This window comes from Salmo trutta, chromosome 12, assembly GCF_901001165.1.
Source record: "Salmo trutta chromosome 12, fSalTru1.1, whole genome shotgun sequence".
In the NCBI taxonomy this organism is placed as follows: Eukaryota; Metazoa; Chordata; class Actinopteri; order Salmoniformes; family Salmonidae; genus Salmo; species Salmo trutta.
Window position 1 is genome coordinate 67,536,559 of NC_042968.1, and position 63,624 is coordinate 67,600,182.

The following is a 63,624-nucleotide window of genomic DNA, read 5'->3' on the forward strand; positions in this document are numbered from 1 at the left end:
TGACGAGTGTGGGGCAACTATTGGGCATTTCATTAGGGACTAATGAAAGGCTTTTAGCCGACATCTCATCCTCATTCTCGGGCTTAACCCAACGCTGCCTCACACCGACTTTGACATGAAAAAAATCCTCGCTCTAGCCTCCTAGGATTTCATATTCCAGTGTTTTCTTCTCTTTTAATTAATGCCTAGTTATACAGTATAGTTTAACTCAGACTCATTAGTGGAGAGAGGTTCACTATAGGTGCAGTATAGGAAAGGTCCCCAAGGAAATTAACTTTAGGATGTGGTGGAAACATAATGACTAGTTGAAAAGATGCAGAGATGATGTATGCTGTCTGGAGGGAGCTGTGTTTTAAGTAAGAGATTATTAGGAGAATATGCAATTGAATAAATTCCTTATTTCCTCTTGGAGGTATCGAATCTGATAATGTATGCACAGGCACACGCACGCACACACACAGAGACTGCTATGACTGAATTTTGCGGACTGTAACTACGGTGAGACGGTGCCCTTTCTCACTGATGAGATTAATATGTGTGAGGGAGAGGAGTAGGACGAGGAGGAGGAAGGGAGGAGAGTCAGCGGAGACAAGTCTCTGTGGATCCACTCCTCGACAAACACCCAGCCGTGCTGATGTCATAGGCATCATCTACTTGTGTGTGTGTGTGTGTGTGTGTGTGTGTGTGTGTGTGTGTGTGTGTGTGTGTGTGTGTGTGTGTGTGTGTGTGTGTGTGTGTGTGTGTGTGTGTGTGTGCGTGTGTGTGTGTGTGTAACTGAGGACTTGGTAGACTGTATATTCTTCAGGTTAGGTTTTATGTGTTCACTCCGTGTGTCACAATCACTGTCCTCGAACTCCCTGTCATAAATAAGCCAAGGCGCAGCGTGCCGGTCATTCCACATTCTTTATTCAGAAGTGAAACCGAACAGAACAAAACAATAAACAGGATAAACAGAAAGAAACGTGACGTTCTGGGGCTGCTCAAAGGCAGCTACACAAAAACAAGATCCCACAACACAAGGAGGGAAAAAGGGCTGCCTAAGTATGGTTCCCAATCAGAGACAACGATAGACAGCTGCCTCTGATTGGAAACCATACCTGGCCAAAACATAGAAATAAAATACATAGAATGCCCACCCCATATCACACCCTGACCTATCCTCTGTACACGTGACACCGTGTACCGAGGATTACGGGCGAGGTGGTTTAATGACGCTGAAGATTCACATTACGGGCACGGAACAACACAGTGTATGTAGTATGGATGGGTTAAGGCACTTAGTGGTAGGGTATCTTGCCTCAACCAAACTGTGTTTGGTTCTGAAAAGGGAGGAAATAAAGTTACAATAGTGAATGGCATATACATAATACAATCTCCAATTCACATCTTTTATAAACTATATGCACGTCTAACATCTTGTGCTATACATGACAATACAGTGCTAGGCTATACAAAGTCACTGCACTAATTTAGGATCAAAGGGGTGCCGTCGCACGTATACTACAAAGCTTTGCACCGCCATCTTCAGTACAGGGCTACAACTGCACAATGAACTTGAAATACCTTTACAAGGTTCACAATGAAATACACCCAGATTATCTATACAGTTATACAATTACAGGGCATGTAAAAAGGCACTGGGGGACAGGACACAATACGAATCCTAGGCTAAATGTCCAAAATAATTTGACAGGAGAGGCGGAGCTAGCAGGCTTAGCCAAAGTTGCTAGCTCGTGGTCGCTCGCGGTATAAACGCCTAATTAGCATATCCAAAAAATATGACAATATTGTCGCATGCGTCTTTAGACATAAGCACCTGAAGGATATGAAATATGTAGTTACATACTGTATCAACAAGGACGCACACAGGCCTTGGCTAACACAATGAAAAGCTAACTGGTGGAAAAAAACAGGATGGCTGGAACTCCACTTCTACTATGGTACCTACTATATCTCCACAGCCCTTTGTACAGTATGTGAGTGCGTGCGCAGGTGGTTCCATGCGTGCGTGAGGGTGTCTGCGTCTGCGTCTGCCTGTGTTCATTGGGCTCTAAAGTGGTCATCAGTCTTAGCTGATTGCCTCTAAATGTCTCAAATTGCACTCTCTTGTGTTCCTCTTGACTGTCAAGTGTCTATTCAATATTCTCTCCCTCCAGTGTCTGTCTCCATACTAGAATCAAAAGCTGATTTATTCATTGAAGGTTTATCTCCACAGCTGAAATGACATCCGTGGCTTCTCACTGCAGCAACTCTACCATGTTTATTTACAAATGTTTGAATACAGCTTTTTATGCTTTGGAGAGTCACATGTTGTACAAGCTTTGGTAAAAGCCATTTTAATCTACCTTCAATTATCTTTTTTCATGACTGTGTTCTTGACTGAGTGTTACTGTTTAAAGAATGTCTGTCTGGATGGCTGCCCTCTTGTTTAGGGTTGTCACGGTTTGGGGGTTGGTGGTTGGTTTGCAGTGGCTGGGTTGGTGGGGTGGCTAATGTTATGGGGTGCGTGCCCTCGGCCAGTGAGCAGTCGATGACTGTGTGAGGATGTCTCCAGACAGCTGGGAGGCTGCGGGGCAGCCGTGGCCATGGGCACTCCTCTCATGACCTTGCTGTCCAGGCTGTCTGTCCGCTGTCTGTAAAGCTGATCGGACAGCACTCTGCTCCGAGCCCTGGGCCCACGTGTGAATGCACAGCCAGGCAGCCAGCAGGCCCCAGACAGGCAGACATGACAGACAGACAGACGCTCCATTCACTCTTATGGTGTTCTGAGGATGATGACGCTTGTCCTTCAGGATCAGTGTGAGATGTCACAATCTCAAGTAGATATTTAAAAAACGTCATCATTACAATTAGATCCAATAGGATCCAGGCTACTGAATGTGTGGGATATAGCATGCATGCACATGTAGCTGCCTTACCAGGCGATTAATGCTTCTAGACATTACCTGACTGTTAACCAAGGAAGTGATATCGTGAGAGGTATTTACATTTTTACTTTAACCCCAAAAGCTCCAATATAGGGAAATGTTCACCCAAATGGTTGAAAAGATCATAATTTTGAAATCCTTGTTTTATCCTCCTGAAAATGTGGGACTTGTCAAGCCACTAGTTACCGACAAAAAAATTCACAATTTACGATGATTTATGTGTTACTATGGAGGAATTAAAATCATCTCTCTGTTGTACTGTACACTAGTAGTGCATGGCTAATCTGAAAATGTTGACTCAATAGTGCACCAAATTTGGCACAGAGGTAGATTTATGTACCCCTAAAAGATTTACAGTGCCTTCAGAAAATATTCATACCCCTTGACCTATTCCACATTTTGTTGTTACAGCCTGAATTCAAACGTATTAAAAAAAAATATTTCTCACCCACTTCCTACGGCTCCCATAGGCTCTCAGAAGGCGGCAAAAAGCTGAACGATGTCTTTGCAGGCCCTGGCTGAAAAACAGTAGCGCATTTAGATAGTGGTCGATCTGAGAACCATGAGACTGAGGCGCATGCACGAGGCGACACCATGTTTTTATTCTTTCGTCTTTGAACGAAAACAACGACTCCCGGTCGGAATATTATCGCTTATCCAAGGGTGACGAAGGGTTACTTAAAACATTTCTAAATATTCCATTACCGTACTTCGAAGCATGTCAACCGCTGTTTAAAATCTATTTTTATGCTATTTTTCTCGTAAAAAAGCGATAATAAATAAACAGCGGTTGACATGCTTCGAAGTACGGTAATGGAATATTTAGATTTTTTTTGTCACGAAACGCGTCGGGCGCGTAACCCTTCGTCACCCTTCGGATAGTGTCTTGAACGCACGAATAAAACGCCGCTATTTGGATATAACTATGGATTATTTTGAACCAAACCAACATTTGTTATTGAAGTAGAAGTCCTGGGAGTGCATTCTGACGAAGAACAGCAAAGGTAATCCAATTTTTCTTATAGTAAATCTTGAGTTTGGTGAGGGTCAAACTTGGTGGGTGTCAAAATAGCTAGCCTGTGATGGCGAGCTATCTACTCAGAATATTGCAAAATGTGCTTTCACCGAAAAGCTATTTTAAAATCAGACACCTCGATTGCATAAAGGAGTTCTGTATCTATAATTCTTAAAATAATTGTTATGTTTTTTGTGAACGTTTATCGTGAGTAATTTAGTAAATTTAGTAAAATTTAGTAAATTCACCGGAAGTGTTCGGTGGGAATGCTAGTTCTGAACCTCACATGCTAATGTAAAAAGCTGGTTTTTGATATAAATATGAACTTGATTGAACAAAACATGCATGTATTGTATAACATAATGTCCTAGGTGTGTCATCTGATGAAGATCATCAAAGGTTAGTGCTGCATTTAGCTGTGGTTTTGTTTTTTTGACATTATATGCTAGCTTGAAAAATGGGTGTCTGATTATTTCTGGCTGGGTACTATGCTGACATAATCTAATGTTTTGCTTTCGCTGTAAAGCCTTTTTGAAATCGGACAGTGTGGTTAGATAAAGGAGAGTCTTGTCTTTAAAATGGTGTAAAATAGTCATATGTTTGAAAAATTGAAGTTTTGGGATTTTTGAGGAATTTGTAATTCGCGCCACGCCTATCATTGGATATTGGAGCAGGTGTTCCGCTAGCGGAACGTCTAGATGTAAGAGGTTTTAAGTAGTACTTTACAGTATTTTTACTTAAGTACTTTACACCACTGTTTATTACAGACATAAATACTCCTCAGTTTATTCAGCTGTTCAGGTGAATGTCTCAGACAATCCCGCAGGTGAAGAAGCTGGACGTGGAGGTCCTGGGCTGGCGTGGTTACACGTGGTCTGCGGTTGTGATGCCGGTTGGACGTACTGCCAAATTCTCTAAAACGACATTGGAGGTGGCTTATGGTAGAGAAATGAACATTAAATTCTCTGTCTACAGCTCTGGGGGACATTCCTGCAGTCAGTATGCCAATTGCACGCTCCCTTAAAACTTGAGACATCTGTGGCATTGTGTTGTGTGATAAAACTGCACATTTTACTGGCCTTTTATTGTCCACGGCACAAGATGCACCTGTGTAATGATCATGCTGTTTAATCGGCTTCTTGATATGCCACACCTGTCAGGTGGATGGATTATTTTGGCAAAGGAGAGATGCTCACTAATAAGGATGTAAACAAAGTTGTGCACACATTTTGAGAGAAAGAAGGTTTATGTGCATATGGAACATTTCTGGGATTTTTTATTTCATCTCATGAAACATGGGACCAACACTTTACATGTTGCGTTTTTATTTTTGTTCAGTATAGATTTAAGTTAAATCTGCAACTCGGTCACTCAGGAAATGGTGAAAAGCAGACTGAACCATGTTTTCCTCTAAGATTTTTGCCTGTGCTAAACTCCTTTCTGTTCATTTTTTATTCTGACAAACTTAACGATTATAAGCATACCCAGAACATGATGCACTAAGCTTAAAAATATGGGGTGGTACTCAATGATATGTTGTATTAGATTTGCCCCAAACATAACAGTTTGTATTGAGGACAAAAAGCTAATTGCTTTGCCACATTTTCTGCAGTATTACTAGTGCCTTTGCAAACAGGATGCATGTTTTGGAATATTTGTATTCTATAAAGCCTTCCTTCTTTTCCATTTGTTAATTAGATTGGTATGGTGGAGGAACTACTATGTTATTGATCCATCCACAGCCATTAAAGTCTGTAACCGTTTTAAAGTCACGATTGGCCTCAGGGTGAAATCCCTGATCAGTTTTCTCCTTCTCTGGCTAATGTATCTTTTGTACTGACTAGGTGTGTTGATACGCCATCCACAGTGTAATTAATAACTTCATCATGCTCGAAGCGAAATTTGATGTCTGCTTTTTAAAATGTTTTACCCATCTCCCAATTGGTGCCCTTCTTTGCGATGCATTGTAAAATCTCCCTGATCTTTGTGGTTGAATCTGTGTTTATTCAGTTCTCGACTGAGGGACCTTATAGATAATTGTATGTGTGAGGTACAGAGATGACGTAGTCATTAGAAAATCATGTTAAACACTATTATTGCACACAGAGTGAGTCCGTGCAACGTATTATGTGACTTGTTAAGCACATTTTTACTGCTGAACTTATTTAGGCTTTCCATAACAAAGGGCTTGAATACCTACTGACTCAAGACATTTCAGCTTTTCATTTTTAATGAACTTATATTATATGAAATATTTTGATAAACATAATTCCACTTTGACATTATGGAATATTTAATAAATTTTAAATACAGGCTGTAACACAGCAACATGTGGAAAAAGACAAGGGGTGTAAATACTTTCTGAACGCTCTGTAGATATGGAGCCACCCCAGATTTGGCCCATGTGTGGGCCTCCCACTCCTATTTATTTTCTGGTTAGAGCCAGTTTGCACTGTTCTGTGAAGGGAGTAGTACACAGCATTGTACGAGATTCTTGGCAATTTCTCGCATGGAATAGCCTTCATTTCTCAGAACAAGAATAGACCGACGAGTTTCAAAAGAAAGTTATTTGTTTCTGGCCATTTTGAGCCTGTAATCGAACACACAAATGCTGATGCTCCAGATGCTCAACTAGTCTAAAGAAGGCCAGTTTTATTGCTTCTTTAATCAGCACAACCATTTTCAGCTGTGCTAACATAATTGCAAAAGGGTTTTCTAATGATCAATTAGCCTTTTAATATGATAAACTTGGATTGGCTAACACAACGTGCCATTGGAACACAGGAGTGATGGTTGCTGATAATGGGCCTCTGTATGCCTATGTAGATATTCCATAAAAAATCTGACGTTTCCAGCTACAATAGTCATTTACAGCATTAACAATGTCTACACTGTATTTCTGATCAATTTGATGTTATTTTAATGGACAAAAAAATGTGTTTTTCTTTAAAAAGCAAGGACATTTCTAAGTGACCCCAAACTTTTGAACGGTGGCGTATGTGACCGAACGCTTCAATTCGGTCTTATGTAGCAACATTTTACATTGGATAAAGTGGAGACTCAGAGCTAGAAAATGGTATATCATACACTGCAGTTAAGGAACAATGGGAAAGTAAATCTGCTTTGAAAGGTGATAAACGTTTGAGAAAATGGACATTGAATGTTTTTTTTACACCTACAGGAGAACTCTTCTTTGTCTACACCCATTCAGCATCGTTCACACCCTCTTAAAAATAATTTTTAAGCCTTAGCCCCACCCATCTCTTTAAGAATTGACATGTGAGGCTATGTGGCAAAATCTAAGTTTATTTGTCACATGCACAGGATACAGAAGGTGAAAACGGTACTGTGAAGTTGTTATTTGCATAGTAGCAATATCAAAAATATATTTTAGAAATATTTTATCATTATTCAATGACTCTTACCCGACACACTTGTCTAAATTGATGGGTCATGTAACCACCCCCCAGCCACATCTACTAAATGGATGGGTCACTATTGTCTAGACATGTACACATGTTCATGAAATACAATAGATGGCTGTAATCACCCCCAGACACACCTGGCTAATTTGATGGGTCATGTAATAATCCGTTTGAAATGGAGTCTTTTGCTTAGATAGCTAGCTAAACAATGAACCAGCATAATCCCAACTCATACTACTACGAATACAAACATTGTCATAGCTGTAGTATGAATCTGCAGGTAGTTAAAGCTAACAAACTAGGTTCAATGTTAGCTAGCTCACATTGTGCTATAACTAGCAATGCAAATGGTTTCTGATTCAAATAATATTACTAAACAGATCATACACTTAACATTAGGTAGTGAGCCAGCAAGCTAACGTTTGCTAGCTAACTAACATGATGCTTTAACTTGCAATAAAAACGACTTTCTGACAAAATTTGAAACATATCTGAAAATGTTGCTAGACTCTTACCCGTATACATGGATGAACGCTTCATGGCAGACTGGAACCATTTAATTCTGTTATGTTTGTTTGGCCAGCGTTGTGTCAAGTCCCTCCGGTTCACACTGACCGTGGCGTGTTCAGAAAGTAGTCCATCACTTTTTCAACTGACCTGTCGATAGTACCTGCTAAATTCAGGGCATCAATATTGTTGAGAAAAGTAGTACAACTTTTGTAGTTCTCGATGGCTAATGCTATATCTTTCAAAAACAGTGCGGTAGAAAGGACTGTTAACACGTACTTAGCAGTTCACGTTATAACGGAAGCATGCTACATGGCAGACCAATCCAAACTCATCTCCCGGCATGTCCAGCCCATCCATTATGTCAGCCAATCATGGTTAGTGGGAACGTTCCTATCTTTTCTGTGGCTAAACCAACTAGGCTCTTAATTAAAAAATGTTATTCATATTTATGGATGTAGTACAAGTTTGTTATTAACCTTTCTGGTTATAACCTTTTCGGCAAGACAGATCTTCCAAAGGTGGGGGAGTGGCAATCTTTACCAAGTATCACCTTTACCAAGGATCACCAAAAAATTGGATTTGCTGGTTTTAAGCATTAAACTTTTAAATAGCTCTTTGTTGACTGTTGCTGGGTGCTATCGTCCTCCATCAGCACTGGCCTGTACCCTACCTGCCCTAATGTCTCTCCTGGCCCCTTACACTGTCTGAATTTGTCCTGCTAGGTGACCTTAACTGGGACATGCTTAAACCACCTGACCAAATCCTAAAGCAATGGGACTCCCTAAATCTTTCTCAGATTATTAGCAATCCCACAAGGTATGACTCAAAAACACCCAGAAAAGGCTACTTACTCTCCTTGATGTTATCCTCACAAATAATCCTGATAGGTATCAGTCTGGTGTTTTCTGTTATGACCTTAGTGATCACTGTTAATAGTCTGTGTTTGTAATGGCTGCTCAGTGAAACGGCCTGTCCTGATTTGTCATAGACGCTTGCTAAAAAACTTTAATGAGCATGCCTTCCTTCATGAACTGGCCTCTTTAAAATGGTATGGAATCAGCTTGATCCCCTCTGTCGAAGACACTTGGACCTTCTTTTTTGATATCTTAGTGCTATTGTTAACAAACACGCCCCCATAAAGAAAATGAGAATTAAAAACAGTTTCAGACCCTGGTTCGACCGTGATCTTGCAGAGTTACTCCACCTCAAGAAATGCATTTGGCGAAAGGCTCAGCACACGCATACTCAGGCTGACTGGCTCTTGTTCAGGCATATGAGAAATAAGTGCACTCAGGCTATCCGGATGGCCAAAGTTAGTTACTTTAAGGAGCAGTTCTCTCTCTGTGGGTCTAACTCCAATAAGTTCTGTAAAACAGTTAAAGACCTCAGTAATAAACCATCCTCCTCACAGCTGCCCATGTCCCTTAATGCTGATGATGTGGTGGTTACTGGCAAGAAGCATATGGCTGAGCTCTCTAGTCACCACTTCATTAAGTCAGGATTCCTATTTGACTCAGCCATGCCTCCTTGCCGTCCAACATTTCCTCATCTCCCACCCCTTCTAATGTGACTATCCCCGATTCTTCTCCCTCTTTTTCCCCTGCCTCGCTACAAAGTTTCTCCCTGCAGGCAGTCACTGAGTCTGAGGTGCTAAAGGAGCTCCTGAAACTTGACCCAAAAAAACATCTAGGTCAGATGGTTTAGACCCTTTCTTCTTTAAGGTTGCTGCCCCTATCATAGCCAAGCCTGTCCTATCTTTTGAACCTGTCTCTCCTTTCTGGGGAGTTTCCCATTGCTTGGAAGGCAGACACAATTCATCCTTTATTTAAAGGGGGATATCATGCTGATCCTAACTGTTACAGGCCTATTTCTATTTTGCCCAGTTTATCAAAAGTGTTGGAAAAACTTGTCAATAATCAACTGACTGGCTTTCTTGATGTCTATAGTATTCTCTCTGGTATGCAGTCTATTTTCCGTTTTCCGTTTTTCCGTTATGGATGTGTCACTGCAACCTTAAAGGTCCTCAATGATGTCACCATTGCCCTTGACTCTAAGCAATGTTGTGCTGCTATTTTTATTGACTTGGCCAAAGCTTTTGATACGGTAGACCATTCCATTCTTGTGGGCCGGCCAAGGAGTATTGGTGTCTCTGAGGGGTCTATGGCCTGGTTTGCTAACTACTTCTCTCAAAGAGTGCAGTGTATAAAGCCAGAAAATCTGCTGTCTCAGCCACTGCCTGTTACCAAGGGAGTACCCCAAGGCTCAATCCTAGACCCCATGCTCTTCTCAATTTACATCAGCAACATAGCTCAGGCAGTAGGAAGTGCTCTCATTCGTTTATATGCAGATGATACAGTCTTATACTCAGCTGGCCCCTCCCCAGATTTTGTGTTAAATGCTATACAACAAAGCTTTCTTAGTGTCCAACAAGCTTTCTCTTCCCTTAACCTTGTTCTGAACACCTACAAAACAAAGGTCATGTGGTAAGAAGAATGCCCCTCTCCCCACAGGTGTGATTACTACCTCTGAGAGTTTAGAGTTTGATGTAGTCACCTCATACAAGTACTTGGGAGTATGCCTAGAAAGTACACTGTCCTTCTCTCAGCACATATCAAAGCTGCAGGCTAAAGTTAAATCTAGACTTGGTTTCCCCTATCGTAATTGCTCCTCTTTCACCCCAGCTGCCAAACTAACCCTGATTCAGATGACCATCCTACCCATGCTAGAGTACGCAGACGTAATTTATATATCGACAAGTAAGGGTGCTCTCGAGCGGCTAGATGTTCTTTACCATTCGGCCATCAGATTTGCCACCAATGCTCCTTTTAGGACACATCACTGCAATCTATACTCCTCTGTAAACTGGTCATCTCTGTATACCCATCGCAAGACCCGCTGGTTGATGCTTGTTTATAAAACCCTCTTAGGCCTCACTCCCCCCTATCTGAGATATCTAATGCAGCCCTCATTCTCCACATACAACACCCGTTCTGCCAGTCACATTCTGTTAAAGGTCCCGAAAGCACACACATCCCTGGGTCGCTCCTCTTTTCAGTTCGCTGCAGCTAGCGACTGGAATGGGCTGCAACAAACACTCAAACTGGACAGTTTTATCTCAATCTCTTCATTCAAAGACTCAATCATGGACACTCTTACTGACAGTTGTGGCTGCTTTGCGTGATGTATTGTTGTCTCTACCTTCTTGCCCTTTGTGCTGTTGTCTGCGCCCAATAATGTTTGTACCATGTTTTGTGCTGCTACCATGTTGTGTTGCCACCATGTTGTTGTCATGTTGTGTTGCTACCATGCTGTGTTGTCATGTGTTGCTGCCTTGCTATGTTGTTGTCTTAGGTCTCTCTTATGTAGTGTTGTGTTGTCTCTCTTGTCGTGATATGTGTTTTGGCCTATATTTATGTTTTATTTATTTATTTATTTTTATTCCCAGCCCCCGTCCCCGCAGGAGGCCTTTTGCCTTTTGGTAGTAACTGACTTGTAACTGGTAACTGACTTTCCTTGTTAAATAAGCTTAAATAAAAAATTTAATTAAAATGGCTTGGGGACAAGTCTATGAAAGTCCTTGAGTGTCCCAGCCAGAGCCCTGACTTGAAGCCGATCGAAAAACACTGGAGAGACCTGAAAATAGCTGTGCAGCGATGCTCCCCATCCATCCTGACAGAGCTTGAGAGGATCTGCAGAGAAAAATGGGAGAAACTCCCCAAATACAGGTGTGCCAAGCTTGTAGTGTCATATCAAAAGAAGACTCAAGGCTTTAATCACTGCCAAAAGTGCTTCAACAAAGTGCTGAGTAAATGTTCTGAATACCTTTGTAAAAAAACATACTTCACAGAGGTTTAGATGGTACAATGATTCTCTACACTATACTTGCCTGTTTTGTCTCATAAACAAAAATTAGGTGAACTTTTACAATTCCAGCAACCAGAAAATCCCAGAACGATTTCTGCGTTGTGCATCTTTAAAAATGATATAGAGTGACTGTTTTTATTGAAGTAATTCCAAAGGTTAGGTTTAACAGAGCAAATGAAATGTGACCATACTTTATCATTTGGAAAGTATTCAGACCCCTTGAATTTTCCCACATTTTGTTACGTTACAGCTTTATTCTAAAATGGATTCTATCTTTTTTTTCTTCTCATCAATCTACACAAAATACCCCATAATGACAAAGCAAAAACATGTTTTTATTTTTGGGGGCAAATTTATAAAAAATAAATAAAAAAAGTGGAAATATCACATAAAAAAATATAAGATACATATTGCAGCTGTAAGTGGATATTTCTCAACAATCATTCTCACGATAGCACATTTGTAATATTCAGTGACAAATAACTAAGCAGGGCTGGGCTTAGTTAAAACCCTGGAAGGGAGACCAAAGGGTAGCTGTAAATACATCACTTCTCCAGTAGGAGGTACTACCCTGCCTATTGTTCTTTTTCTGATAGTGGATATAACGTTGAAGATCCGACGTTCTTTTAAAAGTACAAATTCAACATATTTTATACAAGGTTTGTCTATGCTAAAATATGGTTACCATGATGATATAATCCTGTGGTAGAAATGTCACCCTCAAAACAACAGTTGACTTTTTTCAAATCCAGTGAATTTTGTATGTAGATTCTACATCACAATACGTTGACAAATTACATTGGAACAACGTTGATTCAACTAGTTTTTGCCGAGTAGGAAATTACGTCCAAGCATCTTTTTCTCATTTATCTGTTTAATAACTTTCTTTCCCCACATGTAGAGGAAGAAATGCCACTCTAATCCCTAACACAATATCCTAGACATAGTGGACTTTTGAGAATCCAGATATAATAGAAGGAGGGAATGATATTAAAGAGATCTCTTATCGTGTAATTGTTGGTGGCAGGGGACTGTTTAGCACGAGGACTCGAGTGGAGGTTATTGCTGTCATATATAGGGACATTATATTGGCAACACACAGCCACAACAATAGCTATTTACAGACTGAAGGCCCAAGAAAAGACATGGCTAAAGAGCTTGATGATATTTGTTCCCATTTTTGTTAATTCTAATATCAGATCTATTTATTGGCTGTACTTTATCTCCTATTATTGTGTAGAAATGTAGACATTTCAAAATGTCTTTATACTGTCAGAGTTAAAAACCTCTTAAGGATCGGACACTTTTTTTCATACCCGAATCTAACTGCCTATAGCTCAGGACCTGAAGCAAAGATATGCATATTCTTGACACCATTTGAAAGGAAACACTTTGCAGTTTGTGGAAATGTGAAATTAACGTGAGAGAATATAACACATTAGATCTGGTAAAAGATAATACAAACAAGAAAACATGCGTTTTCTATATATTTTTTTCATCATCTTTGAAATGCAAGAGAAGGGCCATACAGTCAGATAGGAGTCTAGGTGTAATCTAGATTTTGGCCAACAGATGGCAGCAGTTTGTGTGCAAAGTTTCAGACAGATCCAGTGAAGAATTACATGACTATACAATATTTTGTATCAAGTCTGCCAGGAGTTTGCCCAAATGTGTCGAATTGGTCAATTGATACATTTTCAAGTACATAACTATAGATGACATACAAAAATTCTATGGTAATAAAAAATGTAAGTTTACACACTCCCAGGAATGTCCTACATGATGGATCATTAGCTTATTCACTAACTTTCACACATCTAGATGGCCGGGCAGGGTGGATGTGGAGCCAGAGACAGCAGTGGGATCAAACTGTAGATCTCAGTTCCAACATTTGTCAAAAAAAATTGATTTTATCAAACAAAACTATGTTACATTTTATCTCTGTCAACCTCAAGATGAAAAAATCAGAGCAAGATTACTGAATGTAAGTACATTATTAACCTTCAGAGGTGAATGTATCAAATCAGTTGTCGTGATAAAAATGTTTTGTTGTTGTCCACTCTCCTCAAACAATAGCAAGGTATTTTATCACTGTAATAGCTAGTGTTAATGGGACACTGCAGTTAGATTAACAAGAATATAAGCTGTCTGCCCGTATAAATGATGTCTATGTCCCAGAAAGTTGGCTGTTGTATACAACGTCCTTCTAGTCACATTAGTGCACGTTAGCAACAACCGTCCCGGTTTAGGGACACCAATTCCGGAGAGGTTTTAATCAGATAACTCAAGTAACTTTTTGTAACTTTTTTTTCTTTTGATTAATCACATTGTCTGAAAGCATTCAAAATACACTGAAAACATCCCAAATACATAATCTAAACAGCTAACAACAACAATGCAATGTAAAAGCAAGTTAACATTGAGGTTAAAAAAAGTATGCTTTCTCAATTTACTTAATTTTGCTAACTGTTAATTTAGACAAAATCAAGACATAAATATTCTTGTTGTGTTTTTTGTATGAAGAATCTTAAATTACATCTTCATTTGAACAAATTCAGAATTTGTGATTAATCGTGGTCACAGCAAATCCTGCAATAAACTCAATAAAAAATATACATTGTTTGACATCTGTCATTTATACAATGGGCGATTCATAAAACAATTGCCTTAATAGCTTTAAAGGTATCAATAGCATTGTAGTCTCTACTGTCATAATATGTTACCCATTCTGTTTTCTTCTTGAAAGTAGCAGCTTTCATGTCATTACGAAGCACAGGAGCTAGAGGCCTCCATGAAGAGCGCGACTGGCTGTCAGGTGACAAGTACCATTGTGCCAGCTCTGTCACCCCCTGTCCCCTCCTGCCACCATCACACAACACACACGTGTGCACACACCCCTCTCTGAGTCACATGTCAATTTAAAGCACAGTTTACCTTATAAGTATTCACCAGCTGCAGCACGTGTTTTGGTAGACAGCCGAGGGGAGCCATCAAAGAGTCTCTGCCACTGGCTCTCAGTGAGCCGGAGAGAGAGACACCGCCACTACACACCACCAACAGTATGACCTTTATACTGCTTGAAATGCATAATCCCCAGTTGAAATTAAACTCATTTCCACAGAAAACACCCGGTCAGCAGGTTAAACACATCGTCCATGGCAGAGGCCAAAAGGGATTTCATTCCAGAGAAATGGACCATCATGGGAATTTACATGTTCTTTGGCTTGGGGGGAAAATCAGTGGGAAATATAATTCCATTACAATTTACAATCAAAGATTGCGTCTGGGTATGCTTTAACCTGAAGTTTAATCATGACTGATACTGGAAATCCCTCAAGCAAGAAACACAGTCACTGCAGGGGAGAAAATAATTACATTCTACAGATGTAGGATCTTAATTTGATCACTCTTTTGTTGCTGAGAATTTTTCTTTACAGCAGGAAATGCAAACGTGTAGTGTATTCAAGGTTTAAAAATACTTCTAAAGTTTGTAGTTTCCACTTTAAAAAGTCATACTGGATTTGCCCTAACGAAAAATGTAGAAACCCCTATGAAAAATGTCGATTAATTATCATCAGTGGTGTAAAGTACTTAAGTAAAAATACTTTAAAGTACTACTTAAGGAGTTTTTTGAGGTATATGTACTTTCTTTTATTTATATTTTTGACAACTTTTACTTTTACTTCACTATATTCCTAAAGAAAATAATATACTTTTTAGTCAATACATTTTCCCTGACATCCAAAAGTTACATTTTGCATGCTTAGCAGGACAGGAAAATGGTCCACTTCACACACTTATCAAGAGAACCTCCCTGGTCATCCCTACTGCCTCTAATCTGGCAGACTCACTAAACACACATACCGTTTGTAAATTATGAAATGAAAATTGTGCGGTCTGGTTTACTTAATATAGGGAATTTGAAATTATTTACACTTTTACTTTACATAATAATTCACATTTCCTGTTGCTGCCGGAGTATTTTCCTGCTGTAGCAAACTGGCTCAAATTAAGATCCTACATCTGTGAAAACATGGGAAAGGGAGAATAACGTTCTGGTAAATAATTCATCAATATAAATGTATTCGATTTTTTTTCAATTGCTAACATGCATTTGTCAAAACTGAACTCACATTGTCAAAACTCTTCACACAGTCAGCAAACCAGAAGTGTATGTGGACATAACTGTGAATCATTTTTCATTGCTTTCACACAAAATGCATTCAATGACCACATTCTCTGAAATCCATGAACTCTTTTCTCATTCATACTCCACCACCTGCAAAACTATATATTTGCAGCACATGTTTTCAAATGCTAATACACTGTTTCCAAAACTTTTAAAAACACATTCCAAACAGAATGATGGCAAATGTCGTGCATTTCTGCAGTAACTAGATTGAAACATATAGAAAATCTCAGCAGAATATTTAATAATTCCAAACACAGCTGATTGCAATTTCAGCTGAAAGCCTACCCAAGTGTCCTGTTTTTTGTCTCGTTACCAAACAGACAAAAGAGGACGGCTTAGGAATGATTTAGTTTGGAAACATGGATCAAGGAAGAAAGGTTGGAGGGGAAAGAAGATTGGCAGGGAAAGGGAGAATGCATGGAGGACAAAGGAGAGGAAGACCAAGAGCGGGGGTCTCTGATGAGATAAGGGCCACAATTATTGACCGTGTTGTAAACCATGGTCTCTCTTTGAGAGAGGCCGGTTAAAGGGTGCAACCAAATTTGCAGCATTCAACAGTTGCATCAATAGTAAGAATTTTCCACAAAACAACAGGTGAGATGTGTATCCTTCAATGATAATTTAACTACATATTACAGTACAATACAGTATGTTCATATTTTTACATGTACTGACATTTTGAAATATATTGATTGTTTTCTGTTTTTCAGTAGGATCCAAAGGTTGCTTCCCATAGGAGGGAGAGGCAGAAAATTATCAGATGCGCAGGAAAATGCCATTGTTGACATGGTAATAGGCAACAATGCAATACAACTGCGGGAAATTCAGGACAGAGTGCTGGCAGACAATATCACTTTTGGGAATGTGAATATGGTCAGCACAACGACAATTGCCAGAGTCCTAGAGAAACATAAAATGACATGGAACCCAAACCGGCTGCGCACGTGCGCCATCGTGCATAAATGCATTTTGTCCCCCCACACCAAACGCGATCGCGACACCCAGGCTAAAATATCAAAACAAACTCTAAACAAACTCCAATTACATTAATTTGGGGACAGGTCAAAAAGCATTAAAAATGTATGGCAATTTAGTTAGCTAGCTTGCACTTGCTAGTTAATTTGTCATATTTAGCTAGCTTGCTGCTGCTAGCTAATTTGTCCTGGGATATAAACATTGAGTTGTTATTTTACCTGAAATGCACAAGGTGCTCTACTCCGACAATTCATCTACACATAAAACGGTCAACTGAATCGTTTCTAGTCATCTCTCCTCCTTCCAGGCGTTTTCAACACAGTTCCTCTTTCAATCACCCACGTGGGTTTAACCAATGAGGAGATGGCACGTGGGTATCTGCTTCTATAAACCAATGAGGAGATGGGAGAGGCAGGACTTGCAGTGCAATTTGCGTCACAAATAGAACTGACTTCTATTTTAGCCCTTGGTAACGCAGACGCTGTTGACGCGCGCGAGCAGTGTGGGTGCAATAATTGAATAAAATAGATTACTACATTTAATTTGCAACGCTCGCACACGCAACGCGAGCGGTGTAGTCAGGGTGTAAGGATGAAGCAGTTGTACACTGTACCCTTCGAGAGAAACGGTGAACGTGTGAAAGAACTCCGGTATCAAAATGTCCAGGTAAAATATCTGTTCAATAACCAAACAGGGTACATACACAGCTATGCGTAATGTAAAGTACTGTAGAACTGTGGATTTACTGTATTTTAGAGTAATGGAGATGGAAGCCAGGCAAACTGCACATACATTCATCTTTGTGGATGAAGCTAGATTCAACCTGGCAAAAACATGCTGCAGGGGAAGAAATGTGACTGGACAGAAAGCAACAGTGAATGTCCCAGGCCAGAGAGGAGCTAACATCACAATGTGTGCAGCACTGTCCAATGATGGTTTCCTGTTACACAAACCACTCAATGGCCCCTACAATACAAAAAGGCTCATTTATTTTATGACCTGCATAATCGACTTGTGCCAGCGGAAAAGAGAGGGGCAAGAAACTCCCCTACCTTCATTGTTGTGTGGGATAATGTGGCATTCCACCACTCTGCTGCAGTCACAGACTGGTTTGCTGCACATCCCAGGATGTCAGTACTATTCCTGCCTCCATACTCCCCCTTCCTAAGCCCCATAGAGGAGTTTTTCTCTGCGTGGAGGTGGAAGGTTTATGACCACCATCCACATGACCAGATGTCCTTACTGGATGCCATGAATGTGGGGTGTGGAGACACTTCTCCTGAAGACTGCCAGGGTGTGGAGACACTTCTCCTGAAGACTGCCAGGATTAGACATTCCACAAGATACTTTCCAAGATGCATCGCCAGAGAAGACATGAGATGTGATGTTGATGAGAACTTGTGGCCAAATGCAGAAGAGAGGGAGAACTAGAACCCTCACAGTACTGTACAGTATGAGTGATTATACTACACATGTTGATGAGAACTAGAACCCTCACAGTGCTGTACAGTATGAGTGATTATACTATACATGTTGATGAGAACTAGAACCCTCACAGTACTGTACAGTATGAGTGATTATACTATACATGTTGATGAGAACTAGAACCCTCACAGTACTGTACAGTATGAGTGTTATACTATACATGTTGAGAACTAGAACCCTCACAGTACTGTACAGTATGAGTGTTATACTATACATGTTGATGAGAACTAGAACCCTCACAGTACTGTACAGTATGAGTGTTATACTATACATGTTGAGAACTAGAACCCTCACAGTACTGTACAGTATGAGTGTTATACTATACATGTTGATGAGAACTAGAACCCTCACAGTACTGTACAGTATGAGTGTTATACTATACATGTTGAGAACTAGAACCCTCACAGTACTGTACAGTATGAGTGTTATACTATACATGTTGATGAGAACCCTCACAGTACTGTACAGTGTGAGTGATTATACTATACATGTTGATGAGAACTAGAACCCTCACAGTACTGTACACTATGAGTGATTATACTATACATGTTGATGAGAACTAGAACCCTCACAGTACTGTACAGTATGAGTGATTATACTACACATGTTGATGAGAACTAGAACCCTCACAGTACTGTACAGTATGAGTGATTATACTACACATGTTGATGAGAACTAGAACCCTCACAGTACTGTACAGTATGAGTGTTATACTATACATGTTGATGAGAACTAGAACCCTCACAGTACTGTACAGTATGAGTGATTATACTACACATGTTGATGAGAACTAGAACCCTCACAGTACTGTACAGTATGAGTGATTATACTACACATGTTGATGAGAACTAGAACCCTCACAGTACTGTATAGTATGAGTGATTATACTACACATGTTGATGAGAACTAGAACCCTCACAGTACTGTACAGTATGAGTGATTATACTACACATGTTGATGAGAACTAGAACCCTCACAGTACTGTATAGTATGAGTGATTATACTATACATGTTGATGAGAACTAGAACCCTCACAGTACTGTATAGTATGAGTGATTATACTACACATGTTGATGAGAACTAGAACCCTCACAGTACTGTACAGTATGAGTGATTATACTACACATGTTGATGAGAACTAGAACCCTCACAGTACTGTACAGTATGAGTGATTATACTACACATGTTGATGAGAACTAGAACCCTCACAGTACTGTATAGTATGAGTGATTATACTATACATGTTGATGAGAACTAGAACCTTCACAGTACTGTACAGTATGAGTGATTATACTACACATGTTGATGAGAACTAGAACCCTCACAGTACTGTACAGTATGAGTGATTATACTACACATGTTGATGAGAACTAGAACCCTCACAGTACTGTACAGTATGAGTGATTATACTAGACATGTTGATGAGAACTGGAACCCTCACAGTACTGTACACTATGAGTGATTATACTATACATGTTGATGAGAACTAGAACCCTCACAGTACTGTACAGTATGAGTGATTATACTACACATGTTGATGAGAACTACAACCCTCACAGTACTGTACAGTATGAGTGATTATACTACACATGTTGATGAGAACTAGAACCCTCACAGTACTGTACAGTATGAGTGATTATACTATACATGTTGATGAGAACTAGAACCCTCACAGTACTGTACAGTATGAGTGATTATACTATACATGTTGATGAGAACTAGAACCCTCACAGTACTGTACAGTATGAGTGATTATACTATACATGTTGATGAGAACTACAACCCTCACAGTACTGTACAGTATGAGTGATTATACTATACATGTTGATGAGAACTAGAACCCTCACAGTACTGTACAGTATGAGTGATTATACTATACATGTTGATGAGAACTAGAACCCTCACAGTACTGTATAGTATGAGTGATTATACTACACATGTTGATGAGAACTAGAACCCTCACAGTACTGTACAGTATGAGTGATTATACTATACATGTTGATGAGAACTAGAACCCTCACAGTACTGTACAGTATGAGTGATTATACTACACATGTTGATGAGAACTAGAACCCTCACAGTACTGTACAGTATGAGTGATTATACTATACATGTTGATGAGAACTAGAACCCTCACAGTACTGTACAGTATGAGTGATTATACTATACATGTTGATGAGAACTAGAACCCTCACAGTGCTGTACAGTATGAGTGATTATACTACACATGTTGATGAGAACTAGAACCCTCACAGTACTGTACAGTATGAGTGATTATACTACACATGTTGATGAGAACTAGAACCCTCACAGTACTGTACAGTATGAGTGATTATACTACACATGTTGATGAGAACTAGAACCCTCACAGTACTGTACAGTATGAGTGATTATACTATACATGTTGATGAGAACTACAACCCTCACAGTACTGTACAGTATGAGTGATTATACTATACATGTTGATGAGAACTACAACCCTCACAGTACTGTACAGTATGAGTGATTATACTATACATGTTGATGAGAACTACAACCCTCACAGTACTGTACAGTATGAGTGATTATACTATACATGTTGATGAGAACTAGAACCCTCACAGTACTGTACAGTATGAGTGATTATACTATACATGTTGATGAGAACTAGAACCCTCACAGTACTGTACAGTATGAGTGATTATACTATACATGTTGATGAGAACTAGAACCCTCACAGTACTGTACAGTATGAGTGATTATACTAGACATGTTGATGAGAACTAGAACCCTCACAGTACTGTTCAGTATGAGTGATTATACTATACATGTTGATGAGAACTAGAACCCTCACAGTACTGTACAGTATGAGTGATTATACTATACATGTTGATGAGAACTAGAACCCTCACAGTACTGTACAGTATGAGTGATTATACTATACATGTTGATGAGAACTAGAACCCTCACAGTACTGTACAGTATGAGTGATTATACTATACATGTTGATGAGAACTAGAACCCTCACAGTACTGTACAGTATGAGTGATTATACTATACATGTTGATGAGAACTAGAACCCTCACAGTACTGTATAGTATGAGTGATTATACTACACATGTTGATGAGAACTAGAACCCTCACAGTACTGTACAGTATGAGTGATTATACTATACATGTTGATGAGAACTAGAACCCTCACAGTACTGTACAGTATGAGTTATTATACTACACATGTTGATGAGAACTAGAACCCTCACAGTACTGTACAGTATGAGTGATTATACTACACATGTTGATGAGAACTAGAACCCTCACAGTACTGTACAGTATGAGTGATTATACTATACATGTTGATGAGAACTAGAACCCTCACAGTGCTGTACAGTATGAGTGATTATACTACACATGTTGATGAGAACTAGAACCCTCACAGTACTGTACAGTATGAGTGATTATACTACACATGTTGATGAGAACTAGAACCCTCACAGTACTGTACAGTATGAGTGATTATACTACACATGTTGATGAGAACTAGAACCCTCACAGTACTGTACAGTATGAGTGATTATACTATACATGTTGATGAGAACTACAACCCTCACAGTACTGTACAGTATGAGTGATTATACTATACATGTTGATGAGAACTACAACCCTCACAGTACTGTACAGTATGAGTGATTATACTATACATGTTGATGAGAACTACAACCCTCACAGTACTGTACAGTATGAGTGATTATACTATACATGTTGATGAGAACTAGAACCCTCACAGTACTGTACAGTATGAGTGATTATACTATACATGTTGATGAGAACTAGAACCCTCACAGTACTGTACAGTATGAGTGATTATACTATACATGTTGATGAGAACTAGAACCCTCACAGTACTGTACAGTATGAGTGATTATACTAGACATGTTGATGAGAACTAGAACCCTCACAGTACTGTACAGTATGAGTGATTATACTATACATGTTGATGAGAACTAGAACCCTCACAGTACTGTACAGTATGAGTGATTATACTATACATGTTGATGAGAACTAGAACCCTCACAGTACTGTACAGTATGAGTGATTATACTATACATGTTGATGAGAACTAGAACCCTCACAGTACTGTACAGTATGAGTGATTATACTATACATGTTGATGAGAACTAGAACCCTCACAGTACTGTACAGTATGAGTGATTATACTATACATGTTGATGAGAACTAGAACCCTCACAGTACTGTACAGTATGAGTGATTATACTATACATGTTGATGAGAACTAGAACCCTCACAGTACTGTACAGTATGAGTGATTATACTACACATGTTGATGAGAACTAGAACCCTCACAGTACTGTACAGTATGAGTGATTATACTATACATGTTGTTGATGGGTTTTTTCAATTATTATTGCAGCCCTGGAATTTCAGGAATTTGTTTTTTGTTTCAACTTTTTATTTTTCACAAGTAAATTACTATATGCAAAGATATAGAAAAAATAAAGGCTATTGAAGCAAATTGCTGCTTTTCTGATTCATTCTTGTTACATATATTTTAGTACTGTCAATAAAGTGAAAAGGTGTTATTCTTATTCTATAATGAAATGCTGATTTATGTGAAATCATTCAAACTTCAAAGAAAAGTCAATTTATGTAATGCTCCCTGTTTGTGTGTTTTAGGTCAGTGTGTTATGATTGACAGTGTATGCTTTCTGAGTAAGAATTGTTGCCAGTGTTATGGTTGAACAAGTTTATTTTGAGACATCGATGAAGTGTTTTGGTGGTTTGAGTGAGTTTTGGAGGTGAGATCAACTGTTTGGCCAGATGCATGTTGATAATGCAGACTGTGTGAAGAGTTTTGGAAAAGTGGCTTCAGTATTGACTGATGCTTGTAAGCAATTGAAAAAAACTAATGAGTTTCTAGTGATGAATAACCCAGATATTTTCCATCTGAGCATGTGTACTGTGGCTCTTAGAGGCCTAGGGTAATTGGGAGGCTGAAGTAGACTTGTTGATTGCTTTATTTCCTGTGTGTGTCTGAAGGCGTCTCCACAGTTAATACCAACCATCTAGACACTGCTGGTGGTGTGCTGTGGTCAGTGTCTCTCTCTCTCCGGCTCACTGAGTTTCCCTCAGCTGTACACTTGTGTGTGTGTGTGTGTGTGTGTGTGTGTGTGTGTGTGTGTGTGTGTGTGTGTGTGTGTGTGTGTGTGTGTGTGTGTGTGTGTGTGTGTGTGGTGTACACTCTCAGAATAAAAGGGTACGGTTAGGGTACAGTGTTCCTTGGGGTACAAAAATAAAATATACTCTACACATAATTTACCTTCAGAGGTACACTTATGATCTCACATGGTACTGTTATGTAGGCCGATCCAGAGATCACAGTCATTTTATGTGTGGGAGGGAGCTTGGGCGGAGTCAGATTTTTTTAAGCAGCGCACCTTTTGGTAACATTATACTTCAACGTTTCATGCGTTCCAAGACTCCCAAATAGCAACACAGACAAGGGGGCGATAGCAGATGTTTTCTTGTTTTCATTTTGTGGTGAAATCTAAGAAGAATCAAGTTTTGTCATCTTCCCTTGCTAGCTAGTTGAGGGGTATACTACAAAGCAGGATAAAGTTAGCCAGCTAACTTGCCTAAATATTCTGAAACAACTTTTTTATTCTTCAGAAAGATATGCTTGAAATGGGAATAGTCTAATTGACTCAACAACCAAAAACGCACATCAAAATGTTGCTTTCTTCATGAACCTCAAAATCTGTAGTTTTTTTGTTTTGTTATCAAAGTTAGCTGGCTTACTCAATGTTACTTGTTGTTTATCAAAGTTAGCTGGCCTACTCATTGTTACTGCTTCGTAGTATAGGCTACCCCTCTGGATAAACATAGACAGCAAGCTAGCCTTTTAGCTTCCCACATCTCCATGTGAAATAATCAGATTGATAATTACATTTTTTGCCCAGGCAAATATTCTTATACTTCCAAGTGCAACCTACAACATTATCCCAGTTTGATATGCTGCTTGAATGTATTCGCTCCCATATCAGCTAAAAATAGATTGCAATGATTTTTCCTGGCAGAGAAAAAAGCACATGGCTACAACTGTTTCTACTTTTTCAAAATGACCTAGAATCATCACTTCTAAACAAAATACATTTTTGGGATATTCTAATAAGGCTACAATGTTGTTTGGTTTGTTGTTTGAACAGTTTCTGAGATTATATCTGGTTATCAATGCAAATTAGGCTGATTTATTTGATGCAGTAGTCGAATGCCAACAGCGGCAGACTGGGACCAAAAGTCAGCCCTGGCATTTCTAACATACCAACCAACTTTTTTCCTTGAGGCCCGCATACCTTGAGGCCTGCATACCGAACCATTTCTTTCCTTGAGGTCCGCATAAAGAACGATTTCTTTCCTTGAGGCCCGCATACCAAACCATTTCATTCCTTAAGGTCCGCATAAAGAACGATTTCTTTCCTTGAGGCCCGCATACCGAACCATTTCTTTCCTTGAGGCCCGCATACTGAACCATTTCTTTCCTTGAAGCCCGCATACCGAACCATTTCTTTCCTTGAGGCCCGCATACTGAACCATTTCTTTCCTTGAAGCCCGCATACCGAACCATTTCTTTCCTTGAGGCCCGCATACTGAACCATTTCTTTCCTTGAAGCCCGCATATCGAACCATTTCTTTCCTTGAGGCCCCCGCACCAGACCATGTTTTTCTTTGAGGCCCCATTGTTAGCCAGATAATGATTAGTTTGTGCAAAAAAAAACAAGTTAGATAGGTCCACTGGGCTAAAAGTGGCCAATCCACTCCTGAATGCCAAGCTAAACCAAGACAGGGCAATCTTGAAGTTGTGATTTTTAAGTTGATTGGTGACAACAACACAATTGATATATGTGACTTGTTTCAGGAAACTAGGCGTATGTCACACGTCACTACTTCAAAGGAGAGGCATTTGAATGTAAACATTTATTTATTGATCAAAATGCATTTTTTGGCAGAAATCCTTCTGGAACATGTGAACATTCATGTGCCTTAACATCAGTATTCAAAACACTCTTCCTAGACCACGTCTCAGTAATGACCAACACATCTGGATTGGAGCTGTGAACCCACACTTTCAATTCATTCATTTTAGGTAATAAGCTTCTTGTGTTAACGTGCAGAAAACCCAGGCTTTTACAAGAGCAGAAATCAGTGAAGCAGATATCAGAGCACAAGTCAGAATTGGGGCTAGCAACAGTAGATGGGCCAGGGTGTACATGCACATTTCCAGATATCATCAACAGTAATACAATCAAGTCACGGCATAGGACAGGGAGAGCTCTGCAGTGCTGATTTATGACATCTGAATGTGCATCAGATGGCAACAAGATCATATTGTACTGCAATTTCATCAGGTAACATGAATACAAAGCCAGCAAGAGGTGGTTAGGGTCGTTGTCCTGTTGGAAGGTGAATGGTGCCAGGTTTCATCCAGACGTGACTCTTGACATTCAGGCCAAATAGTTCAATCTTGGTTTCATCAGACCAGAGAATCTTGTCTCATGTTCTGAGAGTCTTTAGGTGCCTTTTGGCAAACTCCAAGCGGGCTGTCATGTGCCTTTTACTGAGGAGTGGCTTCCGTCTGGCCACTCTACCGTAAAGGCCTGATTGGTGGAGTGCTGCAGAGATGGTTGTACGAGTTTCACTCCTATCAGTTAAAAACATGCAGAAGCATCTCCAGTGGGCACACGATCACCAACACTGGACAATATATAGTCTGTAGAGCATTTAGAGATGGGCTATCCAAATAAAGTGTTACCTTATTTTATACTTACCCCCCAGCCTCCCCACCCATTCTTCACTTGACTTGTCACCACTTTTGACTTTGCCCACATTAATCACTGTTATGACTACTGATAAGAGGCTTTTTCTCAGAGGGAGCATGTGTTTAAATTAATGGTTCAATTAATTATGATATGTTATTGTCTCACCTAGCTATTTTAAGATTAATGCACTAATTGTAAGTCACTCTGGTTAAGAGTGTCTGCTAAATGACTTAAATGTCAAATTTAATGTTCATAAGTGGGATTAGTGTTGGCTTGTATGGTCCACTGAACAATAGCTCATTCTTTTTTTTTCACTAAATGAAATGAAGGTCTCTGCTAAGTTATTAAGCTTAAAGTGTGTGTGTGTGTGTGTGTGTGTGTGTGTGTGTGTGTGTGTGTGTGTGTGTGTGTGTGAGAGAGAGAGAGACTAATGTGCTCTGACCTTCTCCCCATTCACACACATTTTCTCAAAAAACCAAAGGCTCCCAGTGACATCCTTTACCAGTTTCCTGTATCCATGGTGACGGGGAGATTTGTCCAATCAACTGTCAGTATTGTGTTGTGGGGAAATGCAGTGTTTCCTGTTTTTCCCATCATCTTCTTCCCATTGGTGTAGGGTGGATTTCTTTGTTTGTGTCCTGGAAAGCTACAGAGTTCTTACAGAGCGTCACATATCTAGGATAATCCATTGCTTATTAATTTTTTCATTTAACTCTAAGATGTAAATATTGTGTTTTGTCTGTTCCTGGAGGCTGTTGCCATAGCGATAACCAAAATATACTATTTTTACTAGTTTCCTGTATCCATGGTGACAAGGAGTTTTGTCCAATCGACTGTTGGTATTGTGTGGTGGGGAAATGCAGTGTTTCCTGCTTTTCAAAAGGGCTTCCTCCCATTGGTACAGGGTGGAATTCTTTGTTTGTGTCCTGGAAAGCAACAGAGTGTTCTTACGGTCTTATGGAGTAGCTTTGGCCAGAACCTTAAAGAAGTAAGTAACATTTTCCTGATTAACATAACATACTTTTTGGGGGCGAATCAAAGCTTTTAATGCTGCACAGTTGACTCAGTTCGGCTGAATGTTAGATTTTTTATTTGAGTCTGTCGGTCAATTGTATGCAATGTATACTTTTTAATTTTGACATTTGAAATTCTGTTTTTTTTAACTTAACAATTGCTAAATCCATCATCTTTGTGTTTTAAAGTTTGAGACAAGATGAAGCCTTTTCAAGCAAACTGCTTTGACACTCAGTGCTGCCTCCATCCGTCACTACCAACAGTCCTTGAGTAACAGACATTACACCACCCCTCTGGTGATTGAACCAGGGAACCATGCAGAGGCCACAGGTTACTGGTGGCACCCCGCTACAAATCCCACCACAGCCTGTACCCAAGAACAGGCACCCCATCCTCCTGTACTCCATCCAACCCTTACTGAGAGAGACAGTTATCAGTAAGGAAGGCCACCCCCATCCCAAGCCTGACTCCCCCCAGACCTGTGGCACTCAAGGCCCAGGCCAGAGCTGCTGGAGCCTGGATGTGAGAGTGGCTGTGCTGCTGGTGATCGTGGCTGGAGCTCTGATACTGATCCTGCTCTACAGACTCCTCCAGCTGAGGCACAGACTGAGGCTGGCCCAGGCTCGACATGCCCTGGAGTACTACAGTTTCTACCACACCGCCACCTACACCCTCAAGGACTCCAGGCCGCCCCAGATACTGCCCACGACTGGAGATGCTATAGAGGTCACTCCTGTGGCCAACCCTGTGGCCCCTATTGTTGTCACCCCAGTACCACCTCCACCGGTCTCCCCACCACCCACTCTTCCCCTCCCTCCACCCCCCATCTTGTCTCTACCCCCTCGCCTACCTCCCCCTCCTCTACTGCCTCCACCCCTTCTCCCACTCTCTTCCTCACTCTCTCTCCCTCTGCCCCTGCCCATCATCCACACCACCCCACCCAGCCCTCACCAGTCCTGGGGCGCCAGCTCGGATGCAGAGGTGTACTCTCGGATCGGAGCGTTCAGACCATCCAGGCTGTCCAGCCTCAGCCACTCACAGGTCATCCTGTTTGAACATTCCTCTCTCTGACATCTTCTCTGGATATTCCACATTAAGAGCATTCCGCTTTGTGGCTGCTTCTATCACTTCTGTGAGAATTCTATAACCTATTTTAATGTTCTGAATTTCAGATTTGTGTGTGGGTGTTCTCCCTTGTGATGAGTTCTTTGAGGATCATGAAAGGGATTCTGTTGAGTTCACTGCTCTATTATCCACTCACAGTCGAGTGCATAGGCTTTGAAATTTCGTGTAGCTGAATTGCAAATGTCCATTTTATGATCCTATTAAAGTCACAAAGAATTTAAAATGGTTGCCCTGATCAATTATTTTTTTCTAATCTAAAACCATGTTAATTATGTTGTTTGTCTTGAGATATATCCCATTTCTCCCACACTCACAATAACTGACCTCACTGTTTCCTTTGATGGGCGGAAGACATTTCCTCTGGCGCTTTTCCATCAGCGGGTCTCTCCCTATCTCACTCGCTCCCTATGTTTCCTCCCCCTCTCCACAATATTTACTGTACTCTCTCTCTCTCTCTCTCCTCACAGTCTGAAGGCATGATTGTTTAATGAAATGTTTTATTTTATTGTAATTGTAAAAAAAATTGTTTATATTTTAAAGTAGAACAGCTTAACACTATAACACTATATCTTGCCAATATAATACATGTTTATGTCTGTTAAGTAATGTAAATAGATTAGATCTGTTCATCACCTTCTATAGAGGATTTATGACCTTGTTGACAGACTTCTGCTCTTGGTTCTTACAAAAGCTTTTGTAAGTTTCCACCATGCCTGAAGATTTATTCACCTTCAATAATTAATAACATAATTAATAACATTTCCCCAACTGGTCCTTCATGCATAGTTGATTGATGAGGGGTGATTGTGGGTTGTTATTTGTTTAATGAAGTAGAAGAGCAGGGTAAAACCTAAGACCTCATTTGATCCAATCCCGTGGGTGACTGGTTATCCCTGGCCATCTCTAACTTTGTTTGCAGGACTGTTATCTGAGGTGTCTACTTGCTGAAAGCATGTTAATACACTACACACATGGGCAGCGTCATAACCAGTCAATGGGATCTGTGTAGAATGAGATTGATACTGTTATAGAATCTGGACACTGGGCACAGTTAACCACATACCAGATGAGTGAGAAGCGAGGTCTTTCTGAAAAGGGATTCAATTGTAAATGTCCTTGAACGTTGTGTGAACCTCTGCTTCTGCACTGCATTACCTATATATCAAAATAATCCCATTTAGACAACTTTTTTTCTAGTTATGGTTCTCCTTTTCACAGAGTTTCACTGAAAGTAGCTCTGGTTCAGTAAAGGTCAGGTGCTTTTATTGTAAAACTAGCCACCATGCTGTATATTTCTCCTTTGCTGTCCAATGTATGACTTTCTGCCACCAAAACCCTTGACTTTGGAATGCTATATAATTGCTTCTGCTTCTATCTCTGCTTGTCATTTTGTCAAATTGAGAAGAAATTGTGTTATTAATATTGACCGTAGAGCCTCAGTGTCCACTATGCAATGTCAATAAAGCTATTTTACTTGCAAAATAGTCCTCAAACCAGGCAATTAGTATTGGTCAGTTTTTAACAAAGTCTCTCTAGAGACTAAAACAACCACAAAACGAATAAGAGGAAGCGTAATATTTGGTTGTGCAAAACATGCTCTGTGATGGGAGTTAACTCAGTTGGCCAAACATTGTATTATAAACAGATGGACAGCATACTGTAGGAGTATGCACAATTAATTATTATTAACCATTATTTTACCAGGTAAGTTGACTAAGAACACATTCTCATTTACAGCAACGACCTGAGGAATAGTTACAGGGGAGAGGAGGGGGATGAATGAGCCAATGTAAGCTGGGGATGATTAGGTGACCATGATGGTATCAGGGCCAGATTGGGAATTTATCCAGGACACCAGGGTTAACACCCTACTCTTACGATAAGTGCCATGGGATCTTTAGTGACCACAGAGTCAGGACACCCATTTAACATCCCAACCAAAAGACAGCACCCTACACAGGGCAATGTCCCCAATCACTGGCCTGGGCATTGGGTATTTTTTTTAGACCAGAGGAAAGAGTGCCTCCTACTGGCCCTCCAACACCACTTCCAGCAGCATCTGGTCTCCCATCCAGGGACCGACCAGGACCAACCCTGCTTAGCCTCAGAAGCAAGCTCATTTTATTCCATTTAATTAATGTATTTTACTTTCATGAGTAGCGTAACCAAAGTTTTTTTTATATCTAACCCAAGATAGACCAGAGCCTATCCTTAACAATGGGAGCAAATTAATTTATCATAATTGTCAGAACAAGCCAGAAGGGCTTGAGCTAGTGAGATGCTATTGGTGCATTCTAGCATTTATTTGTGAAGTGCACGTGTGCAAAAACAATTCGCCCTTGCACTCTTTCTAAACTATGCAATTTTTTAGAAACTTCGGCAAAGGCTAAAGTAAAAAAAAACGCAGTACACATCCAAAAATTAATACATACTATACGTGTCACACCCTGACCTGAGAGAGCCGTTTTTCTCTGTTTTGTTAGGTCAGGGTGTGATATGGGGTGGGCATTCTAGGTATTTATATTTCTATGTTTTGGCCAGGTATGGTTTCCAATCAGAGGCAGCTGTCTATCGTTGTCTCTGATTGGGAACCATACTTAGGCAGCCTTTTTCCACCTGTGTTTTGTGGGTAGTTGTTTTCTGTTTTGTATTTCGTTACCTGACGGAACTGTTTGCTACGCTTTGGTCCCCTCTCTACGACAGCCAAACAGAACTACCCACCACCAAAGGACCAAGCAGCGTGGTCAGGAGGACTGGACCTGGGAGGAAATCCTGGATGGGGCAGGACCCTGGACAAGGCCTGGGGAGTATCGCCGTCCGCAAGAGGAGATAGAGGCAGCGAAAGCGGAACGGCAATACTATGAGGAACAAGCACGGCAACAACGGAAGCCCGAGAGGCAGCGCCAAAAAGAATTGGGGTGGGGGCACACGGGGAGATTGGCGAAGTCGGGGTTGAGACCTGAGCCAACTCCCCATGCTTACCGTGGGGAGCGAGTGACCGAGCAAGCACTGTGTTATGCGGTGATGCGCACTGTGTCGCCAGTGCGCACTCACAGCCCGGTGCGCTCGGTGCAAGCTCCTCACAGTTGCCGTGCTAGAGTTGGCAGTCAGTCAGGAAGAAGTGTGCCGGCTCAGCGTTCCTGGTCTCCAGTGCGTCTCTTCGGCCCAGGTTATCCTGCGCCAGCTCTATGCACGGTACCCCCCGTTCACCAGCACAAACCAGTTCGTCCTGTGCCAGCGCTCTGCCCTTGCTGGTCTCAAATAAACATCCAGCCAGGACGGGGTGTGCCAGCCCTAAGCTCCAGACCAGTGCTCCTCCACAGCCCAGTATACCCTGTGCCTGCTCTGCGCACCCAGTCTCCTGTGTGTCTCCCCAGTCCGGTGAGACCGGTTCCAGCTCCACGTAGGAAGCCTCCAGTGATGATCTATGGTCCAAAGCCTCCAGTGATGATCCATGGCACGAAGCCTCCAGTGATGATCCATGGCCCGGAGCCTGTAGTGATGATCCATGGCACGAAGCCTCCAGTGATAATCCATGGTCCGGAGCCTCCAGTGATAATCCATGGCACAAAGCCTCCAGTGATAATCCATGGCCCGGAGCCTCCAGTGATGATCCATGGCACAAAGCCTCCAGTGATGATCCATGGCGCGGAACCTGTAGCGATGATCCATGGCACGGAGCCTGCAGCGACGGTCCCCTGTCTGGAACCTACAGCGACGCTCTCCAGTCCGGAGCCTCCAGCGACGCTCCCCAGTCCGGAGCCTCCAGCGACGCTTCCCAGCCCGGAGTATTCAGCGACGGTCCGCAGCCCGGAGTCTTCAGCGACGGTCCGCAGTCCGGAGTCTTCAGCGGCGGCCCGCAACCCGGAGTCTTCAGCAGTGGCCTGCAGCCCAGAGTCTTCAGCGGCGGTCGGCAATTCAGAGCCTCCGGTGATGATCCACAGGCTGGTTCCGCCGGCGACACAGAAGCGGGGGGATCAGCGGGCGGTGTGGGGGCTATGCCCCGAAACAGAGCCGCCGCCAAGTATAGATGCCCACCCGGACCCTCCCCTATAGGTTCAGGTTTGCGGCCGGGAGTCCGCACCTTTGGGGGGGGGGTACTGTCACGCCCTGACCTGAAAGAGCCATTTTTCTCTGTTTAGTTAGGTCAGGGTGTGATATGGGGTGTGCATTCTATGTCATTATATTTCTATGTTTTGGCCAGGTATGGTTTCCAATCAGAGGCAGCTGTCTATCGTTGTCTCTGATTAGGAACCATACTTAGGCAGCCTTTTTCCAACTGTGTTTTGTGGGTAGTTGTTTTCTGTTTTGTATTTCTTTACCTGAGGGAACTGTTTGGCTTTTCGTTTTGTTTCTTTGTTCTAGTATTTCATTTGTTTAATAAATAATAATGAACACTTACCACGCTGCGCTTTGGACCCCTCTCTACGTCAGCCGTAACAATACGAAACGTAACATACACAATATATACAAAAGTATGTGGACACCCATTCAAATTAGTATATTCGGCTATTTCAGCCACACTTGTTGCTGACAGGTGTATAAAATTGAGTGCACAGCCTTGCAATCTCCATAGACAAACATTGGCAGTAGAAAGGCATTACTGAAGAGCTCAGTTACTTTCAACATGGTACAGTCATAGTATGTCACCTTTCCAACAACTCAGTTTGTCAAATTTCTGTCCTGCTAGAGCTGCCCTGGTCAATTTTAAGTGCTGTTATTGTGAAGTGGACATCTAGGAGCAACAACAGCTCAGCCATGAAGTGGTACGCCCCACAAGCTCACAGAATGGGACTGCCGAGTGCTGAAGCGCACAGCATGTAAAAATCATCTGTCCTCGGTTGCAACACTCAATACCGAGTTCCAAAAGGCCTCTGGAAGCAACGTCAGCACAAAAACTGTTAGTCGGGAGCTTCATGAAATGGATTTCCATGGACGACCAGCCGCACACAAGCCAAAGATCACCATGCGCAATGCCAAGCGGCTGGAGGGTGTGGAGTGGTGTAAAGCTTGCTGCTGTTGGACTCTGGAGCAGTGGAAATGCGTTCTCTGGAGTGATGAATCACGCTTCACCATCTGGCAGTCCGACAGACGAATCTGGGTTTGGCGGATACCCCAAAGCATAGTGCCGACTGTAATGTTTGGTGGAGGAAGAATAATGGTCAAGGGCTGTTTTACATGATTCGGGCTAGGCCCCTTAGTTTCAGGGAAGGGAAATCTTAACGCTAGAGCATACAAGGTCCATACAGAAATCGTTTGTTGAGATCGGTGTGGAAGAATTTGACTGGCCTGCACAGAGCCCAGACTTCAACCCCATCAAACACCTTTGGGATGAATTGGAATGCCGACTGCGAGCCAGGCCTAATCGCCCAACATCAGTGCCCGACCTCACTAATGTTCTTGTGGCTGAATGGAAGCAAGTCCCGTCAGCAATGTTCCAACCTCTAGTGGAAAGCATTCCCAGACGAGTGTTATAGCAGCAAAGGGAAAACCAACTCCATTTTAATGCCCATGATTTTGGAATGAGATGTTTGACAAGCAGATGTCCACATACTTTTGTTCATGTTGTGTATCATACTAAATGGAGTGTCTCTGATTTATATACAGAATGATATGAAATGCTCTGAGACCAAGTTGAAATAAGATGTTTGGTGCAATATTTCTCAATTGAACAAAATTTGCATGAAAACGAGATGTCTATCGTTGAATGACAAACACTAAATTGAAGAATCCCTAATGTTGACCAATGACCGACGAAGGGGCGTAGACTTCGGCTCCAAACTTCGGCTTGCCTCAAGAAAGATTTTTGTGTGAGTGAATAGCCTTAAAAAACCTTGCCGAAGACCAAAACCAACAAACACGTAACAAAATGTTGTGATAATATATGCACAATGTAATGAACACGATGGGAGACAGAGAGCTGGTTTCAAGCGCAGGGCGCAGCAGGTGTTTATTACAAAGGACTACAGGAGGAGGCAGGTAGCTGGGTCCAGGGGCAGGCAGAAGGTCATACACAGGGGTCCAAAAAAGGCAACAGTACAGGCAGGGAAAAGGATAGTAACGTCGTCTGGGAAATCAGGCAATAGGTTGATAACAGGAAATCCGATAGACTAAAGTACAGGCACGGAATAGGCAAAAGGCATCGTTAGTGAGGCAGGCAAAAACGATCATACCCGGGAGGAGTAAATTACAGGGGAACCCAGTGCTCCGAATAGAAGTGTGTTACAAAACAAGCAATACCTCACAATGATAGGGTGCAAAGAACTGAACTAAATAGTGTGTGATAATGACATACAGTTGTGTGAACCGGTGATCAGAATTCAGGTGATTGGGATCTGGGGAGTGAGCTGCGTTCAGGGGATCTATGTCTTTGAGAGTGTGAGCTGGAAAGTGGGCTGGAAAGTGAGCTGCGTTCAGGGGATCTACGTGTTTGAGAGTGTGAGTTGGAAGTAGACGTTACACATAAACTGTTCTGAACTGTTTCGGATGGGAAGCATGCGTACGCCTTAACTCTCAGGTCCTCAACGGTAGCACTATTAATAGTACAAATTCAATCAGAATTTGTACTACAGCTCAGGTATATGCTGTGACATCACCAGTGTCAGCTCTCTCTTGTTATCTTCTCTCCCTTTCCTTAAGTACTGATCCCAGAACACAGACATGCACTTAAATCCCCTAAGAGATTTCACTCTGCACCTTAAGTAAAAAAAAATTACCCTGATTTATTTGACAACCTGGGTTCCCATGGTGACAGGTTTTTTCTGGGCTTCGAGACACATGGTCAGGTCCAACATTATTTCCAGGCTTGATAAAGAGGAGCAAAAAATACTTTATAAAATAGATAATACAAATACTGAGCTGCTACCCCCCACACCCCATTTTATTTTTTTATAACTACTAGGCTGCAATGCCTTCAGAAAGTATTCACATCCCTTGACCTTTTTCACATTTTCTTGTGTTACAAAGTGGGATTAAAATGGATTTCATTGTAATTTTTAGTCAACGATCTACACAAAATACTTTGTAATGTCAAAGTAATTATTTTTTTTACAAATCATGAAAAATAAAACAGAAATATATCTCTGTGGGTTGTATAAGTATCAACCCACAGAGTCAATACATGTTAGAATCACAGGAGGTTGTGGGCACCTTAATTGGGGATAATGGGCTCCTTGTAAGTTAGGGAATGGAATCAGTGGAATGGTATCAAATACATGGTTTCTAGGTGTTTGATGCCATTCCATTCACTCCATTTCTGCCATTATTATGAGCCATTCTCCACTCAGCAGCCTCCACTGTTTGGCAGCAATTACAGCTGTGAGCGTTTCTAGGTAGGTCTCTGAGAGCTTTCCAAGTCAGTTAAGAACAAATTCTAGGAACAGTGGGTTAACTGCCTTCTTCAGGGGCAGAACAACAGATTTGTACTTTGTCAGCTAGGGAATTTGAACTTGCAACCTTTCAGTTACTAGCCCAACACTCTAACCACTAGGCCACTGCTGCCACAAGCTCCTTCGTCTTGATCACATACTCGGCCCATTCAACAGTTTTAGATGAAGATGTGTGAAAAAAGGACTGGGGGCGGGAGGGCGAAATATACTTCTCTCATGTGCAAAGATACTGAAAAGGGGTGATGATATTAACTAACAATAATTTTGATCCAAATGTGCAAATTTTACAAACAGATGCGCAAGGTAGATGGATGATTTTAAGTATGTTATTGGACAATAAACAGATATGGCTCATTAATCTATACGGTCCAAATAGTACTGATGCTTCTTTTAAAATATATATAATAATTTATCAAACCAAACCTACAAGAAATACAAGACTCTATTATTATGGTGGGAGATTATAATATGGTTTTAAACACCTCAATGGACCGTAAAGGAAATCACACAAGCTATCACCCTCATGCACTTAAGGAAATCACAAATGTCATGGATGTATGGGAACTAGTGGATATATGGAGGCTTAAATAACCTGACCTAGTGAGATATAGATGGAGGAGGTTTAATATCCTGACCTAATGAGATATAGATGGAGGAGGTTTAATATCCTGACCTAGTGAGATATAGATGGCGGAGGCTCAATCAAGCTAGTCGTCTTGACTGTTTTCTTATGTCATTCTCGCTGGCACCAAAAGTTTAAAAAGTGTTGATAGGGGACAGAATGCGGTCGGACCATCAAATCATTAGCATATATATATTACTCTAACAGAATTTCCACATGTGCGAGGATATTGGAAATTTTATCAAAGCCTAGGACAGAAGATTTTAAAACTGACTTTTTCTGACATAGGTACAGCAAATACCCTTATTGTATGGGACACTTATAAATGTGCCTTTAGAGGCCATGCAATTCAGTACTCATCTATAAAACAAAAGCAATTTAGGTCAAAAGAGTCCACATTAACAAAGGACATGAAAGGACTAATAGCACAGATAGATAGCAATAAAAACTGTACCATAGAGGCACAGAATATGTTAGAGGAAAAACACAAATAAATGGAGGAACTTATTGAAGAAAGATCAAGTGTAATATATTATAAAAAATAAAGCGCACTGGATGGAATATGGGGGAAAATGCCCCAAATAATTTTTTTCTTTTCAACATAGAAATCCTACCAAAAATAATTTACTGAAACTTGTTACAAATGATGGAGTAGACCATGATTCACCAAACAATATTTTGATAGAGGAAGCAAAGTACCTTAAGCATATGTTTTCGTTTCAGCCTCCTCCATCTCCACTAACAAAAGATAATTCTATGGATTGTTTTTCTATTAATAATGTAAAATTAATGGCGGTACAGAAAGACTCATGTGGAGGCCAAATTACAGAGGAGGAACTTCTTTATGCAATTAAAGCCTATAAGTCCAGGAAATCTCCAGGGTTGGATGGGATATCATAAGGTGAATGCACCGATTTGTAAATCGCTCTGGATAAGAACGTCTGCTAAATGACATAAATGTAATGTAATGCATACCAGTGGAGGTATACCAAACCTTTGTTGATATACTCAGAGGACCATTATTAGCATGTTTTAACCACTCCTACAAAAATGGTCGATTATCAGATACTCAACAAGAAGGTCTGATTTCATTATTACTGAAACAGGATTCAACTTGTAAATATAAAGATCCGGACCATTTCAAAAATTGGAGGCTCCTTATACTTCAGTGTTGTCATGCAGAAATTCTAGCAAAATGCATAGCGCACAGAATTGAAAAGGTATTGTCGGATATTATTCATCCTAATCAGATCCTAATCAGGTTTTTCACATGGACGATACATTGGAGATAATATAAGACAAGAACTAGAAAAAATAGAACACTATGAAAAATCTGGGATACCTGGCCTGGTATTCAAAGCTGATTTTGAAAAGGCTTTTGATAAAGTACGACTGGAATTTAAATATACTGCTAAAAAAAATAAAGGGAACACTTAAACAACACAATGTAACTCCAAGTCAATCACACTTCTGTGAAATCAAACTGTCCACTTAGGAAGCAACACTGATTGACAATACATTTCACATGGTGTTGTGCAAATGGAATAGACAACAGGTGGAAATTATAGGCAATAAGCAAGACACCCCCAATAAAGGAGTGGTTCTGCAGGTGGAGACCACAGACCACTTCTCAGTTCCTATGCTTCCTGGCTGATACAGGCTGATCCATCAAAGTTGGATCAGCCTGTAGTGTGGTTTTCCACTTTAATTTTGAGTGTGACTCCAAATCCAGACCTCCATGGGTTGATAAATTGGATTTCCATTGATTATTTTTGTGTGATTTTGTTGTCAGCACATTCAACTATGTAAAGAAAAAGTATTTAATAACATTACTTCTTTCATTCAGATCTAGGATGTGTTGTTTAAGTGTTCCCTTTATTTTTTTGAGCAGTGTATAAATGCCTGGAATACTTCAGTTCTGGAGAATCTCTTATAAAATGGGCTAAAGAAATGTATAGTAACCCTAAGTGTAAAATAGTAAATAATGGCTACTTCTCAAAAAGTATTAAACTGTCAAGAGGAGTAAAACAAGGTTGTCCACTATCGGCATATTTTATAGTTGAAGTCGGAAGTTTACATACACCGCACCCAAATAAATTTAAACTCAGTTTTTCACAATTCCTGACATTTAATCCTTGTAACAATTCCCTGTCTTAGGTCAGTTAGGATCACCACTTTATTTTAAGAATGTGAAATAAGAATAATAGTAGAGAGAATTATTTTTTTCAGCTTTAATTTCTTTCATCACATTCCCTGTGGGTCAGAAGTTTACATACACTCAATTAGTATTTGGTATTGCCTTTAAATTGTTTAACTTGGGTAAAATGTTTTGGGTAGCATTTCACAAGCTTCCCACAATAAGTTGGGTGAATTTTGGCCCATTCCTCCTGACAGAGCTGGTGTAACTGAGTCAGGTTTTTAGGCCTCCTTGCTCACACACGATTTTTCAGTTCTGCTCACACATTTTCTATGGGATTGAGGTCAGGGCTTTGTGATGGCCACTCCAATATCTTGACTTTGTTGTCTTTAAGCCATTTTGCCACAACTTTGGAAGTATGCTTGGGGTCATTGTCCATTTGGAAGACCCATTTGCGACCAAGCTTTAACTTCCTGACTGATGTCTTGAGATGTTGCTTCAATATATCCACCTAATTTTCCTCCCTCATGATGCCATCTATTTTGTGAAGTGTACCAGTGCCTCCAGCAGCAAAGCACCCCCATAACATAGTGCTGCCACCCCCGTGCTTCATGGTTGGGATGGTGTTCTTCGGATTGCAAGCCTCCCCTTTTTTCCTCCAAACATAACGATGGTCATTATGGCCAAAGAGTTCTATTTTTGTTTCATCAGACCAGAGGACATTTCTCTAAAAAGTACCATCTTTTGTCCCCATGTGTAGTTGCAAACCGTAGTCTGGCTTTTTTATGGCGGTTTGGGAGCAGGGGCTACTTCCTTGCTGAGCGGCCTTTCAGGTTATGTCGATACAAGACTCGTTTTACCATGGATATAGATATTTTTGTACCTGTTTCCTCCAGCATCTTCACAAGGTCCTTTGCTGTTGCTCCTTCCTGAGCAGTATGATGGCTGCGTGGTCCCATGGTGTTTATACTTGCGTACTGTTGTTTGTACAGATGAACATGGTACCTTCAGGTGTTTGGAAATTGTTCCCAAGGATGAACCAGACTTGTGGAGGTCTACAATTTTTTTCTAAGGTCTTGGCTGATTTCTTTTGATTTCCCCATGATGTCAAGCAAAGAGGCATTGAGTTCGAAGGTAGGCCTTGAAATACATCCACAGGTACACCTCCAATTTACTCAAATGATGTCAATTACCCTAACAGAAGCTTCTACAGCCATGACATAATTTCCTGGAATTTTACAAGCTGTTTAAAGGCACAGTCAATTTAGTGTATGTAAACTACTGACCCACAGGAATTGTGATACAGTGAATTATAAGTGAAATAATCTGTCTGCAAACAATTGTTGGAAAAATGACTTGTGTCATGCACAAAGTATATGTCCTAACTGACTTGCCAAAACTATACATTGTTAACAAGAAATTTGTGGAGTGGTTGGAAAACAAGTTTTAATGACTCCAACCAAGTGTATGTAAACTTCCGACTTCAACTGTATTTATTATGGCCATTGAAATGGTAGCTATTAAAATCAGATCGAACACTAATATCAAGGGGTTAGATATCAAGATCTTAAAAACAAAGGTGTCATTGTACGCTGAAGTTCATGTTTTCTTTTAAATCCGCAATTTGGATCCCTCCACAGCCTCATAGAGGATCTAGATACATTTTCTAGCCTCTCAGGATTACAACCACCTTATGATAACTGTACTATATTATGTATTGGATCACAAAAAAATAAAACTTTTACAATACCGTGTAGTTTACTAATAAAATTGTCTGACGGTATTGTAGACATACTCGGTATACATATCCAGAAAGAAAGAAATGATCTCACTGCAATAAATTGTAATAGAAAGTTAGCAAAAATAAAAATTGTGCTACCATTGAAAGGGAAATACCTGTCTCTTTGTGGAAAAATCACCCTGATTAACATTTTAGTCATATGCCAGTTTTATCACATTTCAGGTATGACCCAGATGCAGACAGTGTCGAAGAAACAAAAGTTTAATTCTAAAACGGGCAGGCAAACGACAGGTCAAAGGCAGACAGGGGTCAATAATCAAATACGATGGGGTAAGGTACAACATGGTAGGCAGGCTCAGGGTCAGGGCAGGCAGAACGGTCAAAACCGGAGAAAACAGGAGCACGGAAACAAACAGGGAAACAAATGCTGGTAGGTTTCACGAACAAAACGAACTGGCAACAGAAACAGAGAGCACAGGAATAAATACACAGGGGATAATGCGGAAGATGGGAGACACCTGGAGGGGGTGGAGACAAGCGCAAAGACAGGTGAAACAGATCAGGGTGTGACCAGTTGACCTATTTGCTTATAGTCTTGCCTACACCTAGCGACCTGTTTCTAAAACTATAGGAGCAAAGAATATTCAATTTTATTTGGAATGGCAAGACAGACAAAATTAAACAGGCCTATTTATAAAATGAATATGAATTCAGAGGGCAGAGAGTATTAAATATTAAAGCATTTGACCTCTCTCTAAAGGCGTCCATCATACAAATATTATACTTAAATCCGAACTGGTTCTCTAGCAGATTAGTAAGAATGTCTCACCCCATGTTCAAGAATGGCCTTTTTCCCTTTATTCAGATTACAACCTCTCACTTTCGGTTATTTTAAAATTAAATCAAAGCCTTAGAAAGTTGGTTGCAATTTCAGTTTAATCCATCTGAAAATACAAATAATACCACAAATATTGGGCTTAAACTCAAATACACTAATTGATAGAAAATCATTATTTACATAAGAATTCAGACCCTTTGCTGTGAAACTCAAAATTGATCTCTGGTGCATCCTGTACCATTGATCATCCTTGAGATATTTCTACAACTTGATTGGAGTCCAGCTGTGGTAAATTCCATTGATTGGACATTATTTGGAAAGGCTTAATAAGGTCCCAAAGTTGACAGTCATTGTCAGAGCAAAAACCAAGCCACGAGGTCAAAAGAATTGTCTACTAAAATAAAGGTTAACTAAAAGATAAATAACTATAAAATTGTCCGTATAGTTCCGAGACAGGATTGAAAAAAATATTTGTTATTTATTTCACCTTTATTTAACCAGGTAGGCCAGTTGAGAACAAGTTCTCATTTGCAACTGCGACCTGGCCAAGATAAAGCAAAGCAGTGCGACAATAACAACAACACAGAGTTGCACATAAACAAATGTACAGTCAATAACACAAAATAAATAAAAATAGAAACATCTATGTACAGTGTGTGGAAATGTAGAAGGTAAGCAATAAATAGGCCCTAGAGGCGAAAATAATTACAATTTAGAATTAATACTGGAGTGATAGATGTGCAGATAATGATGTGCAAGTAGAGATACTGGGGTGCAAAAGAGCAAGAGGGTAAGTAATAATAGGGGGATGAGGTAGTCGGGTGTGCTATTTACAGATTGGCTGTGTACAGGTACAGTGATCGGTAAGCTGCTCAGACAGCTGATGCTTAAAGTTAGAGAGGGAGATATAAGACTCCAGCTCTAGAGATTTTTGCAATTCGTTCCAGTCATTGGCAGCAGAGAACTGGAAGGAAAGGCGGCCAAAAGAAGTGTTGGTTTTGGGGATGACCAGTGCAATGTACCTGCTGGAGCGCGTGCTACGGGTGGGTGTTGCTATGGTGACCAGTGAGCTGAGATAAGGCGGGGCTTTACCCCGCGAAAAACTTATAGATGACCTGGAGCCATTGGGTTTGGTGACGATATGTAGTGAGGGCCAGCCAACGAGAGCATACAGGTCGCAGGGGTAGGTAGTATATGGGGCTTTGGTGATAAAACGGATGGCACTGTGATAGACTACATCCAGTTTGCTGAGTAGAGTGTTGGGGGCTATTTTGTAAATGACATCGCCGAAGTCAAGGATCAGTAGGATAGTCAGTTTTACAAGGGTATGTTTGGCGGCATGAGTGACGGAGGCTTTGTTGTGAAATAGGAAACCGAATCTAGATTTAATTTTGGATTGGAGATGCTTAATGTGAGTCTGGAAGGAGAGTTTATAGTCTAACCAGACATCTAGGTATTTGTAGTTGTCCACATATTCTAGGTCAGAACCGTCCAGAGTAGTGATGCTAGTCGGGCGGGAGGGTGCGGGCAGCGATCGGTTGAAGAGCATGTATTTAGTTTTACTAGCATTTAAAAGCAGTTGGAGGCCACGGAAGGGGTGTTGTGTGACTTTGAAGCTCGTTTGGAGGTTTGTTAGCACAGTGTCCAAAGAAGGGCCAGATGTATACAGAATGGATGTCGTCTGCATAGAGGTGGATCAGAGACCAGAAGCATCACCAGCAGCTAGAGCGACATCAATGATTTATACAGAGAAAAGAGTCAGCCTGAGAATTTAACACTGTGCACCCCCATAGAGACTGCCGGAGGTCCGGACAACAGGCCCTTCGATTTGACACACTGAACTCTATCTGAGAAGTAGTTGGTGAACCAGGCGAGGCAGTCATTTGAGAAGCCAAGGCTATTGAGTCTGACGATAAGAATGCAGTGATTGACAGAGTCGAAAGCTTTGGCCAGGTCGATGAAGACGGCTGCACAGTACTGTCTTTTATCAATGGCGGTTATGATATCGTTTAGGACCTTGAGCGTGGCTGAGGTGCACCCATGACCAGCTCAGAAACCAGATTGCATACTGGAGAAGGTACGGTGGGATTCGAAATGGTCGGTGATCTGATCAATTATCGTAGAGTTATCGGTGGTGACAGTGTTGTGTCGAGGCACAGATCTGGGGAAGGGTACCAAAAAAATGATTTAGCATTGAAGGTCCCCAAAAACACAATGGCCTCCATCATTCTTAAATTAAAGAAGTTTGGAAACACCAAGTCTCTTCCTAGAGCTGGCTGTCCAGCCAACTGAGCAATTGCGGGAGAAGGGCCTTGGTCAGGGAGGTGACCAAGAAATCGATAGTAACTCTAACAGAGCTCCAGAGTTCCTCTGTGGAGATGGGAAAACCTTCCAGAAGGACAACCATCTCTGCAGCACTCCACCAATCAGGCCTTTATGGTAGAGTGGCCAGACGGAAGCCACTCCTCAGTAAAAGGCACAGGGCAGCCCGCTTGGAGTTGGCACCTAAAGGACTGTCAGACCATGAGAAACAAGATTCTCTGGTCTAATGAAGCCAAGATAGAACTCTTTGGCCTGAATGCCAAGCATCACTCTGCAGGAAACCTGGCACCATCCCTACGGTGAAGCATGGTGATGGCAGCATCATGCTGTGGGGGTATTTTTCAGTGGCAGGGACTGGGACTCTAGTCAGGATCGAGGGAAAGATGAACAGAGCAAAGTACAGAGAGATCTGTGATGAAAACTTGCTCAAGAGTGCTCAGGACCTCAGACTGATGTGATGGTTCATCTTCCAACAGAACAATGACCCTAAGCACACAGCCAAGACAACGCAGGAGTGGCTTCGGGACAAGTCTCTGAATGTCCTTGAGTGGCCCAGCCAGAGCCCGGACTTGAACGGGATCTAACATCTCTGGAGAGACCTGAAAATAGCTGTGCAGCAACGCTCCCCATCCAACCTGACAGAGCTTCAGATGTTCTGCAGAGAAGAATTGGAGAAACTCCCCAAATACAGGTGTACCGTCCTGCAAAGCTGTCATCAAGGCAAAGGGTGGCTACTTTGAAGAATCTAAAATATGTTTTGATTTGTTTAACACTTTTTTGGTTACTACATGATTCCATATGTGTTATTTCATAGTTTTGATGTCTTCACTATTACTCTACAATACAATGTAGAAAATAGTACAAATAAAGAAAAACCCTTGAATTAGTAGGTGTCCAAACTTTTGACTGGTACTGTATATGTTTTTGTACTCGTTGCCTGATTTATGAACCATTTGTCTCTTTTCATTTGTGAGGTCTTTGCCTTTTCCCGTGTTGATGGATGACAACGGGATTTTACATGTGTTACCTAATTTTTATACCCCAGTAAAACAGGAAGCCATGGAAGGCCACAATACAGTTCCTTAAACTGAGATTCATTTTCAAAAGTAGAATGATGTAATTTAGTTTGTTTTTATTTCTTTAGGGGTGCCAACAATTTTGACAGCTATCTTTTTGAGAAAAAAAATGACTTGTTAAACAAAATCTCTATCTCTGAGCAATTGTATTAGTATAATATAATCTAATTTCAAATTGTTTTGGCATACCATGTAGCTCTATATTTGTATTATCCATTTTATACAGTCTTTTTTTCCTCATTTTTATCAAGGGTGTGAATTATTTTGGACCTGACTGTAGGAGCAGAGGAGCAATTTACTAAGAGAGAACTAGCTCAGGCCTTTGCTGCTTCCATGCGAAAGGGAATTGTTTTAATCGTTTTACATATTAAGAGCCAAAGTCCTTTTGTGTGGAGATGTGGAGCGCTAAACCATTTTTCATGGCTGGAGTCACATTCATTAAGATTCTGTTTGATCCTCATTCCAGGGGTTCGCTGGAGGAGCTGAAATATTAAAGTGACAAGAATGAGTTGACACAGCGTCATTTAAAAAGTAGCGACAGAGCAGGAAACCATCTGCTTACTCAGTGGGGTGTGTGTATGTGCTTATGTGCTAAACATGTCTTCTCAGTACAGTATGTGATCTGTAATGAGGTAGCAATTTCCCTTAATTACTTCTGTTAAGAAACTGTGTTTGCATATTTGGGTTCCTTTTTTGTTTTCGTTCGCCTTTCTGACTGAATGCTTATGGCAAATCAGTTGATCCTGGACTTACTCACTATGCGTTACAATAATTACTGTACTGTAGCTTACCCTTAGTTTGAAGTTTTAGTATGTACAGTAACAGTCTGTACTAGAACTTAAAATGAAGGGTAAACTATGGAGAGTTTTCTCCCCCAATGTATTGCAACACATGAGGGAGTGACAGTACACAGCAGGGTGGCTTTCTTTGCTGTAATACCTGGGAGACAGTGGGTTAGTGTTTGTACTATACTGTACGTGGGCAGCATTCCCTCAGTGCTGTTCATACAGTAGGTGAGAATCTTTTTAACTCCTCCTTTTCAGAGGAACAGAAGTTTTTAATCTTTCACCTGCTAGCAACAGGAAAGCCTCTCTGCTCTGCTCTCTGCTTAGATAATGACTGAAGCTCCACTCATTTGTCCCTGAGTCTCTCAAACAGTGACACATCAGCGTTTATTTCCACCTCTCCTTATTAAAATACTCTTTGATTTATTTTACTGTCTTGTGTTCTTTATGGATGTTTTCATATTATTGTTAAATACAGTACTGTAGGTGTGGAGTCAGATTTGGAGTAGTTGTCTTTGTTTAGTCCCATGGGAGCAGTGTGATATACCTTTTAGCTTAGTTTTCAGTGTCTGTGGGTTTACTTTCATAAGCATTGGTCTTTGTAAGTGGGCTTATCCACAGTGAGGAAATGTTTGCTTATGAAACATTGAGTCCAGACTGTAGGATTTGAGAGGGTGGCGCAGAATGCCACAGACTGACGGGCTAGATCCCTCTCTAATAATAGCTTTAGGAGGATCTTAAAGGTATATGCCAACAACCGACACACATCCTTCTGCTCTATGTTATTCTATAGACCATTGATCCTTTATATATCCTATTCATGTAGGCAAAGCCATATATGTATGTGCATTTCATATAGTCCATGAGCCAGACTATTAGTTTCTCCCTTGTGAAAGGGCAAGGACAGAGTACAAGGAAATGAACTTGTTTGTCATTAGTGAGGATTGGCTTGGCTAACTCTGTATTGGGCTTGTCCTGTTGATCTTTCACAAGCAGCAGCGTCAGCTTCAGAGACTTACAAGCTTTTTGTTTATATACCATTGGATCAGGGACATAAAGGGGTCTGCCTGGCTTATTCGGGAAGCCGGTAAAATGTCATAGACAAGCTGTCTGACTGTTATGATCCCTTTCTTATTGTGACTGGAAACTGGGGGTGAGGGGCGGGGCGGGTAACAAATGAGCAGGTTGACGTTTATTGGCATGAATCTTTCCCTGGATGCAGAACAGAGCGTTGTCTGTCAGGTGGGCCAGCTGCAAAGTCAAAAATGGCTATATTGTAAAAATGTATGAAAACAAAATGTGCTTTTTGGTCTTAATTTAGGCTTAGGCATTAGGGTTAGTAGTGTGGTTAGGTTTAAAAATCAGATTTGATGACTTTGTGGCTTTACCAGCTAGTGACCACTGTAGAGCTGCCTCCACAGCAAGATTCAAGACAATAATTGCCAACCTGCAACACATTACAGAGTGTGTTGGCACGTTACATATCAATCTGATTAATTGATAGATGGAAAGTCCACCTATGTGTCCATCCATCTGACCGTATGTCTGTTGTGCGTTTGAATATGCGTGTGTGCTATTGTGTCTCATTGTGCATCAGAATCATCTTTCTCCTTCTGTTCAGTCAGTTGGATGTCAATGTTGGCTGTCAGTGTCAAGCTGGGGAGGAACAGGTAATGGCTTTGAGGAGAGGATTGCTCCTTCCTTTTTCGCCACTCTTTTGTGCTTTCGTCGTTTCCCCCCAACCCTGTTCACGTTGTCCCACCTTACCTTATCCCACCTTATCATCCCTTTTCTAATACCTTTCCAGCACCTTCCCCGCCTCAGGTGTTCAGAGGGAGACAGAAATTGAAAGAGGAAAGATAAATGAAAAGAACAGTAGATGTGCCTTTTGGCTGATGGCGGGGAGATGGCCCACTTTGTTTTATGTGCTAGTTGTCAATTCCCTCATTGAATTTCCTCAGTGTTTCTAAAGAACCCCTTGTGAATAGCACCCATAACATAACATGCCAATGTGAATTAACTTAAGACCTGTATCGAATAAATCAAATAACACAGACTTTTTTTACACCTGTTTGTGTGTGTATATGTGCCCTCTTCTTCTCTGATGTATGTGTCGTCATCTTTAATCTTCCTGTCCCATTGTTCTCTATAGACCACAGGAGAGTGGGAGCAGCCCCTGCAGAATGCTGAATGACACCACCTGCCGAAGGTACAAACAGCAACACTACAAACAATGAGCTTCTGTTTAATATCAAGTGTTCATCTGTTTCCTGCTCCTACAAATTGCATCACTGGTGTGAGCTTTAATCAGGGGTGGGAGGTGACATAGAGAGAGAGAGTAGAGAAAAAATGAGGGACAGAAATGGATATATACTGTATGTATTTCTCTTTTTCATCTATTCAAATGATGAGTAACTAACTCAGGAGTACCTCATTTCATCATGTACTTATATATTTTCATATACTGTAAGCTAGTGTGTAAGGACTAGCAAGCAGAGACCAAAACGGAAACCAATTCTTCTTCTGCCATGGGTTTATAGGTTTAGTTGAAGGACTGGAACCTAATGGTACTGACAGAAGAACACCGGGGGCTGTTCTTCACTGCCACGGAGGAAGCATAACTGAGCAGCTCAAATGCACATGAATGATGTTCTCCTGTTCTCCAATCCACACAGTGATTTAGTGAGAAGTGCACTGGAGATTGCAAAGGAATCTGAACGGCAGCTTTATGATTCATTCTCCATCATGGTTCTGTCTGTCTGAAATGATCTCTGGCTATTTGCACCCCAAGTAGACCCTTAGACAAACACTGTGCTTTGTTGGAGAATAAGAGGAGAGTGGATGAGATGGGACAAATGTAGGTGGATGGTTGTTGCGAGGAGTGGGCCTTGGGTATGGTTATAGGGCCAGGAGATTTCCTTATTTTTCCAATCAGAGCAGGAACAACTTTGGGCCCAAGTTGTAGTCTTTAACAATGTTTTTAATTCCCCAACTGTGGTACTCAGGGCTGTAAAAACTAAATGGGGCTCCTCAGGAAGGTGGTGTCTGGCCAGCTGTGGGGCCCCACGTGGGCCCTCTGTATTCCTCTGTGTTCCTGTTTTCTAGACGTCCTTTGATCAGATAATTGCCCCTCAAACCCAGAGTTTGAAGGCTCTGAGAGTCGCTATGGCGACGCGGCTCTCCATCCTCTTTTTCCATTGAGTAGTCTTTAGTGGGTCTAGCTTGTGTGGGAAGGATTGCCGGGGTTGCTGAAGGAAACAGCGTGACATGCTCCATGGGGCACACTGGCCAGTTATATTGTATCCCTTTGAAAACCAACACAAAAGAGCATTTTATATGTAATGCCAGTGTTAAATTAATCAGGTTCATGGTGAAAGTTAGGTCTGTATATGATTAGAATACAGTTTTACATTTAAAATGTAAGATAGGACACCCTTTGCATGGGTGGACTCCTTCACCCTCCGGAGATTTGCAGAAAATCACACAGAGGGACGTGTGTGGGTCTGTTGGTGTGTGTTTTGCACAGAGAAAAGCCCTGTGCTGAGTTGAATTGGTCTCCTACGCTGTGCAAATAGCCCATCTTTGTTGCTATGCTAATGCCCCACTACAGACCATACAATGGCTTCCAGATGCATAATGACACAATCAATCAAGCTAGCATCTTGTTTTATAGCAGTGATCAGATCACAAACACTCCAATATACACATCGCACCATACTAGATCCTCTCTCTCTCTCTTCTCCTCATCATTTCTGTCCAGTGCACACACTCTCTCTCTCTCTCTCTCACTCTCGCATTCTTTCTTTCTGACTCTCTCTAATGAAACCACAGAGTGCAGGTGTAATTAAAAAATATACATACACTACCATTCAAAAGTTTGGAGTCATTTAGAAATTTCCTTGTTCTTTAAAGAAGAGCAATTTTTTTGTCCATTAAAATAACATCAAATTGATCAGAAATACAGTGGAGACATTGTTAATGATGTATATGACTATTGTAGCTGGAAACGGATCCTTGTACGCCTATGTAGATATTCCAAAAACAGAGGCCCATTATCAGCAGCCATTACTCCTGTGTTCCAATGGCACGTTGTGTTAGCTAATCCAAGTTTATCATTTTAAAAGGCTAATTGATCATTAGAAAACCATTTTGCAATTATGTTAGCACACCTGAAAACTGTTGTCCTGATTAAAGAAGCAATAAAACTGGCCTTCTTTAGACTAGTTGAGTATCTGAAGCATTAGCATTTGTGGGTTCGATTGCAGGCTAAAAATGGCCAGAAAAAATGGCATTCTTCTGAAACTCGTCAGTCTATTCTTGTTCTGAGAAATGAAGGCTATTCCATGCGAGAAATTGCCAAGAAACTGAAGATCTCGTACAACGCTATGCACTACTCCCTTCACAGAACAGCGCAAACTGGCTCTAACCAGAATATAAGTGGAGTGGGAGTGGGATGCCCTGGTGCCCAACTGAGCAAGAGGACAAGTACATTAGTTTGAGAAACAGACGCCTCATAAGTCCTCAACTGGCAGCTTCATTGAATAATACCTGCAAAACACCAGTCTCAATGTCAACAGTGAAGAGGCGACTCCGGGATGCTGGCCTTCTAGGCAGAGTTGCAAAGAAAAAGTAATATCTCAGACTGGACAATAAAAATAAAAAAGATTAAGATGAGCAAAGGAACACAGACACTGGACAGAGGAACTCTGCCTAGAAGGCCAGTATCCCGTTGTCGCCTCTTCACTGGTGTTTTGCGGGTTTATTTAATGAAGCTGCCAGTTGAGGACTTGTGAGGCGTCTGTTTCAATTTGATGTTTCTTTCAAAAACAAGGACATTTCTAAGTGACCGCAAACTTTTGAACAGTAGTGTATGTCCACCATTCATATCAGCGCGCGCACACACACACACACACACACACACACACACACACACACACACACACACACACACACACACACACACACACACACACACACATACATACACACACACACACACACACACACACACACACACACACTATAGTAGGGGAGTGTCATAAGCTTACTATGTTATTGGTTTTTAAAGCTTGTTATTGTGGACCTTTCAACTTTGACTTGCTGTCACTAGTTTTGAATTCCTTTGCATTCTTTTTTTTATATCCCTGTGACATGCCTCAATTGCAAAATACAATTTGAACTTCCTGAAATTATTCATACTAGGATAGACAATTGGCACGTCAGTGATGGATTTGATTTGATCACGAATCGAATTCGATTTTTTTCTTATTTTCATATCTGATTATGTTGCCTATACATTTTTGTTTGTGTGTAAGTAGTTCAGGGATGTTACTGGTGATTTCTGTGATTAGCTCATCCACCAGTCTGTTGTGAAAAAAAGTGATTATTTGCTGTGGGCTGATTTGGGTATATCTCTATACACAATTATTCCTACAAGAAAAACAAAATGATGCTTATACTTCCATAATGCTTTCTGTTGCTGATAGACTTGTAACTGTAGGTGACTCAACACAAAAAACTATTTCCCCCTAAAATGCTATGGCAAATGCCTAAGAGATTATACGAAGCTCCAAGTAAGCACACAAATCAACACAGAAGTACAGAAGATTCTGAAATAGGACATGGTTTATTGAACACTACAAAGCATGTTTGACATGGGCATGAGTGATCAGCTCTGACATCCTGCAAACCTGTTTATACAGCTTCGTAAAAAAACTCCTGGTATAATAAGAACAATATTAATAATAATACAAGTATTTTTTATGAAACAACATTACTATCAACTCTTCCACCTTTCAGTAGACCCATATTTGACTGACTAATGCTACTGAAATGGTTGTAAGATTTGTCTTCTGCATACATCAGTCCCAAGTCTGCAGTCAACCGTTTTACATCATAAAAGGATTATGTATTATGCTTATGGTTTGCAGTAGTGACATTTTATTATTTTCTTAAAGGCACTTTGGAAGTCTTTGTTGAAATATGCGTAAATGATGGGGTTCAGTAGAGAGTTGGAGTACCCGAGCCAGTTAATGACGTCCTCGAGCCACTTTGGCATTTGGCACGACTGGCAAAAGGGCATTACCAGGGCGACAATAAAGAAAGGCAACCAGCAAAATATAAAAGTGCCCATAATTATACCCAGCGTCTTCACTGTCTTGCGCTCTCTGGCCATGGCCATCTTTCTCTTTGCCTCCATGTTCTTATCTTGTCTGCTCTCAAAGAGCGGCTCGGAATTGGGGTTGTTGGGGAGTGGCAGGTTGTTTTTTGAGTTGCTGTGAACCTCGATGATCTCCAACAACTCGCCGTGCTTGACCGCACCGTTTACGCAGGGGGTCGGTTTGGGCTCCACGCTCCTCTTCCAGCTTTTACTCGGGTCCCCGTTGGTCCTCTTGTGGAAAAGAGCAGGGGACAGTGCCAAACAAGAATCAGACACTTTCTTTTTCTCTGTTTTACGCACTGTTCTCCTGATTCTAAACCTGGCGGCTTTGAATATCCGTCCATATAAGACCAACATGAGTATCAACGGAATGTAGAACGCGCCGAATGTCGAGTAGATTGTGTACCAGGGGTCTCGACTTATCATGCACTGCTCGGGATTAGCTATGTCCTCCGCTTTACTACTCGGCTGGGACCGCATGATCAACATTGGTGGAACAGAGATGGAAAACCCGACAAACCAAGTGACACTGATCAGAACAGCCGCTCTTCTGGGCGTCCTCTTCTTCATATACTCTATAGGTTCGGTAATGGCCCAGTACCTGTCCAAGGCGATGGCGCAAAGGTGCAGTATAGATGATGTACAACATAACACATCTAAAGAGATGAAAATGTCACATGGTACCTGTCCGAGAGTCCACCTGTTTAAGACTTGGTAAAGGGCCGCCATGGGCAACACCAGAACCGATACCATCAGATCAGTCACGGCCAGAGACCCGATCAGATAGTTCCCTACATTCTGAAGATTTCTCTCCAGGGCGATGGCTGCAACCACACACGCGTTCCCAAATACGGCACAGAGGATAAGCACGGTAAGGAGAAAGGACGTGAAGATTTGGGAACTTAGTTTCACCTCCTCTGCATCAGCTGTCGAGGTTTCGTTTTGGAAATCAAATGGAAACCATGCGGCCGTCGTGTTGTTTCTTTCCTCCATGTTGATGAAAAAGGATGCGCTCCTCAGTTACTACGTTTCAGTTCCAGTGCGCAACAGAGCTCCATCCTTGGAGAGCATTTGGTGATCTGAGATGGATTCTTTGCGCCCTTCGCATAGCATTGCATACACTCCCTGTGCCGGGGGGTGAAGACTGACGAAACCGTATATTTATACCAGTGATGGAAAATACGTCAGTTGCCTGTGAGGTTGAAATAACGATTTTCTGTGCGGACCAACAGTTGGGCTCTCTCTGAGAGAGTGCGGGCAGTGAGATACAGGCGCTATCGTCACTAGGACATTACCAACAGGTTTTGATAGAACAGCAATGACAGTGAATTGGCATGGAACATCCCCCCTCCCCCCAAACACACACCAATTTTAAAGGTTTATGTATTTAGTATTCACAATGTTTTGTCAAGAGCAATAGCAATTATTCTCGAAAACCACAACTAGAACGGAAACAGTAGGCTACATATGCCTATCCTTTCTCAATGCTGAAAATAATAAAAACGAATCTGCCATTGCTGTTCTTGCTTCAAAATAAAGATGTTGAATGTATATAAGTTTCCCCTCAGATCAGAGAGGAAACTTCTATACACCTCGATGTGAGCAGCAGGGCTGATGCTGCCACCTGGCGTAGGCCTAGATGGCAGCGTGGATGACTTGTGTGGTATGGTACATATTTTTCTTCTTTTTTTGTTAGTGTGGTGCATCTGACTCTCCGTAACTACAAGCAATGACGTAATTGTCCTCTAACTTTCTGTAGTCCACCAAGTTTTTCTTCAATGAAAATGTAAATTCCTCGTTTTGAGGGAATGCAAAGGAATTTGGAAATTCCAGGTAGGATATTATATGTCTTAAGTATGGCCATTGATTGAAATACCATCGTCATAATCATTTGCATAGAAATTATTTGGCTACATTTACAAATGTTGGGCTATCAACTCAATCGCCGCCCGAGACTAACGTTAGGGGTATTTTGTTGTTGTTTTGGTTTTTGCTTGCTGGATTTAACGTTAGCTCAAACTGGATAGTTTTGTCATTGGCTATCCCTATAAAATAAATAGAACGCCAAATTCATATTAATAGACATTTACGAATATCCAAACGTAAATGTTTATTTTTAATATCATGAATTTGCCGTACTATTTAGAGCGCTATAGGATCATGGCCATGCACGGTCTGAGTAATTGAACTGCATCATTATCATGGTAGCTTACCAAGTTAAAGAGAGTAGATAGGCTACTGTTTCTTAATTTAAGTTTTGTCACTTATGCTAAAATGTAGGCTATTGTGTATACGAATATGGCTAGCTATCTACACATAACAGTAAACAAAGTCTCAGGAGTCATCACATGGATCATATATTGTGGTTTAGCCCTTTGAGGTTCACCTCCTTACAGTATGTTCATTGTAAAACAAAAAAAGTTCCCATTAGCCTTATCACCTGTGCTGAATTGCAGTCACATGTTCTGGTATCCTTTCCTTAGGAGGAAAGAGATGCTCCGTGCCTGTGTGTTGGCCTGTAGCCTACTGTGCCCTCTTTTTCATTGCTGTTCTCATCTGCCACAGAATCAGACATAGGTCTCCATGGTCAAACCAGGGAAGGTGGCTATTTTCTGCTGCAGAAGGTTTCGTAAAGGCTTTGTTGACGGAACATGCATGCATCCGGTGGGTGAGAGTGGGTTACTTTTCCAGTTAGCATTGTGTATGGAAAGCACATAGGACATGATTCTAGTTATGACTCCCAGGGCAATTGTTCAGAGGCCGTATATATCAAACATCTCAGAGTAGGAGTGCTGATCTAGGATCAGTTCCCCCCTGTCCATGTACTCTTGTTCGTTGTGAACTTAAAGGCTAAACTGATCCTAAATCAGCACCCATACTCTGATGTTTACTCTGATGTGCCCTACCTTAGACTGCAAAAACATCCAAGTAATGGTGGGTGTAGGGAAATTCCACGTTAACAGATTTACAGAGTTACAAACTTTGAAATCAAAGTTTAAAGGGGCAATCTGCAGTTGCTACAACCATTTTTGGACATATACATTAATTATATGTACCCATTGATTCTTGAAGAATATAACTTATGATCTTTAGTTCAAATGTCATACCCCATCAGAACCTGAAATATATATTTTTTTAAATTGTCAATGTTTGTAAAGAAAGTAAATGCAAAACAAACACTATATAGCCTCAAAACATGGTTAAAACTGTAATTTTGATATCATGGAAGATCAGTCCTTGTGTAACCGATGTGAAATGGATAGGTGAGTGTAACCGATGTGAAATAGCTAGCTAGTTAGCAGGGTGCGCGCTAATAGCGTTTCAATCGGTGACGTCACTCGCTCTGAGACCTTGAAGTAGTTGTTTCCTTGCTTTGGTGGAGCGATGAGTAACGATGCTTCGAGGGTGGCTGTTGTCTATGTGTGCAGAGGGTCCCTGGTTCGGGGAGAGGTGAAGGATGGAAGCTATACTGTTACACTTGCATCCATAGCTCTATCAATTTGAGAGTGGTTACATTTCTCCATACCCATCCCTCAGCTTTTTATCGAAGCAGGGAAGAACAGTTTGTTATTGTTTCTACTGCTGATTGCCCCTTTTAACAAACCATACAACTCTATGCGCTATGACTACTTTAAACAATTTCCACTGAAAATGTTATACATTTACTGGAAGAACTGTGCAGATGTAAATCAGTTTTTTATGCGAAAAACATTTTTCTAAAACTCTGTTAAATATCTTCTCCGAATTGAGATTCAAAGAAAGAATGGGGTGTCAGCTATGACATGACACCTTCAGTTTGAATAAAATCTATTTTGGTTATTGAACTGGAGGAAGTGAAGTGGATTTACACCCGGTAACAGAATTATGGTAATGGTAATTACAGCATAGGTCCTTGATCTGTACTACACAGATGTTGATGTATCCTGAATAGGTAGAAATATGCAATATCCTCCTTCGCATATTTGGGTATTATTCTTCACTGGCTATTATTCTAATGAGCTCCAGCCCCAAACAATACCAAATTTTGAACTTACAGAAGGCAAATTATTCCCCCAAAACTAAATATAAGTGTTGATTTTAGTTGGCAGGGGTCTTTAATTCAACATGATTGTGTTTTCATGTGTTTCTCATACCCTTTAATTTTCTGTTAGATGTTTTCTAAGACCCCTTTTCCATCTGTTTCACCAGAAATCAAAGCCTTTACTTATTCCACATTTTTAAGATGGAAAATTGTAAAACATTTTTACCTACGCTTTCATTTCCCAAAAATATAGACTCTTAGCTTTCATTTGACCCCCAATTTGATATGCTCCTATGAACTTCACACATTGGTCCTCATGGGGCCTTTTACATGGAAATGCCCCCCGGTATTAAAGGTCAGTAGCTTCAGTCCAAATAATCCTGTCATTCCCTTGTAAAGTTCATGAAAACAGGGATGAGAAGGAGGTAGGCTAGGGATAACGATGATGTTGACAACGACGATGGTAATATGTTGATGATGTTTTTGTTTTTGTCAGCACATTGTCTCGTCAATGACATATCAACAATCTAAGAATGCACAGAGCACTTTACTTATTAGGCAACTTTGGCTTGCTATACTTTTGTGCTGCTGCTATAATGTTGGTCACTAGTAGGTATACTGTATAGATTTGTATTGATGGCTGTCAGCCCTATGTATTATGATGTATTAGCTTAAAAAATCTTAAGGAAGTTTGTTCTGAAGTGTCTGTCCTATATCTGAGAAATATAAGAAGGATCAGGAAACATGTATTATTATTTTCTTAAAATGTATTTAACCCCTTATTTTTGGCACTAAACAGTCTCCATATACGGTACCAGTCAAAGGTTTGGACACTCCTACTCATTTATTTTTATTTTTCTACTATTTTCTACATTTAGAATAATAGTGAAGACATCAAAACTATGAAATAACACATATGGAATCATGTAGTAACCAAAAAAGTGTTAAACAAATCAAAATATATTTATATTTGAGATTCTTCAAAGTAGCCACCCTTTGCCTTGATGACAGCTTTGCATCGTTTCTTCCATTCTTCTCTGCAGATCCTCTCAAGCTCTGCCAGGTTGGATGGGGAGCGTCGCTGCACAGTTATTTTCAGGTCTCTCCAGAGATATTTGATCGGGTTCAAGTCCGGGCTCTGGCTGGGCCACTCAAGGACATTCAGAGACTTGTCCCAAAGCCACTCCTGTGTTGTCTTGGCTGTGTGCTTAGGGTCATTGTCCTGTTGGAAGGTGAACCTTCGCCCCCGTCTGAGGTCCTGCGCTCTCTGGAGCAGGTTTTCATCAAGTATCTCTCTGTACTTTGCTCTGTTAATCTTTCCCTTGATCCTGACTAGTCTCCCAGTCCCTGCCACTGAAAAACATCCCCACAACATGATGCTGGCACCACCATGCTTCACCGTAGGGATGGTGCCAGGTTTCCTGCAGACGTGACGCTTGGCATTCAGGCCAAAGTTTTCAATATTGGTTTCATCAGACCCTAGAATCTTGTTTCTCATGGTCTGAGAGTCCTAGGTGCCTTTTGGCAAACTCCAAGCAGGCTGTCATATGCCTTTTACTGAGGAGTGGCTTCCGTCTGGCCACTCTACCATAAAGGCCTGATTGGTGGAGTGCTGCAGAGATAGTTGTCCTTCTGGAAAGTTCTCCCATCTCAACAGAGGAACTCTGGAGCTCTGTCAGAATTACTAGTGATTTCTTGGTCACCTCCCTGACCAAGGCCCTTCTCCCGCAATTGCTCAGTTTGGCTGGGCGGTCAGCTCTAGGAAGAGTCTGGGTGGTTCCAAACTTCAACCATTTAAGAATGATGGAGGTCACTGTGTTCTTGGGGACCTTCAATGCTGCAGACATTTTTTGGTACCCTTCCCCAGATCTGTGCCTCGACACAATCATGTCTCGGAGCTATACAGACAATTCCTTCGACCTCACGGCTTGGTTTTTGCTCTGACATTCACTGTCAACTGTGGGACCTTATGTATGCCTTTCCAAATCATGTCCAATCAATTGAATGTACCACAGGTGGACTCCAATCAAGTTGTAGAAACATCTCAAGGATGATCAATGTAAACAGGATGCACCTGAGCTCAATTGACTCTCATAGCAAAGGGTCTGAATACTTATGTGAATAAGGTGTTTTAAATGTATTGCGAAATGTCTCACTTTGTCATTATGGGGTATTGTGTGTAGATTGACAATAACTTCATTTTATTTAATCAATTTTACAATAAGGCTGTAACGTAACAAAATGTTGAAAAGGGAAGGGGTCTGAATACTTTCCGAATGTGCTGTACTTCCATAGATTTTTTTCAACTGATAACGGGGGACCTTAAAGCAAGTCTTGTGAGGCCTGTGGGCAACAACCGATATGTACATGTTTGTGAGAGTCTCCCCTTTTCACAGAGATCTGTAGAAAGGGAGAACAGGAGAACACCATCGTGTTCGTGAGAGTCTCATCTTTCCATAGAGGGATCATAATAATTTGTAGCCTACTACAGACGATTTTGTGAGAAGACCGATTTTCGGGATGTCTCATCGTCTGACAAACATTGCTCTAGCTCTGTCACCTTTCACCGCAGTGCATCATCGGCAGATGTGGTGGTTTGAGACGCATCCAATGCAGATATCTCTAGCTTAAACTGACTGCTTTTTATGGGGATTATTTTATTATGCTAATTATATTTCCTTGGGGGCGTGGGGTTAAACTTTGATTATTTAAATCAGCTGTGTAGTGCTAGGGCAAAAAACACATTCCCAGTGGGTCAGAAGTTTACATACACTCAATTAGTATTTGGTAGCATTACCTTTAAATTGTTTAACTTGGGTCAAATGTTTCGGGTAGCCTTCCACAAGCTTCCCACAATAAGTTGGGTGAATTTTGTCCCATTACTCCAAACAGAGCTGGTGTAACTGAGTCAGGTTTGTAGGCCTCCTTGCTCACACACACTTTTTCAGTTCTGCCCACAAATGTTCTATAGGATTGAGATCAGGGCTTTGTGATGGCCACTCCAATACCTTGACTTTGTTGTCCTTTAGCCATTTTGCCACAACTTTGGAAGTATGCTTGGGGTCATTGTCCATTTGGAAGACCCATTTGGACCAAGCTTTAACTTCCTGACTGATGTCTTGAGATGTTGCCTCAATATATCCACCTAATTTTCCTTCTTTTGATGCCATCTATTTTGTGAAGTGCACCGGTCCCTCCTGCAGCAAAGCACCCCCACAACATGATGCCGCCACCCCCGTGCTTCATGGTTGGGATGGTGTTCTTTGGCTTGCAAGCCTCCCTCTTTTTCCTCCAAACATAACGATGTTCATTATAGCCAAACAGTTCTATTTTTGTTTCATCAGACCAGAGGACATTTCTCCAAAAAGTATGATCTTTGTCCCCATGTGCAGCTGCAGACTGTAGTCTGGCTTTTTTATGGTGGTTTTGGAGCAGTGGCTTCTTCCTTGCTGAGCGGCCTTTCAGATAATGTCGATATAGGACCCGTTTTACAGACACTTTTGTACCTATTTCCTCCAGCATCTTCACAAGGTCCTTTGCTGTTGTTCTGGGATTGATTTGCACATTTCGCACCAAAATACGTTCATCTCTAGGACACAGAACGCGTCTCCTTCCTGAGCGGTATGACAGCTCCGTGGTCCCATTGTGTTTATAGTTGCTTACTATTGTTTGTACAGATGAACGTGGTACCTTCAGGCATTTGGAAATTGCTCCCAAGGATGAACCAGACCTGTGGAGGTCTAAAAATAAAATCGGAGGTCTTGGCTGATTTCTTTTGATTTTCCCATGATGTCAAGCAAAGATGCACTGAATTTGAAGGTAGGCCTTAAAATACATCCACAAGTACACCTCCAATTGTCTCAAATAATGTCAATTAGCCTATCAGAAGCTTCTAAAGCCATGACATATTTTCCTGGAATTTTCCAAGCTGTGTAAAGGCACAGTCAACTTAGTGTATGTAAACTTCTGACCCACTGGAATTGTGATACAGTGAATTATAAGTGAAATAATCTGTCTGTAAACAATTGTTGGAAAAATTACTTTTGTCATGCACAAAGTAGATGTCCTAACCAACTTGCCAAAACTATAGTTTGTTAACAAGAAATTTGCGGAGTGGTTGAAAAACTAGTTTTAATGACTCCAACCTAAGTGTATGTAAACTTCCAACTTCAACTGTAACAGGCTGACTATACTGCTCGCGTCGCGTGCACGAGTGTTGCAAAATAAATGTAGAAATCTACATTATTCAATTATTGCACCCACACTGCTCGCGCGCCAACGAGCGTCTGCGTTGCCAAAGGCTAAAATAGAAATCAGTTATATTTCTGACACAGATCGTGCTGCAAGTCCTGCCTCTCCCATCTCCTCATTGGTTTTTAGAAGCATGTACCCATGTGCCATCTCCTCATTGGTTATACCCACGTGGGTGACTGAAAGACGAACGAGGTCAGTGGCGGTAATGCACCTAATTTATGAAAGTTGCCAATCGAAATATAAAGTCAAGAGAAGAAAAGGCCTGGAAGGAAGAGAGATGACTAGAAACGATTCGGTTGACCGTTTTATGTGTGGATTAATTGGCGGAGTAGAGGACCTTGTGCATTTAAGGTAAAATAACAACTCAATGTTTATATCCCAGGACAAATTAGCTAGCAACAGCAAGCTAGCTAAATAGGACAAATTCGCTAGGAAGTGCAAGCTAACTAGCACATGCGCACAGCCGGTTTGGGTTCCGTGTAAGTGCCGGTAAGAAAGACAGAATAATGGAGTTATGTGTGTAATGGTAAATCAAACATTCATACAGGTTAGTTTGTTTGGTATTTTGCACTTTTGTGAGATTATTTTTGACCATTTTGTTGAGCAGACTAGAAGACCACAGTGGAGTCCTTTTTTTTACACTGTTTACAATGAGCACACATTTCCTGACCTTGCTTTGACCGTGTCTGGAAAGGGGCAAAGTTACACCTTCGTCTTTGATAATGTCGTCGCCCATTTTCTAAACCATGTAACAGAGAGATTGTTCGGTTGTCAGTGGCCAATGTGGACCTACATTTACATAACATTTTAGTCATTTAGCAGACGCTCTCATCCAGAGCGACTTACAGTAGAGTGCATACATTTTCTTACTTTTTCCCCCCTTTTTTTATACTGGTCCCCCGTGGGAATCAAACCCACAATCCTGACGTTGCAAGCGCCATGCTCTACCAACTGAGCCACACAGGAGCTGCAGTGCATTTCATTGAGAGACACTTACACTACTGTGCAGTGTGGACTACAGGTACTACTCTGGTTCTAGTCTGACTGACCCGTAGAAAAGAGCAACGCCTTCTCTTGTGGAGATACCCAGGTTCAAGTCACCATACGTGGCTGCTGGAAGGCTCTTCAGCCGGTGGCCGTGAAGGGTTTCTTCTGAGGTTTGTCTCACTGCTTTATTGGTGCAGGGCTTGCAATATATTTGGTGCTAATTTATAATCTGGAGTATAAATATGCCCTGCTATGGTGCGCGATACACACACTTGCACTGCACATACCAATGAAAAACATGTTAAGCAACGGTAAGGAAGACGTCTGTACTAGCGGTTGATTTTTGTGTTTTTGATAAAGTCGCTATTCTTGTTCCAAGAGGAGTTCAATTCGTTTTGGTTGATTGCTGTTAAACTCAAGCCCTTCCACAAACCACTCTCTTAATGTGTTGCAGTCTGTCTCTGTGATATGGGTATTTGAATTGGGGGGACTAGTGCATGTCAAAAAGCCCTCAGTTCTGCCCAAAACGAATGACTCTATTGCCTCTGAGTGTTCTCTCACAATGACACTCGACAGACTGATTGGAGTGCTCTCATATCATATGTGAACATCATGTGCAAAGGGAAAAAAGAGATGTTAATGTCCCCTCCCCTTCCAAAATTCAAACGATGCAAGCACCTGCGAAATCATTATTTGTCCAAATGATCAGTGACAACAAATAAGAGTACCTAGATGTCTACTTAAGCCCCTATAGCTGCAACCCCCGTGGCCACATCTTCTGTGAGCCCTGCCTCCACACGCTGGCCAAGAACAGGCCCGCCAACACCACATGCCCCTTATGCCGCACCCTCATCTCACACACTTTTCCAGAAAGGTGAGCTACGGTGTGAATTTATGGTGCATACTCCTCCCAATGGTTCCCTTATTGATAATGACTAGCTGTTTTATCCATACTTGTAAATGGTATAGATGCTCTTTGATGAGCGTTTTAACAAAATTTGTTTAATTGCCTTTAGAGCTTAACCAGTCAGCTAAGACTTTCTTCCCAAATGTCTACCAATCACGGAAGCACAGCTTTAAAAAAGCTAACTGTGCTAAATGGGCTCTTACCAACTGCCGAAAACATTTCAGCATCTTTTGGGGTGAGGTATATTGTGTATTGCTTGCAGTCAGTGTAAAGTACTTAAGTACAAATACTTTAAAGTACTACTTGAGTAGTTTGAGGTATCTGAATTTTACTATTTTTGACAACTTTTACTTCACTACATTCTTCATTTTGGCTCCTGAGTGGCACAGTGGTCTACGGCACTGCAAGAGGCGTCACTGCAGTCCCTGGTTCGAATCCAGGCTGCATCACATCCGGCCGTGATTTGGAGTCCCATAGGGCGGCGCACAATTGGCCTAGCGTTGTCCGGGATAGGCCAAGCCCTTGTTCTTTTAACTGACTTGCCTAGTTAAATAAAGGTTACATTTAAAAAAAAATATATATATATATATATATATATATATACACACAGTGGGGAGAACAAGTATATGATACACTGCCGATTTTGCAGGTTTTCCTACTTACAAAGCATGTAGAGGTCTGTAATTTTTATCATAGGTACACTTCAACTGTGAGAGACGGAATCTAAAACAAAAATCCAGAAAATCACATTGATTTTTAAGTAATTAATTAGCATTTTATTGCATGACATAAGTATTTGATACATCAGAAAAGCAGAACTTAATATTTGGTACAGAAACCTTTGTTTGCAATTAGAGATCATACGTTTCCTGTAGTTCTTGACCAGGTTTACACACACTGCAGCAGGGATTTTGGCCCACACCTCCATACAGACCTTCTCCAGATCCTTCAGGTTTCGGGGCTGTCACTGGGCAATACGGACTTTCAGCTCCCTCCAAAGATTGTCTATTGGGTTCAGGTCTGGAGACTGGCTAGGCCACTCCAGGACCTTGAGATGCTTCTTACGGAGCCACTCCTTAGTTGCCCTGGCTGTGTGTTTCGGGTCGTTGTCATGCTGGAAGACCCAGCCACAACCCATCTTCAATGCTCTTACTGAGGGAAGGAGGTTGTTGGCCAAGATCTTGCGATACATGGCCTCATCCATCCTCCCCTGAATACAGTGCAGTCGTCCTGCCCCTTGCAGAAAAGCATCCCCAAAGAATGATGTTTCCACCTCCATGCTTCACGGTTGGGATGGTTTTCTTGGGGTTGTACTCATCCTTCTTCTTTCTCCAAACACAGCGAGTGGAGTTTAGACCAAAAAGCTCTATTTTTGTCTCATCAGACCACATGACCTTCTCCCATTCCTCCTCTGGATCATCCAGATGGTCATTGGCAAACTTCAGACCGGCCTGGACATGCGCTGGCTTGAGCAGGGGGACCTTGCGTGCGCTGCAGGATTTTAATCCATGACGGCGTAGTGTGTTACTAATGGTTTTATTTGAGACTGTGGTTTCCAGCTCTCTCCAGGTCCTGCCGTGTAGTTCTGGGCTGATCCCTCGCCTTCCTCATGATCATTGATGCCCCACGAGGTGAGAACTTGCATGGAGCCCCAGACCGAGGGTGATCGACCGTCATCTTGAACTTCTTCTATTTTCAAATAATTGCGCCAACAGTTGTTGCCTTCTCACCAAGCTGCTTGCCTATTGTCCTGTAGCCCATCCCAGCCTTGTGCAGGTCTACAATTTTATCCCTGATGTCCTTACACAGCTCTCTGGTCTTGGCCATTGTGGAGAGGTTGGAGTCTGTTTGATTGATTGTGTGGACAGGTGTCTTTTATACAGGTAACGAGTTCAAACAGGTGCAGTTAATACAGGTAATGAGTGGAGAACAGGAGGGCTTCTTAAAGAAAAACTAACAGGTCTGTGAGAGCCGGAATTCTTACTGGTTGGTAGGTGATCAAATACTTATGTCATGCAATAAAATGCAAATTAATTACTTAAA

At 41.2% G+C, this 63,624-nt stretch overlaps 2 protein-coding genes across 2 annotated transcripts; one reads left to right on the forward strand and one right to left on the reverse strand.

The window, feature by feature from the left end:
• The first annotated feature begins 26,990 nt into the window (after positions 1–26,990).
• Positions 26,991–28,566, forward strand: LOC115204030 (disintegrin and metalloproteinase domain-containing protein 15). Its single transcript, XM_029769261.1, has 2 exons — positions 26,991–27,192; positions 27,407–28,566. Exon 2 carries the CDS (start codon positions 27,534–27,536, stop codon positions 28,287–28,289), a length of 756 nt encoding a protein of 251 aa, XP_029625121.1. The 5' UTR covers positions 26,991–27,192; positions 27,407–27,533; the 3' UTR covers positions 28,290–28,566.
• A 22,293-nt stretch (positions 28,567–50,859) lies between these two features.
• On the reverse strand, positions 50,860–52,737 carry LOC115202746 (5-hydroxytryptamine receptor 1A-beta-like). The gene has a single exon (XM_029766793.1). The coding sequence runs from the start codon at positions 52,403–52,405 to the stop codon at positions 51,170–51,172; it is 1,236 nt and encodes a 411-aa protein (XP_029622653.1). The 5' UTR covers positions 52,406–52,737; the 3' UTR covers positions 50,860–51,169.
• Positions 52,738–63,624: the final 10,887 nt, after the last annotated feature.

Excerpts from the sequence above, each read along its gene's own strand:
- LOC115204030 (XM_029769261.1), top strand. The coding sequence starts at position 27,534 with ATGCAGAGGCCACAGGTTACTGGTGGCACCCCGCTACAAATCCCACCA.
- LOC115202746 (XM_029766793.1), bottom strand. The coding sequence starts at position 52,405 with ATGGAGGAAAGAAACAACACGACGGCCGCATGGTTTCCATTTGATTTC.